The sequence below is a fragment of the Sceloporus occidentalis genome, unplaced genomic scaffold, assembly GCF_023333645.1.
Source record: "Sceloporus occidentalis isolate IW3139 unplaced genomic scaffold, rSceOcc1.0.p SCAF_13, whole genome shotgun sequence".
Classification (NCBI taxonomy): Eukaryota; Metazoa; Chordata; class Lepidosauria; order Squamata; family Phrynosomatidae; genus Sceloporus; species Sceloporus occidentalis.
Genome location: NW_028316993.1, coordinates 14,310,967 through 14,383,055, shown reverse-complemented (window position 1 = coordinate 14,383,055; position 72,089 = coordinate 14,310,967). Strand labels below are relative to the sequence as shown.

At 43.1% G+C, this 72,089-nt stretch overlaps 1 protein-coding gene across 1 annotated transcript; it reads right to left on the bottom strand.

Moving 5' to 3' along the window:
• Positions 1–38,728: 38,728 nt before the first annotated feature.
• Positions 38,729–70,293, bottom strand: LOC149305053 (uncharacterized). The gene is made up of 32 exons (XM_089478473.1): positions 70,184–70,293; positions 66,479–66,553; positions 65,004–65,039; positions 64,021–64,083; positions 63,003–63,056; positions 62,074–62,109; positions 61,380–61,403; positions 60,382–60,435; positions 59,502–59,555; positions 59,036–59,083; positions 57,048–57,104; positions 56,593–56,646; positions 55,628–55,681; positions 54,197–54,250; positions 53,957–54,010; positions 53,606–53,659; positions 52,238–52,291; positions 52,022–52,075; positions 51,064–51,117; positions 50,620–50,664; positions 50,431–50,484; positions 50,093–50,146; positions 48,227–48,280; positions 47,197–47,268; positions 46,813–46,848; positions 45,342–45,386; positions 45,085–45,117; positions 44,185–44,331; positions 42,700–42,754; positions 41,683–41,871; positions 41,043–41,120; positions 38,729–40,544 (listed from the first exon to the last, which is right to left on the bottom strand). Exons 1-32 carry the CDS (start codon positions 70,253–70,255, stop codon positions 40,339–40,341), a joined length of 2,073 nt encoding a protein of 690 aa, XP_089334599.1. The 5' UTR covers positions 70,256–70,293; the 3' UTR covers positions 38,729–40,338.
• Positions 70,294–72,089: the final 1,796 nt, after the last annotated feature.

Genomic DNA, 72,089 nt, shown 5'->3' with positions numbered 1-72,089 from the left:
ATGATTTGCAGGAGTCTGGGCTTTGGCAGGGAGGCAAAAACCTCCTTAAAACCTGCAGGAAAAGGTTTTGCAGATTTTACCAGAGTATCCACTCAAATACATAGAAATGTGCGTTATCACACATCTGGCCATCTGTTTGCCTCGCATGGATTCAGGTGGCTGCACATTTCCAGCAGAGGGCGGGTGAATAGATGCAAATGGATGCAGATTTTCTCCGGAAAGTGAATACAAGCAACCATTGATGTGAATGTGTGAAAATGTACACCAGTTCGCATAATAGACTAGCTGTTAGTTACACATACATAACTAAGTAGCTGATACAGACTATTGACAGTGGTTGATACGAGTCAGACCATTTGGTCCATCTCATCCACCAATAGCTCTCCAGATTTTCAGCAGGATTCTTTCCTACTTCTACCTGCAGCTCTATGGTATGTCCTGATCTCCCCTCCGAGTACTAGCCAGGCCCAGCCTTGCTTAGCTTCCATGATTAGACAATTCTGTTGGTGTTTTAGACAGCTGTTCATTCCCTTACACATATGACTGTTCTTTCTGGGCCATTGTATGATGGGCATATTCTGTTCTTGATCATATAAGCAGAATTCCACAAGTGTCAACAATTCACATGGGCCTAAATTCACTACATCCAACTACCCAGCTATCTAACCTTCTCAATGGACGGAGAGTTGTATATAGAGTGGAGCCATTGATTCAGTTGGGTGTGGCTAGGTGCTGATTCAGTATTGAACAATGGATTGGTTGATTGATTGGGTTTTCTGTAGATGCAACTTCTTTAGATGCAACTAACCAGAAATATTCCAGCCATGCCACTCCTGGACAGTGAAGAACTATTCACCAATGTCCTCGGAGTCCCACTTTCTTCACCGGGATTCCAGAAACAGCCACTGTACATCCTCCGTTGCCCAACGGGACATCAACTAGGCACATTGGCCATTGCGTCTTCCACTCCTCAATGCTGAATACATGGCATCACCATTATGGAAAGTTTGTTGGGAGAAGATTCCCTTAGCCCCCTTGCCTTGGCTTCCTAGGAGCTTTGCTTTCCAATGACGCAAAGAACACTCTATCAAGACGTTTTGAACTTCTTTGCCCCCTGACCACTTGAAGAAAGGTCATTGCAAATCAAAAGGCTGTGTGCACAAATTAAATGCACCTGGGAACAAATTCCATAGGTCCTTTGGGCAGCAAAACACATCAAGATTAAAGATGTTCTCTTTGACCCCTTAATTTAATTAGAGCTTTTTCTGTCCATTTTGCTCATCCATGCATCGCTCATTATTTCAAAAAAGCAGCTCCTCGCACCCCACCAAGGTGCTTAAATCTTAATTATGGCCAGCTTTTCAGATCCTGATGGGTATTTCAGTGCCTCTGAGGAAGCCATTTGAACTTTGCCACCGATGCTTAAAAATGTGGTGCGCAATACGATCTGTCTATTTTAGCAGAGGCGATAATTTCTTCAGCAATTTTTTAAATTGAACACTCAAACCTCCGGGTCACAGAAGTCAGCCTGACAATACCAAAACACATCCGCAGCCGGGGAGAAAGAAAACAACCACAAGTCCCTTTCTGGCTGTACAAGATCTGAAAGAGAAGTTGCACAAAGCTCTCCCTCCCAGCAAAATGAGACCTGTAATTTTTAAGTCTGGAAAATGATGTAGTGACCGGCACTAGTCAAAGTCCCTCATTTATCAATTATCATTTCGTTTATTCTCTTCAGTCTCCATTCCCAAATAGGCGTCTAAATTTGTCAGCTTTAAAGAAAAAAATCTCATATGGCATCTGTGCCTTTGCCGACAGAGTGACATGAAGCAAGGCAGCATCCAAAATCTTGGGGGAAAGGGACTGGATGCAGATCAAGTAATGGAAAAAAACTCTACCGGTTCATTTTCTATGCATCAGACTGCTATGAGTGGTAGAAGAGCTGAGCTAGAAAAACAGTTGGCAACCTTGCCTACTTGGAGTTGGAGGTGCCCAGGCCCTGAGAATACTGCATTATGGAACTTGATATTCTTTTAAAAGGGCAGCTACTGTTCTGGATTCTAGAGGTGTGTATTTGTGTTAAGGATCTCAACTTGGATTTAGTCATTCGTTTATTCTGTACCCAGTTCTGAAGCATAGATGACAACCTATGGGCTTTGAAATATATATTTTAAAGCCAGTTTTCAATTTCAGCATCTTTGTCTCTTTGCACATTTTTAGCTATCATCACAGGTTTGTCCTTGCTGACTCTAAAACCTGCAACCTTACCATATTCTTTCACTACCTCCATAAGGGCATCTATGCTTTCAAATGGACTCTCCAGACTAATAACCAAGTCATGGGCATAGGCTTGTAATTCATAGCTTTGGTCTCTTACTCTGACTCCTTTATACCCACATTATCTCCGATTTCTCTGTTTAATATCTCTAAATATAAAACAAACAACAGTGGGGGAAGAGGACATCTCTGCTGAGTTGCGTTTTGAGCTTCAAATAATGTGATTAGCTCTTTATTAATGATAATTTGTGCTTTCTGCTTATATTATTATATATTGACCTTATCCGGTTTTTAAATTCCCTACCCATATTCATATAATTAAGTGATATAAAGCATCAATTGACGTTATAAAATGTTTTCTCTGCATCCACTAGTAAGAAGGCCAGCTTTCTGGCCCCAGGATCATCCAAACCAATTCCTGGTCATGCAGGAAACCATAGCTAAATTAGTCCCTAGAGACAGCTATCTCTTTCTCAATGGAAGGAGAGTTATATTCTGAGGGAGTCCATTCCACAAGTGATCAGTATGCAAAGGGATCATGTAGCACCTTTGAGGCCAACTGAGTAAAAGATATTGTAGCACTAGTTTTTCAAGTCTACTACCTCAGATGCATGGAGTGAACATGCAAGTCTGCAAAAGTTTATGCTACAATATCTTTTGCTCAGTTAGGGGCTGTGCAGACATCCATGAAGGGGTGGCCTCCAGACACCCCTTTTACTGCCAGATCGGGGCCATGACAACCACACGCCACGGCCCCAATATGGCCTTTGCAGGGCTCTTTACGGCACTCCTTCAGCGATGCGTAGGGCAGACGCAGTGCCAGAGGAGTGCCATGATGCCACACGCCATGTGGTGCAGTGCGTGGCATCACGCCACCCTGGGGCTGGAGCCAGGGCATGCAACATGCAGATGCTATGCCCCAACTCTGCCCCCAACCCGGCCTTTAAGGCCAGTGTACATAGGGCCTTTGTCTCCAAAGTGCTACAAGATCTCTTTGCATACTAATATGCCAGACTAACACAACTATGGGCCCATACAAACAGGCCAAAATAAAGCTGCTTCAGGTCACTGTATGCTATTTAAATGACACATGCATCAATACTCTGGTTTCTCTTCAGATAGTATAAATCTTTTGCCTTTTTTAAATGACACATGCATCTTAAGAGGCCAGAAGTTGCGCCAAAGCTGGGCTCTAGTCCTTAGGACTGGAGCGTGGCTTTGGCGCAGCTTCTGGCCTCCTAGGACACATGCATCATTTAAACAGCATACCTCCAAAGTGACCCAAAGCAGCTTTATTTTGGCCTGTCTTTACGGGCTCTATGTCTCTGAATTGTAACACTATTTAATCTCCCAGCAATTTGCACGTGTTACTAAACAGATGCAGTTCAGATGCATCCAGCCACACTGACTCTTTCCGTAAGCAGGAGTGGAGAATCGGAGGGGAGCATTGTCCCATTTGGCCTCCCATCTGCATGCATTTGCGGCGCGAGCGTCGGAAGCTGTTCATTACAAAGCAATCTGGCAATTGAGAGGTTAAGTTTCATTTTCCAAACTCTGGCATTTATTCCCCAAAGTGGAAGGGGAAAGAGGCTATACAGTTGGGGCGGGGAGAGAAAGCCACATTTGTATGAAAGAGAAGGTTCTATTAATTCTTCATTCAGCTGATGCATATTCAGATCCCATAAGTGGAGCCTTCGCTGTTTCAATTAGCATTAATATGCCGTTATATTTTTCCCCCCTACATATTTATGTCACTCTAGCAGGCACATGAAGCAGCTTTTCCTCCCCCTATTTTTTTATACATTTGTATGTTAATCTGATGTTTTAAAATAGCCTTCTTCCTCAAACTGATTTCCCCCATGATAAGGTGAGAGGAGCTTGTCGAGGGAGCAAAGTGACGGGGCAAAAACCAGGCTGTGATTCTGTCCCGTCCCAAACTATATTTCCACATCATGCACTGGAATAAATCCACTTGGTGGGAAATGGTTCATTTCATCAGATGGGGCAGGGCAAGACAGGAAAAATGTTGCTCAGCTCTTCCAAACTGCAGAAATCAAGCAGTCTGACACCACTTTAATTGCTATGGCTCCATCCGGTGGCATCCTGGGATTTGTAGTTTAGTGAGGTAGTGTGGTGTAGTGGTTTGAGTGTTGAACTCTATAGGCCAGGATTCAAACCCTCAGTCTGCCAGTGTGTAACATTGAACAAGGCACATGCACTCAGCCCTCAGAAAACCCTGTTGATAGGGTCCATGGCAGCCAAAGTGGTGTCAAACTGCTTTATTTCTGCAGTGTGGGCACATCCATTGCTGCTAAGCTAAACTATGGATAGTACCAGTGGTTAAATGACTGTACTGCAGCCATTCACTCGAAACCACAAGGTTGTGAGTTCAAGACCAGCAAAAGGGCCCAAGCTCGACTCAGGCTGGCATCCTTCTGAGGTTGCTAAAATGAGTACCCAGACTGTTGGGGGCAAATTAGCTTACTTGCTAATTAGCTTACTTGCTGTTCACCGCTATGATCTTTGGAATAGTGGTATATAAATAAAACAAATTGTTATTATTATTATTATTATTATTATTATTATTATTACCACTTGGAGAAAATGCATTCAGAAGCAGGTCCTGGCATGCCCACTGCTTCAGTTAGTGTCCATATCCATGTTCTGGAAGCAGGGCATGACAGGGTTAAAGAACTTGAGAAATGATGTGGCAAGTGCATCAAATTTGGGGGTGAATATGTGGACCACAATGTACGTTTTCATGGCTCTAGGTCATTCCTTTCTTGGTCGGGCCAAGAATTTTTCAGTACTCCCTCATATATCATCATACTGTGGAGACTCAGATTAAGCATAAGCCTATGTCTCTCCCATTGAAATCAGTGACAGATAAATGATGCTTCACTGTGACTGGTTTGCACTGGTGGCCCTAGACATCACACACTGTACTACTTCCTCCTCCTGTATTTTTCTCGAACTCCATCCACCGTAGTTGAAACATTATCTATATAAATAAGCAACTAAGAAATAAAATGAAATGAAATGTTTGAAGAAGAAGACACTTTCTTCTGGAGAACTTCTCCCCAGTGATATTTTTTAAACGTTGCAAAGCCATAAGGCAGCTGGTGGTATTGTTTCCTTCTTTTTTCCTTCCCCTAGCCCTGCAGTGATAATTGAACAGGTGTGTGATAAATGAATCCTTGGGTATTTATTATATTTTCATGGACTATGGGTTCTGGAGACGAGGAGCACAGCAGGAGGGAATGTGATGGCTCACAAAACCACATCTGTTCACAGAGTTTGGGGCGGGCGATACTTTCAACTGTCCCACTGGGACAGAAGCAAGCCATGGACTTTCCAAAAGCATTGTTTCAGGGCTGAGCGAAAGAAACGGAGAGCTCTGCAGTTCAGGAGAATACGCTAGAGCTTTCTGAAAGAGAAATCTAAGTACCCCTCAACACTACAAATCACAGGATGACACAAAATGGAGCCGTGTCAGTTAAAGTTGATAAGTGCAGTGTAAATATACACTCTTCCAATGCCATGGCTCAGCAGTTCAATCTGAGCCTGGAATCTGTGTATAGTTTCTTTTCTCTTGCCTTCCCCACTTTGAGCTGGTATTCAACACTGACATTGAACCAATGGTTTGGTAGGACACATATTTGAGCATGAGGACATGTGGACAGTTTCCCAGCTCATTGGGAACATTAGCCTAAATCCAATGAGAGGAAACCCATGGGACCCACAGGAACCTGGTGTACCAACACTTATGTAAGTACCACTGATTCAGTGGGTTTAAATTAAAAGCAATTGTTATTGGGTTTAGGGCAGTTGTGAGAATTGAACATATTTTTATAGAAGATCTCAACGTTCCTCACCAGTTCATTTATGTTGGTCAGAATTCTCTATGGAGTTTATCACATGGGATGAATCCCATGCAGAAACTAGATTTGAAGTTAAAAGAACCCACTTTTGCAGGTTGTTTTTCACATGATGTTCAGGATTAACCCAAACAGGAAGTAGAAAAAAAACCCAGTAAATGCGGGTTGTTTTTCAGACGACGTTTGCATGAAAGAGAAATAATGCGAAAATAACCCGAATGGAAAGCTGACAAAACCCTCTCCTTTTTACTTTCAAGAAATTCCAAAAGTAGAAAAGAGTGTTTTTTGTCGGCTTAGCGTTCAGATTATTTTCACATTATTTCTCTTTTTGCCAACGCGTCTGAACAGCAACCTGCATTTGCAAGTGTTTAGAGGATTTTAAAATCCAGTTTCTGCATGGGATTTGCCTCCGTGTGATAAACTCCTATCATCTACTTAGCTATATAACTTTAGTTACAGGACTATATAATGCATCCAACCCAGTCAACCCACCCATCTCCACTTACCAGGCAGCAGCTGCAGTGCGCAACAAGGATCTGTTTTCCTGTCGATCAGGAAGCAGCTGACCAACATTTCCATCTCCTTCCATGAATAATAGAAGCAGGATTCCTGTCGCAATTCAATTTCATGCAGGAGATCATTTGTAAAATGTCGCTCAGGTGCTTCCCCACCGGCAGAGAAACAGATCCCTGTCAGTTACAGTGGCTGCTGCCTGCTAAGTAAAAATTGGGGGACTTTCACAGTATTCCCTAAAGGAATGAATACATAGGGATTGTGAATACAAACCAGTAATAAATGCATAACTGTGGTGTAGTGGTTTGACTGTGATTCTGGAGACCAGTGTTCAATTCCCACCTTGGCCATGAAACCCACTGGGTGACCTTGGGTAAGTTACATCAGAGGAGAGAAGGACATGGCAATGACAGCAAAGAGGAGGAATATAGAAGGAAGGAAGATCAAGGTAGGAAGATGAAGAAGGCGATAGTGGAAGAAGACCAGGAACTTTATCGCACCCATTTTTGTCTCCGTTACAGGTACGGAAAGTGGATGCTCGTGTGCGCGCATGACCTGTCAAAAACAGATTTTACCACACGCCAAAGCGCCCTCTAAAAGGCCCTGTTCCGTCCCCCGGCACCAAGCCGTCCCACTTCAGTGCTGAGGCACGTGAAATGTTCTGGTCGGAAGTGTTCTGACCGAGCAAAATGGCGCCCGTCAGCATTGAAGCAGGATGGCTTAGTGCTGGGAGGCCGAACAGGGCCTTTTAGAGGACACTTTGGTGTGCGGTAAAATCCGTTTTTGACAGGTTGCGCGTGCACACGAGCATCCACTTTCCGTACCCGTAAAGGAGACAAAAACGGGTGCAATCAGCTCTCCACCACCGCTACTAGGAACGCTTGGCTTCAGGATGTGGAGTCCTCAAAGGCAGGACACTATGGGAGAAGTTTCTGGGGAAATCAGCCATGCTGGACCTGACTACTTCCTCCCCGCTTTGGCAAAACTACTACTTCTCTCTTGTTTGTGCAAGTAAGGAGGCTGTCAAACCGCTCCAGGAACAATCTGTTCTGCAAGCCTCCTGCCACAATAGGATGTTGACTTCCTGGCAGAGTGATGAGGAAATTATTACCTCCTTTTTGATTCTGACATGGGATGCTCACCCCCACCCCGCATGCAACTGCTTTCAATTCTTTCCATACAGAGATAACATAAATCAGGTATCGATTAAGAACCCTTGAAAACAGCTGCCAAGAGAGCAGAGTGTAGAATAAGCACAGCAAGACAAATAGCTTTTATAAAAGACCTGGTTAATAGCACCTGCTTAATTCGCTCTCTGATACTTCCCTGTGGATGGGTGAGAATTTCAGTTTGGTTTCTGTTTTTGTAAGAATGGACCCAAATTCAGTAATGTCCTCATACCTGGAGGAGGTCCCCCCTGTATGAGCCTGACTGAGTCTTACATGCTCACTAGCCCTGACTCACTAGGGTCTTCAGGAGAACTTGGAAGTCTTTAAACAGAGGGTGGATGGCCATCTGTTGGGGATGCTTTGACTGAGAGTTCCTGCATGGCAAGGGTTGGACTGGATGGCCCTTGAGGTCTCTTCCAACTCTATGATTCTATACATCCTACTACCCTCACAGTCTCTTCTGGTATGGAAGCAGGAGAGAGCCAGTGTGGTATAGTAGTTTGAATGTTGGCATGAGAGTATGACTCTGGAAACAAGGGTTCAGATCCCTGCACAACCTTGGAACCACGCTGGGTGTCCTTGGACAAGTCACACTCTATCCGTCTCAGAGAAAGGCAATGGCAAACTTCCTTGACACATCTTGCCAAAAAACCCATTTGACAGTGTTGCCATAAGTTGGAGTCAACCTGAAGACATGTAACGATAAAAGCAAAATGGGAGGGAAAGCCTGGAAATACAGTACTTACCAGTTTGCCTTGTCTACAAGTTCCACCAGCAGCAGCAGCCAGGTCAACGTCTGTGTCTCTAAAGAGGAAGACAGACCAAGTTCAAAATTTGTCATCCTTCTGCAAAAAGGATGCCAATTCTCCAACAAAGTGGATTGGGATCTGTATCTGGTTACATGAAATTTAAACACACACAAACACACACAAACTGAGAAATCCAGGCACATTCCAATGTCCTGATATACCTCCATTGAATTTTCTTTCAGCAAATCTTGCCAAGAAAATCCTGTGATAGGTTCGCCTTAGGATCACCGTAAGTCAAAAATGACTTGAAGGTGCCCAACAAGAACAAAAACTTCAAAAGCCATTTAAAACTATACCCATTTTAAAGCAACAAATATGAACAATGCAGCACCATATTAAAAGTTCTTGCTTCTAAAACTTCAGTGCCCCAAGGCTTAGTGGGAAAGGGGAAACAGCCTTCATCTGCTATTGGATGGATCTCATGGAGTAGACTAGTCCATCCTCTCTAGGAAGGGTGTTACAGATCATGGGAGCAGTCACCAAGCAGGCCCTGTCTTCCCACTTTTATGGCTGGTGGGACTGAGACAAGGGCCTAGGCTGAAAATCTCAGAACCCAAGCAGGCTCATTTGATTCTGGTTAATGGGATCCTGAAAAATCTTGATGTCTTGCAAAGTGGGGAAAAAGTCTGGAGCTCAAGACATTCTGTAGATGTAACATCACTCCATATTGCTGCAGATTCCAATAAGGTCTCCATTTCAGATAGTTTCTTTCTTAAGTGCAATATACTTTGGCGGAAAAGAAAAAGACACTTTGAGGGAAGAGAGCAAGTGGCGTGACATTGAAAAAGTGAGGTCCTTGGCTGGAAGAAATTAAATTCCCATTACCAGGGCAACTCTTGCAATCACCTTCTTTGATGATACAATAGCGAACTTCAAGGGTGAGCTGATTTAAGTAAGGATGGAGCTGCCCAAGTGAGACTTCTAGCCCTGGGGCAAGGGGAACCGAAAGGAAAGGAAAACCCATTGCCTTTGAAGAGACGCTGGACACAAATCATCATTTGAAACCCGCCCCGGCGGTTGCAAGCACACTCATTTCTCACAAGCTCACTGGCCTCACAGTTTGATTAGGAAAGATGACCCAAGTCAAGAGGTGTAGCACATTTGGAGATATGCTTCCCTCCAAAAAAAAGACATTTTCAGTTCTCACACCCATAAGCTCCAGCCAGGCTATCCCATCATGTCAGATGCCCAGCACAAGCAGGAGAACATGCTGACAGCAATGTTCAATGGCTTCTACATCATTTGGAGATGATGAATCTACTCCAAGCCCAACTCAATGGGGTTCTGAGTTTTAATCCAAATCTTGGAGATGCTGTCCAAGGGACTGAACCTGTTTTGAAGGGAATAAGGTTCAGCATTTTGGATCGCTCCATTCAATTCGGACTAAAACCCAAAGTGGATTCCCCAGCACACTGACATGGGAGCCACCAGATGCCTTTCTGCCCTGATTCATCTCAATTGATCTGGAAGTGGGTAGCAATATCAGTAGGTATGATAAGGTTCTTATCTCAATGGGTCCCCAGATGTGAAAGCAAGGTTTGGGGAGACACTTGCCCAGGACCTTCTGAGCTGATATCCTACACATCTGAAATGTAACATGAGTTGACACCTATGTTTGAATGTATACATGCTGAATTCAGGAACTCCGTTGTGCTCAGACTTTGGTCTGTTTGAGGGTAGATCTATACTGCAGAAATAATGTAGCTTGATGCCATTTTAAGTGCTGCAGCCCCATCCTATGGAATCCTGGGATTTGTAGATTTGCAAGGAGTGAAAGAGTGCTGGTGCCTCACCAATCTGCAAATCCTGAAATTCTGTAGGATGGAGTCGTGGCAGTTAAAGTGGTGTCAAACAGCATTATTTCCACAGTGTAAATGCACCCAGAGTGCGGCACAGAAATGCATTCATAACATAGTGGTTTGAGCATTCGACTATGACTCTGGTGGCCAGAGTTCGATTTCCCTTTCAGCTATGAAACCCACTGAGTGATCTTGGGCAAATCACACTCTCTCAGCCTCAGAGGAATGGCAAACCTCCTCTGAACAAATCTTTCCAAGAAAACTCCATAAGCCTTAGGATCGCCATAAACCTGAAACAATGTGAAGGCACACAACAAAAACAACAACAAAGCAACAAATCTGGATCCTTTGTTTTCTAATTTCTGCTGGAATTACTGAGTAATTCTTCAATAATCAAAGGATTTGCAGACATGCAGTCATACACATTTTTGGATGGTGCATAACTATTTATCAGTAACTTAAATACAGCACTTTATTCCATCTGATTGCAGAAACAGCACTGTGCGCTCCCCATTGCACAATGGGACAATAAACAGGCACAATGACAGATGGCACCCAGTGTCGGTAGGCTAGGACACCTACCTTGTAACTACATGCATGCCCATTTACACAACGCAAAGATGTAGGATCGCAAGCAGAATCTAGTTTCCCCTTAATTTTCTTCCCCATTTCGACCCTGTTGCAATGATTGATTTTGAAATGTGAAAGATGCATTTTTTAAAGTGGGAAAAAAACCCAAAACTTTGATTTAATACTTAGAAATGGAAGGCACACCTTACCCTATGCGCACATTTCTCATGAGCTACCACTTCCCCACTAGGATATTTATTCAAAAAATTGCAAAAAAATATGAAAACTGGAAAACAATCTTGAGTGTGCAGCTGTCTTTCCCTTTGCCAGCTCCACAATGTTCAGGGGGAAAGGCAGGAAGGGAGATGGTAACGTAGGTAACCCATCTCCCAATAAATGGCAGCTCTGCCTTGCTGTCTAATGAAATGGAAATAACACCCTAATAGCACCCTGCATACAGCTGGGGGTATATAATTTAATGGGCAAATGTGCGCAAGAAAACTTTGGGACCGGTAAACATCCCCCCGTTGCATCATTTCTTTCCCCCAAGCACTAAATTATATGTTGCTGGAATGATCTTTTTAGACAAATGTGCAGGTGAGCGGTCAGGGGAAATGGAACCGGCAATGCGCCCGCCCCACTTATGACAGCTAGCTAAGCAAAGTGATGTGAGCTGATGTTTGTCAAACATGCCTTCCCCTGGAACGTGTTTTTCGGCAGAATTTAAAGTCGCAGGGAGGACAGTTGAAGATGGCACCTGACTGGTGGCGGTGGGATGTTCTCCCCTCTCTTTCTTTTTCATTCAAAGGTGGGACTCAGCCAGCAATAGGTCACATATCAGAGAAAAACTCTGCAAATCCCGTTAGTTACATACCCACACATAACTTGAGGTTGTGTTGTTGTTGTGTGCCTTCGAGTCGTTTCCGACTCATGGCGACCCAAAGGCAAAGCTATCATGGGGTTTTCTTGGCAAGGTTTGTTCAGAGGAAGGTTGACATTCCCCTGAAGCTGAGAGAGTGTGACTTGCCCAAGATTTCCATAGCATTGGGCCATGGCAATTAAAATGGCACCAATCTGGATTAGTCCGGCAGTGTGGATCCAGCCCTTGTTCCTCTTCTTTCTGTGGGTGCATCTACACTGCAGAGATAATGCCGTTTTGACACTACTTTAAGTGCCGTAGCTATGGAATCCTGGGATTTGTAATTTTACCCCATCGTTCATCTTCTCTGCCAAAGTGTGCTAGCGACTCACAAAACTACAAATCCCAGGATTCCATAGGATGGAACTATGACAAAGTACTCTATTCTTTTCTACAGTATAGATGCACCCTCTATGCATCAATCTACAGATAGGTAGACCTAGATAAGTAAGGAAACTTACATAGGTGTAGGATACCAAAAGTATCCCGGCCCGTGTGTTGTATCCATTTGTGCTAAAGCTTCCGGATGGTGAGGAAAATTCCCTTTCCTTCCCTGCCAGCTTGGTCTCCCAACAAGATGAATGTTTGCAACTGATGTTATATGTCTGACAAAGGAAAGAAGCTATGCCTCTTCAGGTTTATTTCCCATGTGTTTTGTGGCTTGGCAGCCCCCAAAAATATGATTTTTTTAAACATGACCCAAATATTTCTTTGGTTGCCATGGATCCCACACTCTTTTTTAAAGAGTAATCTTACACTGGCATTACTTGTGGGCTACTGCAACCTGTCTATTATTTTTATGCACTTCTCTGCTGGAGGAGGACTGAGGCTGCTTGTAATTAGATGCTGTTTTAAAGAAATAGCCTGAAACCGCCATGCGTACCGGATCCCATGGCCGACACTAATCCCATGGCTGAACTGGAGATGCATTTCATACTCACGCAAATGTGAATTGACTGCGAATTCGCAGTGGAAAAGGATTTATAAATTCGATATTTTTCTGAATTCAGCTATTCCTGGGATGTCTCACGATTATGTTTGGATTGTCTTCCGTTTGCATGCGACGTCATTTGAAAATCTTTTGCGAAATTACGTGAAATACATTGGATGAACCCGAATTAATAGTTGGTCAACCTTCCAATTTTCCCAGTGTGATAAAGCCCAGAGTCACTACATGTATGTCGCTAATAGGATGAGTGGCAGAGATTTATAAGAAAGGTGGGCAAAGGCACAAAAGAAGCATAGAAGCATAGAGTTGAAAGAGACCACAAGGGCCATCCAGTCCAGTGAATTTTCATGCTGACTTTTCTCCCAAAAATGTTTGGGAAGAACTAAATTTAAGACTGGGAAATTCTCAGTGTAGAGGGTGAGCCAAATGTAAGCCTGGAACAAAGAGAAACCAAAAGGATGTCTGTCTCAACCTTTATCTGCGGTTTGACCTGAATGAAATTACCATGGAATATTTTTCTTTTCTTTTCACAGAGCTAGGCGTTGGGCACAACCTCCATCTCAGCTGCTCTTGGAGGCACAGGAGTAAGGTCAGTCATTTAATTTTTGGTAAGGTGGCATCCCTAGCTCAATATAGCATTGAACCTTGGTGTTGCACAAAGAATTGGAGGTAATAAACAAGTTCTCCCCAGAGAACTCTGCCTCACCGATTTCCACAAAAGACAGCCAGCTTAACCTCTATCAATAGGACTACCAGTCCTTAACAAGCACCTTCTCCGTTGACAATCGAATCCATTATTTAATCCCAACCAAATCCTCTTACAGATTTCTAAAGGGCCGTGCCCACGACATAGCAAAGGAATTAATCTTGAAGAACCCACGTCACTTAGGCTGATAGCAAAACAGATAAAGATGCAGATCTACTGGGCTGTTTCATCTGATATCTCACTTTATTTCCATAAGGGTTTCTCTCTTTCTCGCATTCTCTGCATGGCATCCTGCCTATCTGTAGACATCACTGAAGAGGACTGAAAGGCAGCCGTAACTCTGCTTTCTTTCCCTGCTGTGTAAACCGGCTGACAAAAAGAGCTGCTCATTTGGGTGCTTGCATTGATTTGTGAAAGGGTCCAAAACAGAAGCTCAATGCTTTAGCTGTAAACAAGATTCAGGGCTGACTCTACATTAGGTAGAATAGTGGCATCACTAAGGCTAGCATCACCAGATGCAGTAATTCACCCCCACCATGCAAAATTAAAATTACTGAATTACAATATCATGTGCACAGCCTAAATGTATTCACCTGTACAGAGATGCATGTGGTTAAAGTGAAAATTTGGTAAGAGGCGACTTTAAAAAAAATACATTTAGGCTTTGTGAGTGATATTATAATTTATAGTTATAATTTTAACATTCGCTGGTTGTTTATGTCACAACCGTTCCCATTGCATTCAGTGATATACACGATTTGTGAGTAACATTTGTCCAAAAAAGATGACTAAGGATTCTGGATGGTGTAGTATGGGAGGACGTCAATGTAGGGGTGAACATGAGTTATTTGCTGAACCTATTTAATTGAGCATCTTGGGTAGCTCTGCTAAAGTTTGGAGTGGACTCATTGCCCCACACAATATGGAAGCAACAACCGACCATGGCTGCATCCATACTGCAGAAATAATGCTGTTTCACACTGCTTTAACAGCCAAGGCTCAATGCTAAGGAATCCTGGGATTTGTAGTTTTGTGAGATAGTCTTCTCTGTAAGAGTGCTCTGGTGCCACAACAAATGATAAATCTCAAGATTCCATAGTATGGAACCATGACACTTAAAGCAGTGTCCAACTGCATCAGTTCTGCAGCGCAGATTCAATCCATGGGTGCATCTATAGTGAAGAAATAATGCCATTTGACACCACTTTAAGTGTTGTAGCATCATTCTATGGAATCCTGGGATGTGTACACTTAAAAGGTCTGTAGCCTTCTCTACCAAAGTGTATGCTGGTGCCTCTCCAAGCTACAAATCCCAGGATTCTGTAGGATGGAGCCATGGCAGTTCAAGTGATGCCAACCAGCATTATTTCTACACTGTAGATGCACCCTTAGATTGGTGCCTAAAAGCTACAAGTGTGCAGATATATTCAGAGTGAAACTTATCCATGGCACTACCATGATGAACACCTGGATCTCAGCATTTCCCTCGATACACTTCCAAAATGACAATGCAGCCCCTTTTCTAGTATTACCAGCTAGGAAGACAGAGAGCCACTGGAGAAGGTTCAGGCTTCCACACAAACCCACAAACCGACACGCACACAGTCATCAAAGTTACCTTCGAGTGACTAGAGAGCAGAGCTGGCAGGAGGAAAGCAATAGAAAATTTAGAGGTGTAATTAACTCAGGCAAAGAGACATTTTGGTACCATTTCAAATTGGGCTCTCCTGAGGATCGGAACATGACAGACAATTGGCTGAAATTGCTCAGGCGCTTGTTTATTCAGACCCTGGAATCTCATTGTACAGTTTGTCGTATTGATTTGTTCTTGTTGAACACGACTCTATAAAATAACAACTCTTCCGGGGCTCCCCCCCCCCCCCCCAGTGCAGCTTCCACATTTTCTTACATGACAAAATATATTGCTTTCTTTCCTTACAGATGGGGACAGGGTTGCTGGGAGGAAATGCAAAGGAACAGCTTGGTTGCGGGGACAGTTTTAGGGCTTTGGGGGGTTGGATATCTTGCAAGTGTTTGATTGGAAACAAAGCTCTGTATGCATCTGTTGTTGTTGTGTGCCTTCAACTCGTTTCCAACTCATGGCAATCCTAAGGCGACCCTACCATGGGGTTTCCTTGGCAAGATTTGTCCAGAGGAGGATTCCTTTCCCCTGAGGCTGAGAGAGAGTGACTTGCTGAAGGTCACCCAGTGGGTCTCACAGCCAAATGCGGAATCAAACCCTGGTCTCTAGAGTCGTAGTCCAATGCTCAAAAAAAAGATGCCATGCCAGCTTGCAGCATGTGCCCCATCCAAAAGAGGACATGCACACATACAGATACAGTCCACTTTTACCAATGCAATATAGAGAAGGGTTCAGGTACCAATTTCCCATTGATTCAGTGAGTCTACTCTAGACAGAACTAACAGCTGGATCCTGAAACTTCTTGTTAGTCCTAACTGGAACAGAGCCATGGAATCAGTTAGATTTATCTATGGATTGACTCAGGATACAACAACTGACCGAGTGAGTCTACTCAACAGGATTCCAGCTTAATAGGTCTACAATTTTCTAAAAGTCTTTCCACATGGCACTGAGATGGCCATAAGGTGGACATCAAGTGAGAGCGTTCTACTTCCTAGCATGAAGAATTGTTCCTGGGAGAACCCTGACAGATCGGTATCACGGTGCAAAAGTGCATGGACATAAACGGTCCTTTCCCTCCTCAAGTGGAGTCAATTATTTTCTGTAGGCCTCCTTGGGGACTCTGAAAGATGGAGTAGAAGCTGGGTCAATCACTCCATCAAATGTGTCCTTCCCGTTGCAACGCCTCTATGACAAGAGGTTTCTTTGCGGCAAACGTAGCGCAAGCTGGAAGGGGAAAGAGTTTTATCAGGCGAACGCTCTTGTCGTGACCTCCACCATTGCCCTGCTGCAAGCTGCGCTATCCTTTGTCTTCCGCGTGGAAACCAATCCCGTTGAAGTGACATCTCCCCTTAACGAACAAATTACTAGCTGTTCCTCCAAGGGAAGGCATCATATCCGCACCAGAGGACAATTGACTGGCTGTCATGTCCTACTTGGGGCCCGGTAGCTTTTGTTGTCGATTCCTATCAAGAGAGGCGTCCATCAAGAGCTCTCCCTCGAAGAGACTTCGTTACCTATACATTATTAAGAGTTGCCCTTCATTCTACAAAGAGGATCACTGGGGTGAGAAATATCCTCGGAGGTCAGAGAAGGCAGGCTTCATCCTTCATCGTAAAGACTCCTTTTGTCGCAAGATGTCAGAAAGTGCCAGACCCCAAATGGAACTTTGAAAGAGTCCAGTTCAAAAACTGGATGTAGTCCCAGGCCTCTCTAAGGGCCTGCCCAGTACTGGAAACTGGGTTCTCATGTTACTGCTATATCATAAGCTTTGTTGTCGTTGTTGTTGTTGTTGTTAGCTGCCTTCGAGTAGATCTCAACTCATGGTGACCCTCTGAGTGAGACATCTCCAAGACCCCTTATTCTCCACCGGTCTGGTCAAGTCCTGCAGGTTCAGGCCCTGTGGCCTCCCTGATAGAGACTTTCCATCCAGCATGTGGTCTTCCTCTCTTTCTATTCCCTTCTACCTTCCCTAGCATTGTTGCCTTTTCTAGTGATCCATGCCTTCTCATGATGTGTCCAAAGTACGGCGGCCTCAATAGAGTCATCTTGATTTCCAGGGAGAGTTCAGCTTTGATCTGTTCTAGGACCCATTTGTTTGGCCGTCCGTGATATCCTCAGCATTTTTCTCCAGCAGCACATCTCAAATTAGTTTCTTTTTAACCGCTTTCTTCGCTATCCAGTTCTCACATCTATACATGGTGATAGGGATGATCCCAACTTTAGTATCCAGAGTTCTATCTTTGCACTTTAGGATCCTGTCATAGCTGCTCTTCCCATTCCTAGACTTCTTCTGATTTCTTGACTGCCGTCTCCATTCTGATCAATGATTGATCCAAGGTATAAGAAATCTATATTTTGATTTATTTCCTATCTAGGTTGAATTTATGTAACTCCTCCATGGCTATTATTGTTGTTTTCTTTACGTTCATTAGTAAGCCTTCCTTTGCACTTTCTTCATTAACTTTTCTTAGTAACTGTTCCAAACCTATGTTGTTCTCTGCTAGTAGTATGGTGTCATCTGCATATCTTGTTAGTCTTTCCTTCCTCTGATTTTCACTCTTCCTTCTTCTGAGCCTAAGTCTGCTCTTCATAGGGTATTTTCAGCATACAAGTTGAACAAATACGGTGATAAAATGCAGCCTTGCCCCTTTGCCAATGGGAAACCATTCTGTTTCTCCATATTTTGTCCTAACAGTAGCCTCTTGATACTGGCCACTAATACAAGTTAATTCTTCCATGCCACTGGAAAGCTGTTAACATTTGGCCATGATGCTAACAAAGACTCTAAAACCCATCTGCCTGCCAGCAGAGGCCCAGCTCACTACACAAAGAGTTCTCATAAATCCCCCAAAAGCAGGGCCACTGCTTTTCCAAGCACTGCCCCTAGCTGTGTCTGCACTACAGAAATAATCCAGTCTGACACCACTTTAACTGCCTTGGCTCAATGATATAGAATCCTGGGACTTCCATTTTTGTGAGCTATTTAGTTGTCTCTGTCAGAGAGCTCTGATGCCACAACAAACTACAAATCCCATGTACTGGCTGAGGCTGGTGGGAGTTGTAGTCCATCACCATCAGGAGGGACTACAGCTTTTTATGTTCAATAGCTTTTTGTGGGTTTTTCAGGCTATGTGGCCATGTTCTAGAAGAGTTGACTCCTGACGTTTCTCTGAAGATGCCAGCCACAGATGCCATCAAAACATCAGGAATAAACTCTTCTAGAACATGGCCACATAACCCGAAGAACCCACAAAATGGGTGTGGATGCTTGCCGTGAAAGCCTTCGATTTCACACTGTGCCCAATCTTCACCTTTGGAGAGTACTTGTATATTGTGCCAATATACTTGAATGCCAAAGTTTACGGGGGGGGGGGGGGGGGATGCCAGCGAAGATGTGTTTTGGCTAAAAAAAAAATACGTTCCCTACATTTCATCTAAGCCCCTGCTCAGTCTAACCATTATTTAAGTTTCACATTCAACTCTTTCCGTGCTTAAATATTTCTCCTTGCGTACCGCAACACAAGGATGCATTTCTGAAGATCTGTTTGGCAGATAGAAAAGCCACTAAGGTCTCCAATAAAATTCTATTTTCCCTGCATATGCCCCTTTCCGTTCCTCTCCCCTGACCTGATAAATGTATTATGACTTCCAAATACTGTTTGCTGCTGTTGGGGGATAGCTATTAACCTATCCCAAGCTTACTAAATGATTTATGAATTAAATATAAACATTGTGAATTTATAATGGCTCATAAACATTTAATCCCCTTATGTGAAACACACATCTATATATTCACAAGTCGACTGGAGCCAGACTGTGAATGGGCAAGATCTGGCGAGGAAGAGTAGAGTTTGTCTGGTCTATCTTCCAGAAATGGTTCGCATGTTGTCTTTTACCATCCTCAGCTTATGCAAGAGCTTCATTGACTGACATTCTCAGGTGAAAATGCTTCTTTCTGCTGCCAATTTCTGGAGATAAAAATCTGTTGCAAACACAGGGGCAACTCAGACTGTTACAAACAAACAGAGAACAAGAGTGAGAGAGCAGTTGATAACCATATTTTAAGCTTCATTTTTGTGGTTGTTGTGTGCCTTCAAGTCATTTCTGACTTATGGCGACCCTAAAACAACCAGCATGGTGCAGTGGCTTGAGTGTTAGAGTACGACTCTGGGTTCTATTCCCAGCTCAGCCACGAAACCCACTGGGTGACCTTGGACATGTCGCACTCTCTCAGCCTCAAGAGAAGACAATGGCAAATTGCTTCTGAACAGCTCTTGCCAAGAAAACCCCATAATACATTCACCTTAGGGTCGCCATAAGTTGAAATGACTTGAAGGCACACAAGAACAACAACAAGGCAACCCTAGCATGGAATTTTCTTGGAAAGACTTGTTCAGGAGGGTTTCCCTTTGCCTTCTTCTGAGAGACTGGAACTTGCCCAAGGTCACCCCATGGGTTTCTATGGCAGAGCGGGGATTCGAACCCTGGTCTCTGGAGTCATAGCCCAACACTGAAACCAGTACACCATGCTGGTTCTCTTCATTCAGTTAACAAGGGCAAAATTCAATCACTAGTCCCACATTCAACTTCTTTCCCCACTGTGCCAAAGAGCAGTCTGTAGTTGGTCCTCCATATCCATGCATTCTTTATCCACAGATTCATCCATCCACAGCTTGAGACCATTTTACGACATCGTTGTATTTAATGGGACTTGAGCATCCATGGATTTTAATATCTATGGGGATGTCCTGGAGCCAAACCCAGCAGATAGCAAGGCCTCGCTGTGCTTTGGCTTTCAAAGAGCTCTTAGCTTTTGTCCAGTACCATCTCTGTTAACAGCAGCTTCCAAAAATTAAAGATGTTGTTGTGATGCTGTACCAAAGCAGGTCATGGTTTGGTGGGGCACTTGGAGTTTTTTCATTGGTCCTTAAATGAAAGCATTAAGAATCTTTGTTGTAATAACATCTTCATCTTCTCCTTCTTTTTTTCTCTCCTTTCTGCTGCATCTGTCCAGCTTCATTGCTCAACCGTAACACTTTCAGAGACAAGAGTGGTCTTTGCTGTCCCAGCGTTGCGTCTCAGTGCCACATCTCTGGACGTGGGTGGTTTTCACAATGGGCTGGAGACTTGGGACATGAATTAGCCCCACTAATGAAATGTCAGGATGAGTTTGCAAGCCCTTGTCACACAAAGGGGTCAGGGTTGACGGTGCTTGAGAGAGTCTGTTCGGTCCCTCGATACAAGAAATAACTTTGTCAGTTGAGAAACCAAAGAAAGAAAGGAAGAGGAAGAGGGATAGAGGTGTAGTTTAGAAAATATCACCTGGCATTCTGCATTGCAGTTACAGATTTGTGATCTAGAATTATGGATCCATAGAATCATGGAACCATTAAGTTGGAAGAGACCACAAGGGCCATCCAGTCCAACCCTATTCTGCCATGCAGGAACTCACAATCAAAGCATCCCCAACAAATGACAATCCAGCCTCCAAGGCAGCATATTCCACTATGAAATAGCTATTACTGTCAGGAAATTCCTCTTAATGTTGAGGTGGAATCCCTTTTCCTGTAGCCTGCTTTCATTGTTCCATGTTCTATTCTCTAGAGCAGCAGAAAACAAGCTTGTTCCATCCTCAATATGACATCCTTTCAAATATTTAAACAGGGCTATCATATCACCTCTTAACCTTCTCATCCCCAGGCCAAACATACCCAGCTCCCTTAGTCTCTCCTCATAGGGCATGGTTTCCAGACACTTCATCCATCTAAAGAGTCTCCTTGTCCTGACCCTCGAGAAACCCACAGCTCCATTTATCAAATATTCTTGAATATCCTTTTCATCCCAACGTTGTTGGTTTTTTTGCCCTTTGATGACAGTGAAAATAGGCCACCAGAGTCAGCAACCTCACTTTGCCTAAAGTGAGGCCCCTAACATTGGAATCACTTTTGCAGGCAAAAGAAGCCCTCCTTCATCAGATGAGGGAGAGATCTGGAAGAAGCAACCCTAATGCGTCTCTGTAGGGAATCTTCCGGATCGATCATCCCGCTTCCCCTTCCAGCGTCGCCCTCTTAACTCGAAATCCACCACCTCCTGCCACCCTAAGCTGCCCCCTTGCCAGCTGCTTCCTATTCGCACCAACTAATTAAGTTCATAAGGCATCAGACGATCAGCTGGCGGCCCACAAGTCATTGTGTTTAATCATGCACTAATGGCGGTTTCTTGGCAATAATTACAAGATAACAGTGTTTGCAGGCTGTAATCAGAATGATTCCCATAATTAAGACAGCCGTTTCGCAGCGCGTTCTGTATCATCTGCCACCTCCCCAATCCTCCCAACCTCCCTTTTGTCGTGCTGATGGTCATGAACATCAGGGGGGACCTTTTCAAAGGAGGAGAGCAGGCAGGCTTTTTAAAAGCCCCAGAGGTCACCTCCTTCCCGGTTGACCTTGCTAATTGAAGCTGGAGGAGGGCGATGCTTTCCGAGATTCGGGTTACGGTGGGTGGGGTCGTCTGACCGTGGAAAGAGTTTTAACCTTTCGCATTCAGACAACGTACTGCAAGTGGGCAGAATGATCAGTCCTGCCTATCGGAAAGGTCTCCCCAAGCTGGCATTTCAATGGAGCTCCATTCACTGACGATCCAGAAAAAATAATGTGCTTTTGGAAACCTTCCGGCCCTGGTCCTCTCAATGACATATCCCAGGTGTGGTCAAACAATGGCCCACAAATTGCAAGTGGTCCCTGAATGTCCCACACAACACCCCACAAAAATATCTTCCGTATTTAATTTTGGTGATATTTGCAGGCAATGTTTAACCCAAAACCACACACAAAGGCCTCCAAATGCGTGAAAGGAAGCATAAATACCGCCACCATCCTCACAAATAGAACCCCTCAATAGTTCAGTTCTTCTCTGCAGCCCTTCTCAAAATGGAGACAGGTGGTGACATGATATCGCTTCCTGTCGACATTTTGAGTGGAACTGAAGAGGAAAACTGTGGTCTGTCAGCTTGTGAAGAGGGGTGAGGTTTGTCAGCGGGAGCCAGAAGGAAAAAATTGGCCCCGTGAATGTGGGGGGGGGGGTCAAATAAAAAGACACTCTCCTTTTTATCTTAGAGAACACCTCTCTAGGAATCTCCAGCTCCTCCAGTGCAACTCTATGGTCAACGTCTGCTGGAGGTCGATCATAGAATCATATGCCTGAGGACCTACAAATGCCTAGAAAAGTGTTTTCTCTAGGACCTTCTAGGTTTTCCAGTGAAATTCTATGGTCAACATCTGCCAGATGTTGACCAAAGAATCATGCTGGAAGACCTACAAATGCCTAGAAAAGCATTTTCACTAGGAAATTCGAGGTTCTCCAGCATAACTTCATGGTCAACGTCTTGCAGAGTTGCGCAGGAGGACCTAGAGATTCCTAGAGAGAACAGATTAATCAAAACCGCAAATAATCAAATCTGCAAAAGACAAAGCCGCAAATGTGGAGGGCCAACTGTATAAACCCAACAAACATCTCATACATAGCAAGTGTTAAGATATGGCCTCATCCCCCTTCTCCCTCTCTCTTTTTCTCTGTTTCTTGTCTTATCGTTTATCACACTGGGGCTAATTTTGGTATTAAAGAGAGATTAAAGCGCATTTAAAGCATCCCGCTAATAAAGCAAAAATGGTGAGTAATTGCGCGAATGATTATCACACACAATTGCTCAAATAAAGTGATATTGGAAATGCATTGTCGCTCAAATCCCGAAAGTAAAAAGATGTGCGTCAGTGCTCCTTTGTGACCACTTTAATGGTAGGTTTTGCACGACATTGTGGGAAATCGTTACGTGTAATTGCACAATTTTTCTGGCATATTCATGGGATAAACTCCCGATCTCCTTTAGGTGATAAACTCACAACACTCAGCCTCTCCTCCTCCCTGTTCTTGAGATATCATTATGCGAGGAGGCAGAAATTTAATGATGCAAATAGGTTCTGGGGCTAGGCTGCATTGAGCCCCAGCTCAGATCCAGCCCTTGCTGTTTCGTATGAGAATGTCCTATCGCCCTCCAGAGATGCTGACCGCACTACTTTTCAGATTCATGGATCAAATCCGATTATATCTTAGATATGAACTGATATTCAATCTCTCTCTGGGAGAACTTGAATTAATTCAGACGATCGCAAGTCCAAGGGCAAAAAAAAATAATAATAATAAGATGAACATTTAAGGCAGAGTTGGGGACCCTGTATCATTATTAAGCCTATAAACCCAAGGAAAGGACAAATCAGTCAAGTCAAGTACTGACAGCAAATCCCAGCTACTTTTTCAAGGGCTGTAGATGATCAAATGGGGTGGCCAACTCCATCAAGATGCCAGAGTGTTTATTTTCCTCTTCCATTTCTCTCAAAGGCTGCCTCTGCACTGCAGAAATAATGCAGTTTGGCACTGCTTTAACTGCCTTGGCTCAGTGCTAAAGAATCCTGGGATGTGTAGTTTTGTGAGGTATTTAGCCTTTATTTAGAGCTGAAGGTACCATTAATCAGCCTCATAGCTATGCCTTGAGTGCAGGATCTCACGTTTTATATATTCTGCCATTTTTGTCCTAGTCTGAGGGTACATCTACACTGTAGAAATGATGCAGTTTTGATACCACTTTATGTACCTCAGCTCCATTCTATGGAATCCTGGGATTTGCAGTTTTACAAGGTCTTCAGCCTTCTCTGCCAAAGTGTGCACCAAACTACAAAGCCCAGGTTTCCATAGAATGGAGCCATGACAGTTAAAGTGGTGTCAAACTGCATTATTTCTAGTTGTTCCAGGTTGCATTTAACTGAACATAGGACATCTTTTCAGAGCTACGGGAAGTTACTTTTCCAAGACAGTCCTTAAAACGTTTACTGTTTGAACCACAAGAACACGGCCATCGAAGATGCAGGGAATTGCTGTCATTTTTTCCTGGTTTATGGTGTAGTTTTGTTTTGGTTTTTACTGTCATTGCAATTTTAAATGTTTTATGCCGTTTTAATTGACTGTATGTTATATGTAATTGTTTCAGCTTCTAACTTTGCAAACCACCCGGAGGGCAGCTTTGCCTCAAAAGGCAGTACACAAAAGCTTTTAGCAGAGTAAACAATGTTCAACACAAAAAGTGTGGAATCGTGTTCAGGGGACAAAGTATATGAGAAGGAGAGATCTTTTGCATGCAGGAGGGGAAAGAAACGCACCCTGACTCTTTTCATCTGAGAGAGAGAGGAAAGAAGGAAGGAAGGAAGGAAGGAAGGAAGGAAGGAAAGAAGGAAAGAAAGAAAGAAAGAAAGAAAGAAAGAAAGAAAGAAAGAGGAAACCTCCTGGAGAGAATTGATTTGCCTGATTAGTATGAGCATCACATGTTTGGCAATCCCATCAGCCAAGATGACTGACACTTTGGAAAAGATAACCTTTTCACTATCCCAGAATCGTAAAAACTCAGAAAATGTCTTATTTTCTGCTGTAATGTATTATTTTTCTTCCCTCTAACCATCAGCCGTCTTTACCATCCGCCCAGACCTCCTCAGGAAGGTCTTCTTCAGTGGCGCTATTTTCAACAGTCAACGTGACATTTCCAACATAGCTACAAACATAAAAATACAAGCCATACAAACAGTGCGTGCAATAATAACAATAATAACACTAATGAAAATCCATATAAAGTGTAACTACTCTGCAACTGTATAGGCTTACCACATACAGATAGGTCCAAGTTTATGCCGGGGTTGTCTTCTTGGACTTATGCTATAAATTGAGACTGATGTACATGGTGGGGAGCCATCTCCATAAGGAATCTTTGGAGAGCAGACAGATGCGCTCTGACAGAACTTTGTGGCTGAAGCAGCCAGAAAGTTAGCAATTTTATTCAACCCACCAGAAGTTTTAAAGAGATTTAAAGCATAACACATCAAAGCTTGACTTCTCTAGGCCAGGGAAATAAATGTAGATGCTCTCCAGAGGGACCAGAAGAGGCAGCGACTGCAGATCCCAAGGGGGCTTGTCTGGGGTGAGAGGACTTGTCATTAGTTCTTCTTCAAAGGTGCATAGAGACAGAGAGAAACTGATAAGAACAGCCTTCTTCTTCTGCTGTGCCTTCTCCAGAAGGCTTCTGAGGTGGAGAAAACACATCAGGAGAGAAAGAGAGACGTAGCACATCTCTCACCACTGCATTTTAATCTGCTGTCTTTGAGAGACGATATTAAAAATCCCCTTTTTTGGAGAGAGATTGTCCGTGTGATTCTGGACAGATTGAAACACATACTGTTGTATTGTATGTTCTACAGAGATTTAAGAACTGACATTATTTCTCCAATCCTTCACGAACAACCAGGTGGCTCTGAAGCTTTTTGTATGTTCTTATTGTTATCAGATACTAACCCTGATACTAATATTTAAAGTCGCCAAATGTTGTGCTGCAGCAATAAGAGTTAGACAAATGATGTTGGCTACAGGATAAAGGCAATACATATAGCTATAATCCCTTCGAAACTTTTATCACTTAAAAACATGGCAGCTCCAACTAATTTTAACATGCCATTTTATACTTTTATAGTTGTGTTCCATACACATTTGTAACCTATATTCAGCTGTTTCTAGATAGGGGATAAGTGCTATACATATAGCTGTAATCTTCCTTCCAGCAACGAGACTGCAGTTACAATCATGGGCCTGTTACAGACTGCCAAAATAAAGCTGCTTCAGCTCTCTTTGGAGGTATGCTATTTAAATGATGCATGCACCCTAAGAGTCTGGAGGTTGCACCAAAGCCACACTCCATTCCTAAGCACTGGAGTGCAGCTTTGGTGCAGCTTCCAGATTCTTAGGGTGCATGCATCATTTAAACAGCATACCTCCAAAGAGACCCGAAGCAGCTTTATTTTGGCAGTCTGTAACAGGCCATGAATTCTCCAACTCAAGACGCATCTTCTCTGGGGCCACAACAAACTATACTGCCTAGGATCCCATAGCACTGAGCCATGGCAGCTAAGACGGTGGTGTCAAACTGCATTAATTCTGCAGCATAGATGCAGCTTTAGGCAAGTAAAAGAAACCTAAGAAGTAGCCACTGGGCAGAATTAAAGCAGCTTGACACCCACTTTAACTGTCATGACTCTATCCTGTGAAATCTTGGGGTTTGTAGTTTGGTGACGGATTCAGCCTGGTCTGTCAGAGAGCTCTGGGGATTCGTTGTTGTTGTTGTTGTGTGCTGTCAAGTCATTTCCGTCTTATGGTGACCCTAAGGCAAACCTATCATGGAGTTTTCTTGGCAAGTTTGTTCAGAGCAAGTTTGCCATTGCTATCGTCCAAGACTGAGAGAATGTGGTTTGCCTAAGGCCACCCAATGGGTTAATATGGCCAAGCTGGGATTCGAACCCTGGTTTCCAAAGGCATAGTCCAGCCTCAAACCACTACACCATGCTGGCTCCCCCACCAAACTACAAATCCCAGGATTCCATGGGATAAAGCCATGACAATCTGGATATCTCTGAACCTCACCCTCTTATTCCGTCAGCCATGAAATGGGCATGGAGGGTTTGCAGCAGCAGGTCCAGGAGATATTGAGTGGACAGATGAAATCTAGCTCCACATGTGGAACTATTATATCCTGCTGAACCATACAGGATCTTGGCCAAAGTAAGAAGGCATTGGGATGCTGTTGGACTGCAGCTCCCAGCATTTTTCACCATCAGCTATGGCTGCCGGGATCTGCAGTCCAACAAAATCTGGAGTCTCCATGATTCCAACTAGTGGATTCAACCACGGATACACCACTTGTGATACTTCAGATGTTGTTGAAGTGTCCCTCCCACCATCCTGCATCACTACTTTTTCCAAACTGGAGCTGATGGGAGCTGCAGTCAAACAACATCTAGATGTCCATGAGTTGCCTAGTTCTTCATTTTAAAAAAAGCCAGGTGACTATAACCCCACCAGGAAAGCAAAACATATTCAAAACACATCTCCCATTTAAGACGCTTGAGACATCACCATCTCTTTAATATTATTTTTTTTCCTCTCTTCTCATTACAGGAACGGAGAAAAAGGACAAGCCACTCCTAAATTGAATGGAACAGGCAAAATGATGGGAAGGCGGTCCACACAGTCAGCAATAAATTCAGCTAATAGCCATTTAAATTTTAAAAGGGAGCATTGAAAGCACTAAGGGAGTTTAATAAAAGAATGTTATGGAGAGAGTTGGCCGGAATAAAAATATATTTTTCTTTGAAAGAAAGAAAAATGCAATTTCCCCATGTTCAAGCTCAGATTGCATATTTATCTTCATGCCACAAGCTCCATTCGTTTGGCCCAGATCTACATCTAAGTGAAATCTTTGGACCGGATGTATGGCCTCATGTTTAGAACGGCATATCCATCGCTGGAGTCAGTGCTATCAGAAGATCTTGTTCCTTCTCACAATTACCTTCTGAAATATTGGCGATGTCAAAATAAGAAGGGCTCCTTTTTTTCATATGGGATGGTCTTGTCAAAAGGTGATAAGTTCTTGATCTCAGATTTATATGTTAATCCCCAAAAATTAAAAGTAGAGTTTGTAACGTGATCAGAAATATTATAATTGAGCACTGGACTATGACTCTGGAAACCAGGGTTCAAATCCCGGCTTAACCATGTCAACCCACTGGGCAACCTTGAGCAATAACATAAAATAGAATAAAAATAAGTCACACTCTCTCAGCCTAATGGGGAGGCAATGGCAAACCCCCTCTGAAGAAACTTGCCAAGAAAACCCCACGATAGGTTGGCCTTAGAGTCGCCATAAGTCGGAAACGACATGAAGGCACATAAAACAAATATGGATGAAGAACTGGAGAGTAAATATGGATTACTTCTTGGATATATAACAACAGCATTAAAAATACCATTTGCTCAAACTTCAAAATAGACTGAATAACATTGTTTTTTGTGGATTTTTCAGGCTATGTGGCCATGTTCTAGAAGAGTTTATTCCTGACGTTTCGCCAGCATCTGTGGCTGGCATCTTCAGCTACAGATGCTTGTGAAACGTCAGAAATAAACTCTTCTAGAACATGGCCATGTAGCCCAAAAAAGCCACAAAAAATGATAGAAGCCTTTGACTTCACATTGGACTGAATAACAATGATGGAGGAATGATGGATTGTTTAGGCCTCAGAGTTAGCCCAAATGACCAAAATAATGTGGGTTCTAAAGAGTAAGCCAACTGAAGACTTATTTGAAAGACTGGAAACCCTTTATGGATTTCCTTTTAGCAATGAAACAATATAACCGTATGTGGTTATGCTTTTTTTTACTAGGGTTATTTAGCTGGGTCTGTAATGGCAGAATAATAATGTCGTCTCCTTGTTATGTTTCTTTCTCATTACAGTCAGGCTTGGGGGAGGTCAGAGCCCTATCGTGTATTCGTTCTTTGTCCTCTTTTTGTTTTTCACCCTGCCTTTTCATTTTCAGAATGCATATTTGCTTGGCTGTAAATGGGATTTATGTTTACGTTAAATGCTACATTCATGTTAAATGTTCATGTTGCAATTAATAAAAAATGGAATCAGAAATAAACACAATTGCCTTCTGCGGTCCTCCCTTAAGACCCATTAATAGGGTCGGGCGGAATAAAGAGATAACGATTTTTCCCCAGCCCTTTTCAGTCATCCGATAATGAGGATAATGAAGCACCAGGGGGAAATTTCAGCCTTACTTTTCTGCCCTCCGGCCTTCATGTGTGTGTTACAGAGCATCCTCATTCACACTTGTATGCAAACTGGCTTCAGTGCATGCATATCCAACCAACATGGAGGAGATCCTGAGATCTTTTCCAGAATACAGACAGCAGACAACGTACTGTGCCTCTGAAAAAATGTGGGGACTGAAGGAAGTTAAGTTTTGGTGCATCTCCATCTCTTATACCAGATACCTAAAGAAAGGAAAGGACTGGACACTACCTCCTAGCTCTAGACTAGATTGGCAGAAGAAAGTTTTGGATGGATCACATCCAAACTACACTTGTCCTTCCATATTCGCTAGGGTTAGGGGCAGAAGACCCCTGTGAATGTGGAAAAACCGCAAATAACAGAAACACCATGTTTTTACCTGAGAGGACATCTCTCTAGGAATCTCTAGGACCTCCAATGCAACTCTGTGGTCAACGTCCGACAGACACTGACCATGGAACTGCACTGGAGAAGCTACAAAGGCCTAGTAGAGTAATCTCTCCAGGAATCTCTAGGTCTTTCAATGCAACTTATAGTTAGTTCACCATAGAGTTGCACTGGAGAACCTAGAGGTCCCTAGAGAGAACATGTTAATCAAATCCGTGAATAATCGAATTCGCAAATATCAAAGCCTCAAATATGGAGGGATGAGTGTAGTGCAATGGTCCCCATACTTTGATCCTCCAAGTATTTTGGACTTCAACACCCAGAAACCTAGACAGTTTGGCCAAAAGTTGGGGATTCTGGGAGCTGAAATCCAAAATATCTGGCGGGCCAAAGTTTGGGAACCACTGCTGCTTGCACCTCATTGGTCACTTACCGAATAAAACATGTGCAGTACAGTTGTTGTTGTTGTTGTTACATCTATACTAAAACCCAGAGCAAATTCGCCACCATTACCAATATGGGAGTTATTGTACGTATCCGTCTGTAACCTCCTTTATGACCAAGAGGAACATGTGTCAAAACATGAAGCAGATGTAGCCATGGCTTGGAAAAGTTACATCTCTGAATGGCAAATTCCAAAATCCTCTGACTGAGAGATTCTGGGAACTACAGTGCAAAGGATTAGGTTCCCCACTCTCTGGATGGAGTATGGCTCTTTTAAACTGTAAATGCCATCCTGCCAACCTTAGGACAAGCTCATGCTGCTAAATGCTCACAATTGGGGGTCTTTAATTACAGGACAATTCAGGTTCCCTTGTTTCTATGGCTTTCAAGAGGGAATGCAAAAAGTATTAGTTATCATAACCAAGAAACTGGAAGAAAACAACAATATGAGGGCAGCAAAGTGCTCCCAGCAGAGTACTGCAAAATATTAAAAAGAAATCTCTAAATCGATTTAGCCTGCAATGACCGGTGTCAGCTCTCCAGGGGACGAAGTTGATACTATCACCATGCAAAACCACAGCTCTGCTGCATCACCTATCCATATTTGACAAGGCCGTCCCATTTAAACCTCTGTCGTCCCACTTTTTCAGTTGCTTGTAAACAATGTCCCAGTTGTTCTCTTCCCCTTCCATTTTCCCCTCCACCCTGCATTTATTTCAGTTGGTACAAACTGAGTCCAAAAACCAAAAATGAATTGCACTCACTTATCTCAGCTGAGGAGAGAAGGGAGTGGTACCTTGTCCCTCCCAATGTATGTATGCGTGTTGTGCGCCTTCAAGTCAATTCCGACTTATGGCAACCCTATAGCGAAACTACCATGGCTGATTCATGGCAAGGTTTGTTCAGAGGAGGTTTGCCATTGCTTTCTTCTTGAGGCTGAGAGTGTGTGACTTGCCGAAGATCACCCAGTGGGTTTTCATGGCTGAATGAAGAATCAAACCCTGGTCTCCAGAGTCCAACACTCAAACCACTACGCCACACTGGCTCTCTTCCCAATAGACTCAGGCACAAGCAAACTCCTGAAGCCTCTCCTAGATTGTCTATCCTTCTTCATTAATAACTTGTAGCACCTTGACTACACTCTGGTGTTGTTTGGCCATATATGTTCTGGTTTTCATCTGTGAAGTGTTGGGTGGTATGCACTTGGATGGACAAACATTGTCCATAGTCCACACAATTCCCACCCGTGGCTTAGGGGATTCAGGGCATGTTGTGGGCTCCATAGTAATGGCACTGTCATTGCTTCCCTCCAACAGTTGCGGCTTGATGCGACTGCCTCGCTCCACTTAATAGCAGAGCTGTCCTCAATTTCTCCATGGGCAAACTCACGCGGCACAGTGTTTTGAGTGTTGGATGACATAGAAGACCAGGGTTCGATTCCCAGCTCAGCCATGAAGCCCGTTGGGTGACCTTGGGCAAGTCACATACTCTCAGCCTCAGGGGAAGGCAATGGCAAACCTCCTCTGAGCTGATCTCGCCAAGAAAACCACTTTGAGTCACCATAAGTCAAAAACAATTTGAAGGCGCACAACTAGAACAACTCGATGACATGGCTGGGGTCACTGAAGACCCTGAAAGCAATCAAATGGCTTTGGTATCCTTTTGGGAAGTCAGAATTTAGTGCTCTGATGTCTAGCACTCACAGCTTCAGGTTAAAAAATGAAAGTTTCACGGAGCCATTTTACAGGCCTAGTTCTTCTGGATGCCAAAATATCAAGGCTGTGCTCTGCTGTGCGGGAAGGGGATTGAAGAAGTGGAAGGTATACACTGAAATATGAGGAGGAAAAGAGGTACACCAAGAGCTGGGCAAGCACTTTAATTAAAACATAATCTTTTTTAATCTGCTCAGGCACTGTCCTCACCAAGCACTTGCCTTGTAAAGGTATGATAAATCCATCTTTAATCATTTCCGCTCTGTAGCCGTCCACCAGCTAGAGTTGCCAGAGATTAGTCAGTCTTCCAAAGGGTGAATGAAAAACCGTCCCTTTTGTGTTGTTTTATATAACCCAGCTAATTAATTTGGAGCCCAAGTTCCTAGCATGCGTCTGGGTTAAGATTGAAAAGTCTGGTGGAAACACATTGGAAGCCAGTCGCAGAACCAAATGGCACATGCCTTTGCATGACGAAGGACATGATTTGGACCCTGGATGTGGGAATGCTTTTTGACTGAAATGTTCAAAATCTTCCAACTTTGGAAAGTTATAGTCCCATCAAGTTACTTTTAGGGGTCTGGAATCTAGTGCTAAGGCCACCGTACCTAGAATTCTGTAACCCGCCTCAATACATAGGGAGAGTCAGGATATAAATAATTGATGATGATGATGATGATGATGATGATGATGAAAAGAAAAGAGTCTTTGCCATGCATAGTTTTCTACTTCTCTAGCCCTTTAAAAAAGAAGAAGAGGAATGGAGGGCTAGCCAGGGTGATCATAAAACAAAATCCAGAAGCAAAGGGTGCATTGTGGTGATGCCTTTAACAGACCGATCCAAACATGCAAAATGAATGTACCAACTTTCAAAGCTTCCTCATTAAGCAAACGTGGCGAAAACCAACGGAGGACTAAGTATATTACCGGTTTGAAATTGCAAAGACATTCTTATGTGTGTGAGCATGCGTTCCCAATTTATATATTTAAGACTGAATGCTGGTCTCGGATTTTCAGAGATCTTACGTGATCCACAAGCACTGGGAAGTTGAGAAAGTTTGAGGGATACTATTATAAACTGAAAAGCGGAAAATATCAGGGACTTGTCCTGGCCCAACACACACACACACCCTTCCTTTTCCCCATTTTAGTTCTCCTTTGCTCACCCAATCGCTCTGGTCTTTGCCATACCAAAGTTGTGTAAGACCTTTCTTGTTTTCTGGAATTTATTCACTTTCAAGCATGCCATCTTTGGAGAGGGAACATTGCCCCCTGGCAGTCAGCAGAGTAAGAGCACCCAGCTTTGATTTGGTTGGGGTTTGGGGGCATCTCTGAAGATGCCACCCACAGATGCTGGCGAAGTGTCAGCCATAAACTCTTCTAGAACATGGCCACATGGCCCGAAAAACCCACAACTATGGATTGTCTCCAAGAATTGTTTTGCTTCAGGTCGTCTGCAATTTCATTTGTAATTCATTTGTGATTTTATTCTACTGCTGTTGTTTTTAAAAAGAATACTGCTTTACGGGCCCCGGGGTCCAGAAAAGCAATTTATCAAGATCCTTAGCAAATGATCAATACAGAATTCAGACTAACCTTCATTTGTTTATGCATTTATTTAACTTATATCAGGGATGTAGCTAGGATTTTAGGAAGGGGGGGTCCAGACTAAGTGCTACCATTATAATGGGGCTTGGGTGCGGCGGCGCAGCAGCACACGCCATTCGTTTTTCTAATGGAAGAGGGGGGTCCGGACCCCAAGAACCACCCCCCCCCCTTGGCTACGTCCCTGCTTATATCCTGCCTTTCTCTCAGTATGGAACCCAAGGAGACACATGTTATAAATAACTAGTTCTTTGTAATTAAATCATTTTTCCAGTACTGAGGTATGATAACATTACGCTCTCAATGTAACTTAAGAAGGGATTTTGGTTGCTTTGAGAAATGGTGACGCTTTTGTGGGTTTAAAAAAATGTAACTGGGACAACTACTCAGAGCTTGGGACTATAACTGTGTAGCTAATTCCTGTTTTAAAGCAACTTACCACGTCTTCAGTAATTCATAATACATATAACCCATCATAGTTGGGGATGTAACATTCATGCATTGTGCTTAAAGGCATCGCCAGGAGTTGCCCTTTCAAACATCACCAAGGCGCACAAGATGTCAAAGGTATGCAAAAAATGCATGTATTAAGGGAAAGTAAATAGAAAAAATGCCTATATTTATAAAAGTAATATACAAAGGTATGCGAGGTGACAAATCTATGTATAAATATGTGTTATCAGGTCTATGGAATAAAATACTCAAATATTTGGAGAATCCCATGCCAAAATGGATATGATTTGCCACTGAAACATGCCCAAAAAGGGATCTTAGGAGGCCTAAATCCAATGGAAATCTCCAATCGTAAAAAAAAGTATACAAAAATGCATGTATTAAGGGAAAGTCCACTGAAAAATACATCTATTAATGAAAATAATATCCAAATATATCAGAAAAATCTTTGCCCAAAATGTGAGTATTACATAAAATCGAATGAAATGTATTTTTCCTGATATATTTAGGATTCCATAGCATTGAGCCATGGCAGTTAAAGTGGTGTCAAACTGAATGGTAATGAGATCCAGCATGGTATAATGCTTTGAGCATTGGATTATGATCATGGAGATCAGGGTTCGATTCCTCTCTCAGCCATGGAAACCTATTGGCTGACCTTGGGCAAGTCACAAACTCTCAGCCCCAGAAAACCCCAAGACAGGTTCATCTTAAGGTGCATCCACACTGAAGAAACAATCCAGTTTGACACCACTTTTACTACCTTAGCTCAGTGCTATGGAACTCTAGGAACTGCCATTTTGCAAGACATTTAGCCTTCTCTGTCGAAGAGCTCTGGTATCACAACAAACTACAACTCCGCTTAAGATAAGTTCCTAAATTGGAAACAACTTGAACGCACAACAACAAACTGAATACCAAACCAATATAACTGAATAGCAAATCAATAAATATAATTGATTCAATAGGTCGACACTCATTTTATCCATCCCTAACTGTTGCAGGAGAAAACCTTGGATTTATTAAGGTAATTGAGAAATGGACTTTGTTCTCAAATCCAAGAAGATGTGATATTGGGTAATGATCCCACCAAACCTTCCATCCAACTGCTTCTTTGACCACCTGAATTGATATTCAGAGCCGTTCGTTCAAGGTGTCCATTACAATTAAAGCACCTGCACGCATTCATTTTTTAAAATAAAAAAACATTTGGCAAACTCGCTTTCAATTTACCCCCGAAGCTGGAGATGACAAAGCCATGGCAAGGCAGTTTCTTCACCTCCTTGTACCAAATGATTTATTATTATTTGGGTTGAAGTTTGGAGGCTCGCCTGGCCTTTGCGCTCCTGCAGAAATCCTCCAATTCTAATCTCTCTCCCCTGTCGCTTTAATGGCATCCAATCTCCTATTTATACAATGAATATTTATGAAGGTCCTTAATGAAGAAGATGGAGCATGCGAGGGAGAGAAGGAAAAGGAAAGGGGGGGTCTGTTCATATTTGCCGTTTGTCAGATGCACCGCAGCACCTCCTTAGTATGCAAGCGGCTTAATTTCTTGATTAAATTTCATCTTACAAATACGATAGTGGAAATTAACTTCCACCTTTTTTTTCCCAAGGAAGAAGGGGCAGAGAGAGCCAAAGGAATCAAATATGCACTTTTCCGAAGGGGCTGCATCCGCACTGCAAAAATAATTCAGGTTGACACCGCTTTCACTGCCATAGCTCAATGCTATGGGGATTTGTAGTTGTGTGTGAGTGGCACGGTTCAACCAGACCCAGGAGTCAGGGCTGGCCCTATCATTAGATGAAGCGAGGCAACTGCCTCAGGCAGCGGATGCTGTGAGGCAGCAACATCAATAGCAGCAAGTTCCTTATCGATAGGAGATTGGGAGCCCTGATTTTCAGGGTTAGTGGATCCATTCTTGGACTCATTTTTTGTGTCTTTTTCGGGCTATGTGGCCATGTTCTAGAAGAGTTTATTCCTGATGTTTCGCCAGTATCTGTGGTTGGCATCTTCAGAAATCGCTAGCGAAGCGTCAGGAATAAACCCTTCTAGAACATGGCCACATAGCCAAAAAACCCACAAAAAACTATTGATGCTGGCCATGAAAGCCTTCGACTTCACATTCTTGGACTGCTGCCACACTGCAGAATTGATGCAGCTTGACTCCGATTTTTCTGCCATGGCTCCATCTTAAGGAATCCTAGGATTTGTAGTTTTCTGCGCTCTCGGACAGAGAAAGCTAAATATCTCACAAGACTACAATATTTTATAGTATTGAGGTATGGCAGCTACAGTGGTGTCAGCGTGGATTATTTCCGCAGTGTGGATGAAACCAGGGTGGCCCAATTGAGCCCCCTTTTTATGGCAGGGGTCACCCAACAAGACACACAGGTGCTTTTATGCACCCACCACACTTCCTTTCCTAGGGAGAAGGGTCAAGATTAGTCCATGCCAAGGCTTTGGGGAGCATAGGATACCCACAGGAGTGTCCTGCTTACCTCTCCTGAGGGCAGCACGGAAGGGGAGTATACCAAGGAATAATCCAGAGTCCAGTCCAAAAGTAACACAATACCAGTCAGTCAGTCCCAGCAAAGGGTAGAGGCAAGAGTGTAGTCACAAGGCAAATTCAGGGGATCAGATAACAAGAATCATGGATCAAACAACACAGGAACAACAAGACTGTTTGTTGGCTGCAAAGAACCTCTGCAGCTGGAGGTCTTTTAAAAGGCCTCTGCTTCTCTCAGCTGAAACCTATTAGCTCTCCTCTTGGCTTCTAGCCTGGAAGAGCCTCAAAGACCCCTTGATCTGTCTTCGCTCCACAGGTCTTAGCACCTGCAGCCTAGAATCCATAGAGTTTGTTTCTCCCTCTGCAGCTTCCTGAACCTCCTATGATAGCTTTTGAGATGTTTAAAGAGTGTGATCATGTTAACCCATCAAAGTCTTATCTTCACCAAGCTGGACATGCCCAGGTCCTTCAACCTCATATGTTTTGTTGCCCATACTTTGTATCCCCCTTGTTGTCCTCCACTGAACCCACTCCAGCTTGTCTATCAGAACTGGACGCAGGACTCTGGATGAGACTTCACCAGAGCAAAATATAATTTGATTATATACATTATATACCCATTCCACCCATTGATGAAAAGGGCATTATAAATAGACATTATTATTATTATTACCATCACTGTTATTGTTATTAGTGGGACTACTGCATCTCTTGACTTAGAAACTCATACCAAGTATGGATTCACTTTCAGTGGTGCAAAGGGAAATTTTGCAGTTTTGCTCTTCATTATAGTCCCTAACCATCCTCACACACCCCAGAAAATTCAAACATGCACGCAGCTGCCTTAACCCACAGCAAAGCATCAGTTCTATTATTTTTCCCTCTCTGTCATGAGTAGACATTTTTTAATGCTAATAGGGCCTTTATTGCCCATTCATGACTGTTGCTACAGGGACAGCACAGAAGAATATATTATTGCTGGCAAAACTTGTTTCCACCCCCAGCTAAAATAAGGACTACAGATAAACTCAGAAAAGGGCAGGTGTATCCATGTTGCCCATAAAATTCCAAAATCCATATTCTGATAACAAGGGTCAGCCCCTGGTGATGTCATATGTATTGAGCCAAGGAAAAATAGTTTTTTGTGGGTTTTTAGGGCTCTGTGGCCATGTTCTAGAAGAGTTTATTCCTGACGTTTCGCCAGCATCTGTGGCTGGCATCTGCAGAGAATGGTTCTCTGAAGATGCCAGCCACAGATGCTGGCGAAACGTCAGGAATAAACTCTTCTAGAACATGGCCACACAGTCTGAAAAACCCACCAAAAAATGTGGATGCCGGCCATGAAAGCCTTCGACTTCACATGGAAAAAATACACTGAAATCTTGGCGCTAGCTTTCAAAGTTCAAGCAAACACCAGACAGAGATGTTTTTAAAATCATGCCGCATCAGTGGGAGAGTGACAGTGTTGCTGTCCCCATCTTGTCTTCAGATGGTATAAGAAGAAATGCCGCTTTACAAAGGCACAGCGCTCCTAGGTGGTTGGGTTACAATTTTTGGTCAAGTGTCAATGGCCCAGGACAAGGAGCCAAAAGATTCTTGCGTGACCTTAGCAACCAACATATTTATTTGTGACAGAAGCTTTGATTGACTAGCTTTCATCCAAGGCATGAAGTATTACCCTCTCTTGGCTGATATTTAATGAAGTGGATTCTGCCTTGCCAAGTAGCTGCAGCAATACAAGGTCTGGTATTTAAGGTCTCCAGTGTCTCTTCGTTGGTTGTTGTCGCTGTTGTTTTTTATTACAACACTAGAACCCAACTATCTCAAGAAATTAGTAACAGAGCCAAAGTTCTGGTGCTGAAAATCTCAGAAACTTACTCCATCCCAGCTTGGCCCTAAAAAGATTTCACAATTGGAATCTGAACCAATTTCAGACTCTTGTTTCAACTCTTGTGGCTCTTTTCTTGGCCCTACCATAAAATATCAGCAATATCACCTACTTCTCTTCATTATCACAGAGCCAGAAGGGTCTTCTAAAGCAAATCCAGCTGATCCCCTGAACAGAAGTGAAATCCAGTAAATTAATCATAATTCATCACGAAGATAGTAAATCATTGCACAGAGGTAATTAGCCCTAAAGAAAAATACATTTTTACAAGTCTATTAAACTCAGAAAAGCAGACACGTCCATTAAGTTCATTGACATTTGTTCTTCGTTTTATTGTCTGGTCTGACTAGCTATTTTTGTGGAGGAAAAATATAATGCTTTTTAATTAACATTTATAAAATACCTTTATTTTACAAAGATTTACAGCTTTGGGGAGATGACTCAGGCTGACTCTGTGTACTCCATTAAATAATTAACCACAAATTGCATGTTATTACCAAACAAAAAAGTCATACAAATAAACTTGGGTCGCCCACTACTTCCACATTAAACTCAATAAAGCCTAGCAAAACATGAACAGATTAGACACTTAGGCCTGTTACAGACTGCCAAAATAAAGCTGCTTCAGGTCTCGTTGGAGGTATGCTATTTAAATGATGCATGGGTCCTAAGAGTCCGGAGGTCGCGCCAAAGCCACAATCCATTCCTAAGCACCAGAGTACAGCTTTGGTGCAGCTTCTGGATTCTTGGGATGCATGCATCATTTAAACAGCATACCTCCAAAGAGACCCGAAGCAGCTTTATTCTGGCAGTCTGTAACAGGCCATAGTAGAAGAGGGACTGACACAAGAGAGGAGTTTTGGTGAATCAACAAAATAATGGGTGAATTATAATAGGACCAAATCAGAAGGAGTTCTTCAAGTACAGTAGTAAGGCAAGTTTTATTATGATGCTGTTTTCATGGAGAGATGTCTGTTTAAAGTTTAAGTGGGAGGGAAAATGCATGAAAGGTCTTTATATTGTAAAAAAAACAACCATCTGGCATGTCGTCTTCCTATCTTCCTACCTTTCCTAGCATTATTGCTTTTTCTGGTGTGGCCAAAGTATGACATCCTCAATTTAGTCAACTTGGCTTCCAGGGAGAATCCAGGCTTGATCTGTTCTAACCAAGGAGGAAAGCAGAAAGACTCTAACTGTGGCCAAAAAGAAAGGGGAAAAAAACAGATGAAACGCTTTGAGCGGAAAAGAAAGACAAGAAGCAAAAGAAAAAGAGAGAGAGGAACAAAATCAGAACTAAGACTGCAACTGTTCAACAAGTACTGCCCAATAAAGAGAATTATTGCAACAATCAATGCAAAGAAATATAAGCCAACAACATAAAAGGAAGAACCAGAGATCTCTTCCACAAGATCCAAGAAGTCAAAGAGAAATTTTAACCAAGAAGAAGAGGGACATAACCTAGAGTTCTGGATCTGTAACCTATTCCTTTTTTGGTAAATCTATGTAGTCTTACTGTAAGATTATATAAATGCCACTCCCAAGCCTACCTTAATAACCAGTAACCTCATGTATGAAGAAGAGCTGTTCAATTGCCAAGGCACAAAAGGTAAAGAATTTTTTCAGTTACCTCCCACCCAAAAGCAAGGCTGCAACAATCAGAAGTAGGACTTGTTCTTGTACCTCGATCAGCAGTTGAACAGGCCTCCTTTATTTGATGCAACTGGTGGCTTTTGAGATGGACTGGGAAAGCTGGGCCAGAAGATATCACTTAGTTAAATATACATAACTAGGCAGCTGATGTAGAATATTGGCAGTTATTTCAAGGGATTTCATTCACAGACCTTCTCAGCATGGTACTATTTCATAAAACACCCTAAACTGGTGACATAATAGAAAAGAATGGGACTCTGGAACATGAAAATAAAAATAACAATGGGACTTGGAACCAAGATAAAAGACAAAATACTCCTTCCTTCTCCCCATTACAAAATAATTGGCAACATCATACTCTGGTGAAAAACATGCCTATTTTCATGCCAAGTGTGGAGGAGGCGTTTCAAAAGAACTGGAGTCCAATAGTGAGAAGTTTCCATATCCAAATTACTGATGGGTTTTCCTTTTCCGTAACTCCCTTTGGGTGCCTTTTCATTCAGCTGGAGATAAGCTACTCACAGTGGTCAAGTGTTGCCTTCTTACCAGCAAAACATGAAGGGATAGGTTGATGCCCAAGTAATAGGTAGAGGTTTCTCATCCCAAAGGAGTTGTTTTGTTTGGTGGTTCCCCATCTCTTTGCCCCCCAAGCTCTGGTGTGTTGGTCCCTTAATGCCAATGATGGAGCTTTCGTTGACTTGAAAAAGTCCAGTTTACACCAGAACGTTCCACTGGCAACATTTAGTACGATGGTCCCTTGACAGCACCTGGTTCGGTCATCCGAGCTGAAGCATAGGCAGAAGCTCCTAGGCAGGCGGCCGCTTCGCAGAACCCAGGAAGGCCAGAGGGCCCAGGTAAACCAGGCCGCCCAGCTTCTCCTGGATTACCTGGAAATCCTCGTTCTCCTTCCTTGCCATTGATGGCATGGCCGGGACGACCAGGAAGACCTAGAAGAACAGAACAAAGGCATGATGTCTACCTGTGCATCTTCTACCAGCCTTAGAAAAGTTTTTGCTTTGGATTACAACTCCTAGCATCCTCAGTGGCCACACTGACTTGACCTGAGAGATGCTGGTAGTCCAAAGCATGTAACTTTTTCCCCAAGCTCTGATGTTCTAAACATATACTGCAACCTGATGAGAAACCTGATGACAGTCTTCTTCAGACCTACCATTGGCTAGAAGAGGCACTTCCACAGACTAGTTTAGACCTGGACACAGTGGTTCCCCTCCTTTGTTCTCTTGGTAAATTGTGGTTAGCAAATATGAATTTCCATTTTCCTAACCTCCATGGCATGCGTTCCTTAACCATAGTCCTAATTTCTTAGATCCAAATCTCTCTTTACTTACATTTCTGCAACTGATTCAAACCCTGCACTCCACCATCCTCCAAGGTGGTGCCATTGTCTCATGTTAAACTTCAGTCAACTTCAGCATTGGTCTTACCTGGTATACCTGGTGGCCCTGGCATCCCTTGATGTCCACGGCCTGGTTCTCCCTGCTCTCCTTTCTCACCCCTCTTTCCTGGAGAATTGAAATGGAGAGAAGCAACAGTTGTTAATTTAACATCTCCTGGTTCTGTGCCAGTCCTGTTCATGGAAGGAGAAGATGGCCAAGAGTGTGCAATGGAAAAACACATATTGTTCTTTAGCAGGGATGCAAATATTCACGTTTCGTTCTTCCAAGTGTTTTTAAATAATTTCAAAAGTCTTCCCTCTACTGGTTGAAATTACAAGGGGTTTGAAACACTTTCCAATATAAAAATAAAAATGGGTTTTATGTAAAACACTTGAACCAAGATCCTACCTCATGCAAAATCTGTCCATTGCAAATGAAGGTTCAACCATGTAGGGCATAACGTGTATTACATTACATATTGGACATTAGCCACTGAATGTCTAAGGGGTGCACCCACCCATTCACCCAGAGGACAAGTTCTAAGCACAGTTTGCTGACTGAAATGTCCCAACAAACCATGGCTAACACTAAAGAGGACCCAGAGAGGAGGAGAAGAAACATGGGTCATTTGAACTGGGCCTCAGAGTTTGTGAAAACAGTTTCATTCTCTTTTTTTAAGCACCCTCACCTTTGGGTCCAGTATTGCCAATCTGTCCTGGAGCTCCGATGATCCCTGGGATGCCACGAGAGCCTGTGTGTCCATGTGGCCCTTGTTGACCAGGAGGCCCAGGTGGTCCTGGTGGTCCAGGTGGTCCCATCACACCTGCCCCACCTAAGGCAGCTCTTTTGGCACTCACAGCTAACTCAGCCAGTTGTTCTGTAAGACAGAAAGAGACAAGGGAAAAGCAAAGGTTAATGTAGGCCTTGTCTATATGTTTAACTGTGAGTTCCCTCAGGCTCACTACATCCTGCTTATATGAGATGCAGGACCAAAACTGCCTGGACTGTTTTCATTATGCCCACACCCAATTCACTACCTCCTCCTAACCAGGTGTTGAAAATTGAGGGCCATGGTTCCTTGACTGAATCAACATGAAATGGTTGTTGGTGTTGTCAACTGCAGTCATGTTGACATCAACGTATGGTGACTCTGTGAACAAGAGTCCTCCAAATCTCCTGTTATCAGCATTCCTTCTGCAAAGTTAGAGCCATGGCTTCTTCGATTCAATCAATATGCAAGGTAGTCTTCACCTTTTTCTGCTCCCTTCCACTTATCCCAACATCATCATCTTTACCAGTGAATTAGGCTACCTTGTGATATGTCCAAAATACAACAACCTCAATGTAGACATTTTGGCCTATTCAGTAAAGCTCGATTCGCTCTGACCCATTTATCTGTCTTTTCGGCAGTCTATGGTATCTGTGTAACTCACCTCCAGCACCACGTTTGAATTAGCTGATTCTATTCCTGTCAGCTTTCTTCATTTTCCACTTTTCAAAGGCTTCATCTACACTGCAGAAATAATGCAGTTTGACAGCACTTTAACTGCCCTGGCTCAGTGTTATGGAATTTTGGGATTTGTAGTTTGTTGCGACACCAGAGATCTCTGGCAGAGAAATGACTGGCAAAACTACACACACTGCTTCAATTCTGCAAAGATGATGCATCCTCAGTAATCTTGGCTAGCTCTTCTCATGTACTCACCTTGCAACATTTTCAAGACCACATCCACAATGTGCTGGTCCCCTGTGTCCCTCCCCTGCAAGCAGAAAAAGAGGATATTGAGTCAGATCTTGGCCTAAATCCTGTCATTGGTCCTATCTAGAGGAGACCCGCTGAATCAAAGAGATTTACCTGTGTGTTGATTCATCATTCAACAATTATTGAATGGACCTAGTCTAGTTAGAGCTCTCCCAAAGAAAGCAAACCCTTTGATGTATCCAAATTAGGTCCTCTACAGATCGGCCCTTTGCGGCGCGTCCATGACATGCTAGGGTTGCCTCGGGGTGGCGCACACACATGCCCCACAACCCTAACAGGTCATGCATGCTCCGCCATTACGCAGCGCCTTACACACGGCACATGTAACCATTACGTCACAGCTGCACAGCTTCCATACAGAGCTGCGCAGCTGCGACATATATGCGCCGTCTTTGGCGCTTTGCAGAGCAGCAAAAAGGAGCCGCTTTTTTGAGGCGCCTCTTCTGGGCAGTCTGTACCCCGCCTTAGACAATCATAACACTTTATGACTAGGGTCAAATCTGCACTGCAAAAATAATGGAGTTTGACACCACTTTAACTGCCAAGGCTCAATGCTATGAACATATGGGATTTACAGTTTGTTCTGACACCAGAGCTCTCTGACAGAGAAAGCTAAATATTTCACAAACCTACACATTCCAGGATTCCATAGTGAAGACAGTGCTGTCTTTGAAACCTCCCCAGTTTTTCCTTTGTTTCTTTTGTCTTTTTTAATCATTAAAAATAAAAAGAAAGAAGAGGCGCACAGTGCAATTTAACTTTGAACTGTAGGAAGCCACTTTCTACATGCAAGCATTACACCTAATTCCTAATAATATGCCTTTTTCCCCAGCATTCAGTGATGCCCACGAGAGGGCACTGTGTCCTAATTCTGAAAGTCCAAAATGTCCAAAGCAAAAAATCCTACAGTTCGACTTGTTGGGAATTGAGGGGTCCAACAATAAAATTTTCTGAATAAAATTTAATCAACCAACAGCACTATTGATAATGTCTGCAGCAGTATGTATGGGGATCTTGTAGCACCACTGAGACCAACTGAGCAAAAGCTTTCATAGACTTGGGCTGCATCTGCACTGCGGAAATAATCCAATTTGACACCGTTTTAAGTGCCGTGGCTCAATGCTATCGAATTCTGGGAACTGTAGTTTGTTGTGGCACCAGAGCTCTAGGCAATTTTATTGTTCAGATGAGCTCAGACGTAACAAGAAGCCAATAACCAACCATCAAAGTTTGACTTACCGTTGTATGCCAACTCAGCTGCAGAGTCTCGGACCTCCATTTCTCAAAGCAACATTAAAACAAGGGACTCAGGGCAATTCCCATGCAAATGTTTAGCATTCTGGATCACAAAGCATTCGTCGTCAGTGACATACTGGGCTATATGTCTGTTTCCTACAGCAGCAGAGTGTATGATGGGAGTTTACTTACCGGAGCCCCTTGAGGTCCAGGCATGCCAGGTACGCCTCTCTCCCCACCAAGTCCTCGAGGGCCAGGTGGCCCTGGGAAGCCTCTAACACCAGGCGCCCCTGCATCCCCAGTCGGTCCAGGGAAACCAGGTTCTCCACGGACACCTGGCTGTGAAAGATGAGATGCTACTAAGAAGAAGCCTACCTGAGTAGACCCTACAGACCAGAAGTAGGGAAAGTAAGTCCTGTGGGTTGATTTTTGTGGGTTTTTCAAGCTACGTGGCTGTGTTCTGGAAGAATTTATCCCTGACGTTTCACCTGCATCTTCAGAGGTTGGTGGCATGGAAGTGAGATTCGCTTCCATGCCACCAACCTCACTTCCATGCCACCTCACTTCCATGCCATCATCCTCTGAAGATGCCAGCCACAGATGCAAGCAAAATATCAGGGATAAATTATTCCAGAATACAGCCACATAGCTGAAAAACTCACAAAAAACTATGGATGCTGACTGTAAAAGCCTTTGACTTCCTGTCGGTTGCATGTGCTCCCGGACCCCAATTCTGTAGCCCAACAAAGTCAACATCAGTAACCTAATACAGTGATTCCCAGACTTAGGTCCTCCGGGTGTTTTGGACTTACTCCCAGTTTTATTGTAATTTCATTGCTTCGTTTACGATTCTATGATTCTTTGATCAGGGGCTATGGTTGGCTGTTTGGTATTTCCTATCAAGTCAACATCAGCTTCTGGCAACCCTACGGATAAAAGATCTCCCAGAGCCCAAGTTGCCCTACATAGGTCTTACAAACTCAAGGTACATGTATCTCCCTTGATAGTGCGGTCCCCATCTATTCCTGCCACCTTCCCTGTTATGACTTTGTTTACTGGGTGGTTTTAAAATGTAAGCAAACAAACAATCACCTGTCCCTTTGGTCCAGGCTCCCCTGATTCACCCTAGGAATAAAGCACAGAAAGCAAGAAAAAAGTACAGTTATGATCACAGCGTCATCTCTTCTGAGCATCCTGCTTAGGTCATCTTCATCCATCAATGGATGGGTTTTATATGCATGTCACTCAAAGGATGCCAGCCATTGTGCGCTCTTCATTTTACGCTCCCAATAATATTCTATAGCACAATGCCCACTAGCCCAAGCTGGCATCTCCCAAAAGGATCTTACTTTCTCCCCTTTCTCTCCAGGAAGGCCTTCAACTCCAGGATCTCCCTAGAAAAGAAAGAAAAGGTCACATTTTCTAAGTCATAAGGGCAGGGAGGAAATATTATTAAAACAGTTATATCCCACCCTGTCCCCCATATTGCAGGCTCTTGGGGTACATGCAATAGAAATCAGGTGAAACAATTTAAAACAGTTCAAAGGTTTAAACAGTAACAGATAATTAAAAACATATTAAAATATTTTATGAGTTAACTTGAAACCATTTAATGTTTTGTGCAGGTACAGCTTTGGGTTTCGATTCAGCTCCATTGATCCAAAGCCATTCATTGCTGTTTCATCTCATGGCTCCATTTCCACATGCACTTTTCATGTGGGAATGCCCTTAAAGCCACATTCTCCCCACAACACCCAAATGTCACTGCTTTTGTGAGTTACAGCTTTTGTGGGGATACAGCAGAACCAACAAATCAACACAACAGCCAAGCACTTCACGCCAACTTTGAGTTCACAGCTCAGGTTCTGAAACAGCAAGGATCCATCCTTTGAAACTGGAGCCTGAATAGTTGGATATCTGCATCTCTTGGTAATTTGTCTGGGCAGAAAAGAGGTATTTACTGTATTATCAACTGGGTTGTGTTCTTCTCAAAGGTACAATTTAAAATGCTCATGGATAAACCTCTCAGATGTCCCCAACGTTTTCACCAGCCCAGGATACAATGTCCGCTGAAGTCTCCAGAAATAACTTGGCCAGGCTAATCTATTCCCTGATCATCTCAGGTGAGACTACGGCAATGTATTGCATGCCCTCCAATGGTTGCAATTTCACACGGACAATCCTGATTCATCTTCTGCCATCACATTTTCCAGCTGGTTTTAAAATGTCCCAGTTTCTCTCCTCCTCCCACTTTCCCTCTTCGTTCTAATGTTATTTCAGTTGCTGTAAACTGAGTTCAAAATGCAAAAGTAGATTGCACTGTATTAATTCAGCAGGAGGAGCAGGCAAGAGAGGTGGACTCTTGCCCTTCCCTGTAGACTCAGACAAAAGCAAACTGCTGCAGCCTCTACTAAACTGGTGGTCTCCCACACTCATCATTTTTGCCCTCTTGAATGCCAAACAAGTTTTGCTCTAAACAATGCAGAAAGCCCCCCAAATCCCAGCATGGCCATGAAAATCCACTGGGAGACCTTGGACAAGTCACACTTTCTCAACTTCAAAAGATGGAAACGGCAAACCCTCTCTGAAGAAACTTGCTAAGAAAACCCCATAGTAGGGTCACCTTAGGGTTGCCATAAGTCAATAGTTGTTAGCTGTCACAGGAGCATTTTTATACTGAAGGTACAGAGAGGAAAAAATAGCTTATTAAATAAAACATAGCAGAGAGAAAGACAGGCAGTAAATTTTAAGTTCCTCTCGCAATGTTAAGATCACCAGCAAGAGCTGAAAAGGGGCAAAAAAGCAATCACCATCACTTACAATGTCACCTTTGGATCCGATTTTTCCTGGGAAGCCCTAGAAAAGGAAGGGAAACATGGTGAGATTAAGTAACCATTGAAGCTGAATGTATTTGCAGAATTATATATGCATATCCAAAAGGAATAAGAAAGCCATTGCAAACTAAACGGCCAGGGACTCAAACAAGGAGTTAGCCCTTATACCTGGGAAGATATGATGGAAAGAATATTCACATAATATTCCTTTCCTTGCTGAAAAACAAATGTGTTTCCCAACAGCCAGGAAAACCGAACAGGAAGAATAAGACAGGATGCATCTATAATGCAGTTGGACACCATTTTAACAGCCACACAGGCAATACACAGGCATAACTTTTAATTAGACCTCTCTATGCCAAGAATATACCTTGTCACCTTTAACTCCTGGAAGACCTTGCGGACCTGGAATTCCTGGCGGTCCTTGTTCCCCTTTCGGGCCCTAGAGGTTGAAGACAAGAGAAGGTACATGAGGAGGGGGAAAGCAGCAAAGCAAAGGCAGATGTCCAAAATAGGGAATTGTTCTGGAAATGACGAAGAAGGAAAGGGGACAAACACCCGGTAGACTTCATACTAGGCCCCTATTCCATTAAGCAAGGGGAGTTGCCAGCCTTAGGAAGCAGTACATGAGAGACTGCAAATAACATGCATACTTTATGGGGTGGGCTTCAGAAGAAGCTGTTGCCCACCGCATCACTGCCACCTGCTCTCAGTCTCATGTAAGCCAGAACCCCACAGTAGCTGGAAAAGACTACCTTCTTCTATCACATTTCGGCTGCTTTCTTCTATCACATCTACTGCATGGTCCTGGAAATCCCACACAGAATCAACCAACATGATTCTGGGCTCTGTTTCACCAGAGGTTCCATGGAGATAAAGCAACCAGTAATGTCTTCTACAGAGAGTGGATGATGGTGGCAGCAGTGATGCTAGTGGTGGTGATGACAGAGTCAATGGAGAGGCAGTGCAAGAGGGTAACAGTGCTCTTTCGTATCCCAGCAGGTAGAAGAAACCACTATTGATGTCCTAGGAGCACCACAGATGGTGGATCACCACCGATAGACCACCCTTGATGTCCTAGGAAATGGACCCAACTACATTCACGAACCAAACTGTGGCATCTGATGCCACTGAAACCATTCTGAATATAGAACCCCAGGGAAAGCTAGTGTTGGTTGTCAGGGAGGTAAAGATGATTCCTAATATATGTGGTGGATCTATGTCAAAACCAAAAAAATGCACAGGTTCAGCATTTTTGATAGCTTCTTTAAACTTTATGCTAAACCCCAGAGCAGATTCACTCCCAACAGCAGCAATGGCAGAAAGCTTTACCAAGGGAATCTCTGCCCTTTAAAGAACAATGTCAAAAGGAAGGCATTTCTAGATGTCCCCATACTCACCACTCTTCCTTGCAGTCCTGGAGGACCCACTGGGCCCCTCTCACCCCGATCTCCCTGCAAAAAACAGGGTCAAAAATCAGGTTCTTCCCTAACCAGTGCTTGGGGACCTTTCTTTTTTTGGACTACAGCTCCCCAAATCCCCCAGATTGGGCCAATGTGTCCAGCTCTAAGCATCGCAGCTAAAGAAATACACTGACAATCTGGAACATATCTAGAGGACAGCAACCAAGAAGGCAAAAGACCTGGAAACTGAGTCCTACGACAAACAATTGAGTTGGGCACGTTCATCCCGGAGTGATAGGAGATATGATAGTTATCTTTCAGTATATGAAAGGCTGTAATATGGAAGACTGAGTAAGCTTGTTGTCTCTGGAGGGCAAGAGTCAAGCCAGTCGAAAGAGAAATGTTAATAAAACCTTCTTTTTTGGAAACTATTTAGAATCGAGGCTATTGGGAAGGTTTTTGCTTGTCCAGTAAATGGTTTAAGAGCTCCTGGTCCAGAAACTTAAATAGCCTCTGATGATGGCTTTAAGAGTATACACAGGTCAAAATGCATTGGGCTTCTTATAATAAAAATAATAAGCAACCATCTTTTGAGCATCTGGGAGCATGTCTCTGGTTTCTCCTTCATTGGACGCCTTCCAGCTTCTGCTTCTTTTAAACACGAGTAAAATTTCTAATGCTAAGAGCAGAATGGACTGTCTCAGAAACTGATAAATTCTCCATTGATCGACTTTTTAAACAGAGCCATCTGTCAGAGATTCCTGCATTGCCCGGGGCAAGATTAGATATGGCTTAGATCCAGGTTATAAGCAGACCCATATTCCCCCTTACGAACCTGGACATGTTTTAAAGTCTTCTCTTTCTCCCAGTGCCTTTGCAAGGATACAGGAGAGGGCCTTCTTGGTGGCTTCCCCTAAACACTAGCACTCCCTTTCCAGGGAGATTATATTGGTTCCCTTCCTACCCTCTTTCCAGAAACAGATGAAGACTTTTCTCTTTCAAAAGACCTTTGAGAACTGATTGTTTAGGCAGGACCGGACTTGTACAATGTGATGGGTTTTCTATTTCTTATTTTCCTTGTGCTGTTGTGTGTGCGTCTTGTTTATGGTTAATGTTTTTTTTTAATTGTAGTTTAAGCATTTTTTAATTTTTAATTTTGTGAATTTTTAACTTTTTTAAAAATCTGTCATAAGCAGCCTTGACTCCTGAGCTGGAGAAAAAGTGGGATATACATTATTATAGTCCATCAGTAGTAATAGTAGTGAGAACCAGCATGGTATAACAGTTTGAGCGCTAGACTATGAGGATGGAGACCAGGGTTCAAATCCCCACTCGGGCAAGTCACATTCTCTCAGCCTTAAGGGAAGGCAATGGCAAACTTCCTCTGAACAAATTCTGCCAAGAAAATCCCACGATAGGGTCACCATAAGTCAGAAACGACTTGAAGACACACAACAACAATGCTGTAGTAGTAGTAATTTCAGTCCCTCTTAATTCTATGAATCCAAGCTCTGCCCTTGACTAAGTGTGTAGAAGGTGAAATACTGGTCGAAATCCAATTGCTATTTTCAACTAGGATAGAATAAATGGTTCCACTCTAGTAGGATTAGCAAATGGCTATAGGCCTCTGTTTCTATTTCACGACTGATCAAAATCGTGACCCAGCTAAAGGATGATGTCTCCCAGAAGCAGAAGCTCCACTCACCTGAAGGACCACTTAAAAATACATTGAGGTTACAAGAGGAAAGAAGTGTTTGAACTAAATCCACAACCATGTGTAAAGTAGGATACGGTGGAAGTCCCCCTCCATAAATAACAGGATTTTATCCCTGCTTTACTAGGGAAACATTCTTAAAGACTTACCTTCACGCCAGCAACCCCCTGAGGTCCCACTTCTCCAGAAGGTCCAGGTTCACCCTAAAAGAAGACAGACAGGAAAATAAATGGAGATTTTAAGGCATTAGATCCATCGTTTTATTAATTTTTTGCAAGAGGAGAAAAATTACCAAATCTTAGAAAGGAAGTGGAGTATATATGGAAGGAAGGAAGTTTAAAAAATGAGTTTCTCAGGTGTCGGGAAACCCTGTGGAGAAGAGAATTAAAAGAAAACAAAAAGAGACCGAAGAAAAGCAAAATCCTAAGAAGAAAGAAAGAGACAAGTGAGCAACAAAAAAGGAAGAGGACAATACCCTGTTACTTACCATTTTCCCAGGTGCCCCCGATGAACCTCGCAGCCCACGTCCTCCGGGTTCACCCTATTAAGACATCAAATGACAAAACTCAGTGCATTTAAGAATTCATCAAGAGTGCCTTCAAAAGTCTATGAGCACCAATCTGTGTATGGTTTTAAATCCAAGCAAAACACAACATGACACAACTGAGGCACATACCTTCTCTCCTGGGCCACCTTTGGTTCCAGGAGTGCCTGGCAAGCCCTATCAGGAAACAAGGGGGAGGGGGAACAATTATTTCTTGTCGAATCCCTGCGATACTTTCTTGTTGGGTCTAGTTTGGGAAGAGCTGGCCATAAAATGCAGACGTAGTGAGAAAATTCCATTTCGAAAGAGAGGTTGGATGGGTTTGGACACTACTACACCCTTTTGGTAGCTGTGACTGGGATGCTCAGCTAGATAGTCTGTTGATCATTACTGCGATTTCCTAAGAAGAGTTCCACCAGCACACAGAAAAGTTGGGTTTCTTAATTGTGTGTGTGTGTGTGTGTGTGTGTGTGTGTGTGCATACACACAACACACATACACACACACACACACACACCCCATATTTACTCGACTATGCAACAACTATAAATCTGTTTAAAATAATGGACCACTTACCGCTAATCCACGGTGCCCTGGGGGACCCGGTAGTCCTGGTTGCCCTGCATTCCCCTACAAAAGAGAAAAAGAAAAACCATAATGGAAGGTAGCAAAGAATGAAGCCAAGAAGATGATGATGATGATGATGATGATGATGATGATGATGATGATGATGATGATGATGATGATAGCAGCATCCAGCCAGGTTGGAAATGGTGGTAGGGCTTGTCTTTTTCCCACTTTAAAAACAAAACAGCCAACACTAAAATAAGGGTGGACAACCATTTACAGATGGAGGGCCACAGTCAATCCCAGAGAAGTTCTCAGTAGCTGTGTTCCAGTGGTGGATGGGGCCAAAGAAAAAGGGTGCAACCAAAAATACCAGTCTGTTGTAGTTTAGTTCTCTTACCTATGGCTCTAAGCTGGTGTCAACAAAGTGTGGGCTCCCACGGTTATTTGGAGGGGCAGATGTTCGAAATTGCCCTCAAATGCCCTCTAGGCATTTTTTGCCATGCTTTGGGGTTCCTTTTTAGAAAGCGTTCTTTTTAATGGGAAATAAACAGGACGTGGCTTTCAGTTGCTTCTTGGTGTTGGAAAAGGCCCCTCCTTGGCCTAAAGTGGCCCATGGAGATGTAAAAACATGGCTATGCCCCCTACACTTAGTGGGGAGGGAGAGGAGCAGAAGGGGTGAAATTTCTCCTTCCCAATAGGCTGAAGCAAAAGCAAACTGCTGCAGTCTTTCCTAGTTTGCGTGTTCTCCCTCATTCATAACTTTTGCCATCTTCGCCATCTTCTCATGCTGTTTAGACACAACATGCCTCAGATTTCATCTGTGAAATGTTGGAGGGTATGATACTTCACTGATGGTGGAGAGAGAAGATGATCTTCCAAAAAGTCATGGGGCACATTTGTCTGAGACTACAGACAAAGATCCATGCTACTCCAACCCACTTTGTAGGTCTTCAGGACATCTTACCTTTACTCCTGGAATGCCAGGGGTACCATCTTTACCATCAATGCCCGGAAGACCCTATAAAAGAAAAGGGCAGTGAAAGAGGGAACGATAATATTATTTCTGGATGTCTCTTAATGCCAGTTTGAACATCAACCTCCTTCAACATCACGCAAGCTTCCTTCCATTTTTTCTCCCCAAATCCAATTGGGATTAAAGACAGGGAAATGAGATACTTACATTTGCTCCTTTGGGCCCGATATCTCCTTGAGGCCCCCTGAAACCACGGGCACCCTAAAAAGTAACAAACAAAACCCCTTTAGTCGGGCAACCAATGGATATGAGAAGACGAGAGCCAAGAAAACCTCCCACCATTGCTTTGTTTTATACAATGCCTGTAATTTCACAGTACCCTCAAAAGAGTTAGCAATAAATTTAGTTTGGAGAAAAATCAAAGGACGGATTTGGGGTACAAGGCAGAATGGAGGTACATGAATACAGAAATCCTTTGAGTTGTCCATCTTCCATTAACCCAACAGTACAGAGTAAAGTGAAAGCTTCTCTCTGGAGACTTAATCCAGATTCATGACAGCGGCCAATAATGGGAGTTGTAGTCCATTAGAAAACACTCAGTTAAGAAGGGCTTCTTTAATGATGCTCAGGGCTACTGGCCAAATAAAACTTCCATTTATTCCTCACTATCTTTATTCAGAAATATACTGCATCGATAAACGGAAGTTTTATTTAGCCGGTAGCACTAACAGCAAAGCATCTTGAAACAGAAATAGATTCCAGAAACAGAAAACTTGATGGAGGGTCAGTCATTATATCATTATAGGACTTCAATTGCCAGGTTCCCATCCAGCCCCACCAATTGTTATGAATACTTGGACTTGTAGTTCAAAGGAATGAAAAGGGCAGAAGAGTGTGAACATCTAATCTAGAGCATACATTTAGCAACTATGGTGAAGAAGTGCTCCCTCAAGTGGTGAAAGATGTCTGTTTGTCACAACACCTGATTTTCCTTATTTCCACATCTTGCATTTAGCGTGCTCAATGGAAAGGAAGCACTGATTTGCAATTCTGATTATTGAGGTATGCATATCTGAGAGGAATGAGTTTTAGAGGGGGGGAAACAGGTTGATCACAAAGAATACAAATTCCCTTTAATTTATGATTTGACCCTAAGTGGAGCTTATTCTAATCCAAACAGGCATTTTTTAGGTTCTAATCTGAACATATTTGGAAAGTATAGACCCAGACATCCTGTAAAGGGAGGGTTGGAGGAACCACACAGCAAGGTATGTGGCCCTGGTGAGTTTTGTGCGGAGAGTATCCGGATAAACTTTAAGAAGTGCAACATGTAATGCCATGTGAGACTCTGGCTAACCCCTCCAAGAATAGCAGGAGTGCTGGAATCTAGTAATCCCTTTTGCACCAAATAAAAGTCAACATGCATCTTTGTCTTGATTATGCCTGAATTAATAAGCGACTGAGAGGGAATGGAGCAAAATGTGGATTTTACTGAGCTTTGACCTGCACTGAAATAAGGCGAAAGGGGACAGCTATAAGATTCAACTTAATCGTCTTGCAGAACCTTTTACTCACAAGGTCTCCCTTCTCGCCAGCCTGCCCAGGTGGTCCCCTGGGACCTTCTTCACCCTGCAAGGAATAGTTGAGGGTTAAAGAGACACTGAGAAAGAAAGTAAGAAATATTCTGAATCTTCTGCAATAAACCTTTTTCAGAGAAAAGGGAATCATTCAGTACAGACACCTCTGTGGCATCTGGTTCAACTCCTAGGACCAGAAAAAATCCACAATAAAATGAAAGAAGGGATTCCCTCTCCATCTCTAATGCCAACCTGGGATGTCAAGAGGTACAAACACGGGACCAAAGGGAAACCCAAAGAGTAAATCCGGGAAACATGAAAAGAATCCAAAGGTCAGTTAAGGACTTACCGGAGGCCCTGCAGCACCATTGGTTCCTATCATGCCTTTATAGCCACGGGGACCCTAGGAAAACATTGCACAAAAAGAAGCTATGTCATGAAATTCTCCTGAGGGGAAGGGGTTCAGCCCTTTGGAAAGCCCTTTAAAGTTTGGACCAAAAGCCAGGGCAGATTTTCGTTCTACGGCCGAGGTGAGCAAGCCACCGCTTCCTAGGAGAAGCAACCATTTTCTACTATTTGATCCACCTACTGTTTCTCCTTTGGGCCCTTCCATTCCTGGATATCCCCTCAGACCTTGGGGGCCCTGAGAAAGAGAAAGAATAGAAAAAGAAAAATCCAACTGGGATTAATAATCTCATTTTCAAGGGGTCCTTTCACACTACACAATGATAGCTTTATATGTGGCGTGATGCTCTGAGTATTGGACTATGACTCTGGAGACCAGAGTTCAATCACCTACTTGGCCGTGAAGTCTCCTGGGTGACCATGGTTAAGTCACGTACTCTCAGCCTCAGGGAAAGGCAATGGCAAATCACCTCTGAACAAATACTGCCAAGAAAACCCCATGATGGGTTCTCCTTTGGGTCCCTATAGGTTGGAAATGACTTGAAGGCACACAACAACAACAGTGCCTCGCCAAACTATAAAACCCAGGATTCCATAGGATGTTGGCAAGGCAGTTAAAGCAGAATATTGCACTCTATTTGTGTAGTGTGAATAGGCCCCAGCAGGTAAAGTCACATCTTGTAGCTAAAGTCTTTGCACCTCTAACCCCTATGTCCCCTGCCCCTTGCCTCATTGGTCACCTTGGATAAAAATTCAACCATGGATGAAGAGGTTTGGAAGCCATTGTCCAAAAATATTAGTCGCTGCCTGTCCTGCCTCCTTTTGTTCTGCCTGATTCTCCGGTTATCCTCTAAAGCTGATACCTTGTGTTCACAATCCATGCAGGACCTTAGCTTAATAATGATATTAGCTCAACAACCCATAGCATTTATTCAAGCAAATGGGGGAAAATCCACTGACTCTAACACACACATAAATACAGAGAGAGAGAGAGTTTCTGCCTCTTCATTTGGTTTTATCGTCAAAGCCGAATCGCTTTTAATTAGCAAGTTATGGAGAGCAGAATGCCTCAATGGTAATACGATAAACTGAGAAAGATTGGCCAAATGCAAGGTTCGAGATTGCCTCAAACCACTCACCTGCCCTTGAACCTACACAGTCTGGCTCAGAGTTTGGAAAAGTTACTTTTGGGGATGATAACTCCCCAACTGTGGGGCTTGTGCTCCAAAATAGTAACTTTCCCAAGTTCTGGTCTGGTTGCATTCCAGTCCACATCTCACATTTAGTAACATGGAAGCTACACATGTCCTGTTTTTCATTTGTGAAATGTAGGAAGGTATGGGATCCAGTATAGGGCTTGGGCGTGACCTTGGGCAAGTCACACTCTCTGCAACGCAAATCCTGAACAGATCTTGCCAAGAAAATCCTGTCCTAGGTGATCTTAGACATTGACATTTTGGTTGGGGACAATGCATTTGGACAAAGGTCTGGATTGCAATACAGTCTCAACTCCAGTTCCCCAAGCGCTGCCCTTTCCACACCCTAGAGAACAGGCCTAGTCGAACCCCTTCTTTAAGCAAGAAAAGAAATGAAGAAACAGAAATAAATACGTTACGGGAGGGCCAGGAATGCCTTGTTCTCCGGAGAGGCCGATGTCACCCTTCGGGCCCTGCAGAAATGTTTGTGAAATGGTTAGACAGCAAAGCTAAAGGTGAACCAAATCAGTTTTGAAAGATGGTTTCAAAATTGGAAGTCTGATACAGTAATAGATAAAAATTAAAAAATGTTGTGCCTTGCCTTATGTATTCCAGCAGGATCCATTCCTAGATCTTCTCCCACCCTTTTCCCAGTTACTAAGTATCATCTTTTCCTTTCTTCTTGGTAATGGTATACTACTCTCTATTCTTCTCTTCTCCATTGTACCTATTTATTTTATACCCATCTATTTTGTCTCTCCTTCTGCCTCAGCCTCACCCAATACCCAGTATCCAGAGAATATTAATTTATGTGAATGCAGTTTTATCTGCAGCAATGTATAATTTTTTCACATTCATAGCATATATCATTTTATATGCAATTGAATATGAGACATGTGTGCACATACATATATATTTTTCAACTATGACTTCTTTCTGCCTATATTCTGTTGGCCAGTTAAATGCAAAAGAAGTGGCAATCGATGTAGGTTTGTTGTCAACATGCATACGCACATAGAAACCCAATGGTTATCCAAACTCTCTGCTTAATGTGAAACATTAAGCCTTCATAGTTAGCCACGTCTGCCACAAACGCATCCCAAATACAATGAGGGGTAAAGTGCGGAACTGAGCAAGTGTGGTGTGTTAGTTTGAGCGTTGGACTAGGATTCTGGGAGAGCAGAGTTCAAATCCTTGATCAGCCTTGGAAAGCCACTGGGTGACCTTGCGCAAGTCACAGACTCTCAGCCAGAGGAAGGGAAGGACAAATACTGTCTCAGTAGATGTAACCAAGAAAGCCCTTTGATGGGGTTGCCACAAGTTGGGGTTCACTTGAAGGTATACAACAGCAACATGGTGGGGACAAAAACTTGGATGGACTCACCGGCCGGCCTTGTCTTCCAGGTTCTCCCAGGACTCCAGGGCGGCCTCTGTGTCCCTAAAGAATAGCAGATATCACATTCAACATTTGCCTTTTTGATGAGAAAGCAATTTCCTCAGAAGAGGATCCCAGCTCTCCAACCTCATGAACTGGTTGCATGAGTTTGAACATACAAAGAGAGCAAGATATTCAAGTACATCCCAATGCCCTGACATGTCTCTATGGATTTTTTCCTTCTTCAGCAATTTGTCCAAAGGTGATCTCTCGTTCTTTCTGCTCCAACTTATGCAAGTTTCCTAAGGGTGATTGCCATTTCAGACCAACTAAACTCAACCTCCTTTGCTATGTAGCTATATTACTTGCCCCAGAAGAGCGTCCTGAGATCCTGGACTATAGACTTTACCATTAGCAAGACCCAAACCACCACAACAAAATGTTTTTAAAAGGCTGATGCTTACCTTTAAGCCCTGTAACCCCTGAGGTCCTTTGGGTCCAGGTGGGCAATTCGTTGGACACTGTATGGGAAGACCAGTGGGTGGGGAGAAATCGGAAATTAGAGAACTCCAGTAAAATCCAGAGCGGAATCACCATGTCCCTGTCATGGAAGTCTCTAGCTGCCCCTCCTGCCAGGTCTGATCAAAGACCTCTCTAGTCAAAGATCCCACTTCAAGCTATGGCCAGCCAGGTGCCCCTTAGAAGACTATGAACAGGACATGAAGCTAAATGGTACTCATGTTCCCAGTGGATGGTACTGAGAGACTGCCTTTGATCCTAGATGTAGGGTCGTAGTTCCCAAACTTTGCTTCTCCAGATATTTTTGCCTTCAGATCCTAGAATTCCTGACTATTGGTCAAGCTGTCTAGGGCTTCTTGGCACTGAAGTTCCCAACATCCACAGGACCAACTGATGTAGCGCATATTCAACATGGTGACTAGTCATTGAGAGGCTTGTAGAGGAAGTCCTAAAAATTCCTGGGTAAGTAATGGGATGTTTCTTGCTACATGGGGGCAGTGGGAGTAATGCTTTGACCACTCCTTATTTATTTTTAGAAAGCACCAATGTTGTATCTGAGTTGCCCCCAAACCATTAGTGGCTGGTGGCTTTCATGTATGTAGCGAATTCATCAAAATGCTGGACCTTGTCCCAAAATAGATTCCAGCTCCTTGAATAGCTAAACTTTAGATCAATCCAAGAGTAGATTCGATGTCCCATTGGCACAGAAGTCACTAACTGCCAATGCCCCAAAGTCAATGTGTTGAAGCTCAGCTTGTTACTTGTAAGTTGTACTTCCAAGCCAGAGTCAGATTATTGTTCCCGGAGGTTCTCATCAGGGTCAACAGCAAACCATAAATGCCTTTCTTAACCCTACTAGCTATGGTTCACTTTATATAGTGCTGGTGGGTATTCAACACAGCTTGTTCTGCATGTGAGAGTCAGTGTGGTGTAGTGGTTTAAGTGCTGGGCTACAGCTCCAGGAGAGCAGGATCTGAATCCACGCTTAGTCATAGAAAGCTTTGCGGTGACTTTGGACAAGTCACACTCTCTCAGCCTGAGAGGAAGCCAATGGCAAATCTCATCTCAAGAAATTTGCCAAGAAAACGCTATGATAGGATCGCTTTTAGTTGGAGTCAATGTGACGGCATGCAACAACAACAAACAGTGAGAAGTTCTGTTCTGCGTGCAAAGCATTTGCTGCGGCACTTTTTAGCTATAGGCCCTTGTTGGTTCATATTGTCACGTTTTTACAGTCGCTGCTCTATTGTTCTTCTCTTAAAGCCGACGTTATTGAGTCAGGCTGTTTTCTGTTGTCATGCTGTGCCTTGGAAATCTAGCTTGTCTTGTTAGCCAAAGGGTATTTTGAGACAATTTTACGGCACACTTCCACAATTTCCTTTTCAGAATGTCTTCTTTTCTTTTCTTTTCATTCCACACAAAGCTTCTTTTCCACTTCTGGCCTGTTGCTTCATGGTGCCTCAGAGGCAGATAGGGGAGCATATGCATCCATGCCTGAACAGCATTGTTTGCAGACTCCCTTTTGAAAAGGGAGAAACATTTTCTCCTTCATAACACTTGCATTTGCCATTTCCTAATGAGCTTGACAGGCAATAGATGGAGAATTCTGTATATATCTTTTTTAAAAATACCTGAAGCAAATAAATTTCTCATCCATCCTCCATACAAAGTAGAAATACAAAGACTACATGCCAGTTTTCTGATTCTCGGTAAGAAATTGTGTCTCCAAATATTGACATTAAATATAATGATATCTATGCTAAAACATTAATCCGGAGGAACAACCCAAGGTGTTTTTCCACGAACAATCTTTTTTTTTTAACGAACAAGTCCGAAAATGTGAAAAATCATCACAAAGTGTACAAAAAGTCTTAGAAACTTGCCCAGGAGGAGAGGCAGAAATGAAATGATTCATTCCCGCAACTCTTCTTACCAGGAAATCTGCACTGCCTTCAACTCCTTGGATGCGACCAACAGGGCCCTAGAAGAAGAATGAGAAGCAATAGGATATCAAACAAATAGGATATAGTGTCCAGCTTCAAAAACAAATGGTCCCATTGCCTTTCCTTTTTAACTAGAGGAAAAGTGCTAACACAGGCTGCGTCTTCCTTTTCCAAAATGCTTGGGACCAGAAATGCATTGGATTTTAGATTTTTCAGATTTTGGAATATGTGCACATCCATAAGGAGATATCTTGAGGACGGGACCAAAATCTAAACATGGAATTAATTTGTATACAATATTTTAATATGTTGTGCATGAAACAAAGTTTGCATAGCAAGTCTATAACAAGTCCAACTGCAGTATTGGAAAAGCAATAATCTGATAGTGTTATGAGTGGTTTGTCAGAAGGAGCCCTCTACATCACATACCCTGAGATGAGCAGCAACCAAACTTACCGGCTTCCCAGGAGGTCCTGGAGGACCTCGTGGTCCATCAGGTCCACGGAAGCCCTGCAAAAAGAGAAGCCAAAAATGCATTCAATCTGTGAAAGTTTCTTGATGGTTACCAGCAGACACCAAAAGACAAGTCAGAATTCATTGTTTCTGCATTGATACTGCCAGGGCAAGCTCCCTGAATCCCTGGCAACGGAAGAGACATTAAACAGAGATCATGGCCTGCATCCTATCAACTAGTTCCACACAGAGTAGATCCATTGAAACAATGTGTTGAATGGTGAATTCTTTGGTCATTCCATTGGTTAAATGGGTCAGCTCAAATTGGGACTAACAACACCATTCAGACCCATGGGTATTTGTTGGTTTAACACACAACACAGTTAAATCAGTCTGGTACCACTGCCATGAAAGTGCATCCATGCTGCAGTTATATCAGTCTGGTACCACTTGAACTGCCATTAAAAGTGCATCCACGCTACACAGTTATATCGGTCTTGTTGCACTTTAATTGCCATAGATGCACCCAATGGAATCCTTTGGTGAGAGACAAAGAAAACTCTACTAGACTGCTGTTGTAATGTAATGCAAGGGGAGTGTATAGACTAGAGGTCTGTACAAAGAGAATTCTAGCCACTTTGCCAAATTCTCCACCCCAAGATCCCATACAATGGAGTCACAGCAGTTAAAATGGTATCGGACATCTATAACTTTGCAGTGTGGATAGACTGACAGTTACCTGTAGGACACATGACGATCCTAAACACCCAAAGAATATATACCTCCCTCCATCATGAATTTGCTGCCACCTCCCAATATCAGCTGCTTGAAGCAACTGCCTCGCTTTGCCCAATGACAGGACTAGTCCTCCTAGATTCCTTACCTTAGGTCCCAGAGCCCCAATTTCTCCTGGAAGTCCAACTTGGCCTGCAGTACCCTGAAGCCAAAAAAGTAGAGAGAGCAAAAATAAAATTATTTATTTTATTCATACAGATACTAAGAACAGCTTTTGCTACACTTCACTGACTATCTCACTGAGCAATCCTGGGCCCGCTCTAGGTATCAACTAGAAAAGTTGCTGACTTTGCATTTTAACATACTGGCTACCAGCCAGGAGAGTAAACTCTAAGTAGATCAGCAAAACTCTGAGCAATTAGCAACATACAAAGTCAAATGGTTGCCAGCAGGTCTCCAAATTCCCTGGCAGAGAGAGGTTATTTTCCAGTCACCTGTTATCAAAACTGTTCAAACTGGAGGTCCTCAGGAATGAACCATGTGCTCTAGCACTAAGCCAGATACACTCATGGATGGAAACTTTATGTTGTGGACTCCCATCATCCCCATCCCAGGATCCTGCTAGCTGGGGGGGGGGTGAGATCTGTAGTCCAAAAAAGTAATATTTCCCAACTTTGCTCTAGACTAGTCCACCCAACTGGTTCAGCCATCAATCCCAGCTGCACAGAGTATGCCATTCAAATAAAAAACCACCAAGAGCCTTATGGCACAAGAAACCAAAGCAGAAACAGAGCTGGAGAGTAGCAGCTTCTCTGTGCCTTTCCTCATGATGTTGTAGCACTTTTTCCCCCACACGAGAAATCCATTTGACAAAAGATATGCTTTTATGACTGTCTCCCAAGGGAAGAGAACTAAAGCGCTACGACGTCATGCAGCAAGACACAGAGAATGCCACTACTCTCTGGCTCTGTTTCCACTTTGTTTTCTTGTGTAATAAGCCTTGAATGAGAATACGCACACTTTTCAAGGCATTGCTCTCCCCCCGACATTCATCCTTCTGCCTTGCCCTGAGGATCAGAGAATAGAGGCCAGGCTTTGAGATCTAAGAAATCCAGTATAACCCAACCTGCCGTGAATGGTACTTACAGGAGGTCCTGGCAAGGAAGGCCCCTGAAACGAGAAAAGAGTCATGGTGGGTAAGAAGTCTTTAATGAAGAATCAAGTGCTAGAAATGTCAAGGCAGTGGTGGCAGAGGCAGAGACGGAAAAGAAAAGTAGCTCTTGCAATGCGTCATAATGGCCATCACCTCCTCTTCCTTCCACAAGGCCAATTCCAGCACCTTAAGGGCAGTTATTCCCAGCATCCTATGGCCTGTCCAGCTATTTCAGTACAGCTACTGACAGACCCTTCCCCATATATACCTGACTCTTTCTCCAGTCACAGCTTAACAAAAAGGTGGGCATCATGGAGACCTTCAGGTGTTGCTGGATTGCAACTCACACCACTCTTAGCCAGCATAGTCATTGGTAAGGAATTTGGGGAGTTGCAATCCAATTCAGAATGCATAGTGTCCATTCTTGAGCCAGAGAAAGAGTGGTCAATATTTGCAGTTCTGGAGATTAATTTCTGCTGTCCAGGACCCACTACTTCATACCACCATCCTAGTAATCATACTATAGGACAACAGAGGAATGGAGCATGTGTGAGCACAAGGCTGAAGCCTGCTACACTAAACTAATTTCATGTATTGTACAAACAAAAGTCCATTGGGTACAAACCAGAGACATCCTTCATGGTATACTTTCTTGACAGAAACATGCAACAAGTAATAAATACTTACTGGGAGTCCTGGTGGCCCAACAAGTCCAGGCTGGCCCTGTGCAAATGGAAAAAAGAAACTCAGTCCAGAAGGGTCCGTACAGCTGAGCACCATCCCTGTTTCATGGGTCTCATCCAAATCACAGCACCAACCCACTTTCATTTTCTCCAACTCTCCCAGTTTGGCAGGGACAGTCCTGTTTAATCCTCTATCATCCCACTATTTCGCCTGCTTTTAAAATGTCCCAGTTTCTCTCCCTTTCTCCCACTTTCCCCCTTTTGTTCTCAGTTTACTTCCATTGCTGCAAACTGAGTTCAAGGTGCAAAATAGTTAGCACTCGGTTATGGTAACTCAACACGGGAGAGAAGAGAGGAAGAGGTAGAATCATGCTCTTCCCAATAGGCTCAGGCAAAAGCAAACTGCTGCAACCTCTCACAGTTTATGTGTTCTTCTTCATTCATAACTTTTGCCATCTGGACCACACTCTGGTGTTGCTTGGTTACATGTGTACCATTTTCATCTGTGAAATGTTGGAGAGCATGGACTCTGGCAACAACTAAGATGCTACTTCTTCTGTGTAGCAACCCAGCCTGAATTGTATTTTTTCCAAACCTTGCCAAGGAAACCAGCAAGCAGAGCCAAGGGAACCAAAAATGATGCTTATTAAGATAGGTATTTTTTCTAAATGACATGCTTACTAATACCAGGGTGAGCATCGATTGGATTTGCAAGATCTCTCCTCCTGATCTTTGAGCAGAGCTTGGAAAAACTTCCTCTTTTGGAATACGACTCCCAAGTTGCAGAAGTTATATCCTGAAAGAGTAACCTTTTCAAAGGCTGCCCCAGAGTCTGCAAGCTTCAGCCACTGCATTTTCAAAATGGTCCCTATGTAATGCCCCCATCTCCTGAGTTCTGCAGATAAGATCAGGCAAAGAAAGGAAGGCACTCACTTTAGGGCCTGGTCTCCCAGCAGGACCTGGTTCTCCTTTTGCCCCTGTTAGACCCTGGAAAAGAAGAGAGAGGATCACAGTGTCAGCTTGAGGAACATCAACTTGTATCTTCTGCAGAAACACTCTGATGCGAGATGCCATGGGAGAGACTTAGGAAACTCCACAGAATGCCTTCAAAATACAGGTTGAGTCACCTTCATCCAAAGTGCTTGCGACCAGAAGTATTTTGAAGGGTTTTTTAGATTTTGGAATATTTGCGTATACGTTATGCAATATCACAGAGATGGAAATTCATTTATGTTTCATATACACCATATACACATGGCCAGATGGTAATTTTATACACCATATTTTTAATAACGTTGTGCATGAAGCAAAGTTGGCGTACACCGAACCATCATAAAGCAAAAGTGTCACTATCTCAGCCCCCCATGTGGGCCATTTTGGATTTTGGACTATTCTGGAATTTAAAGAAGATTCAACTTGTACCGTGTTTTTTCAGTCCACTTGGAGAAGTGGATTGTAAGTCACAAAACTCATGCTAAAATATATCAGTATTTCACAGTATAACACAGCTATTTCTTTGAAAACCTTGAACACACAAGCTCTGTTCTCAATGTGACAATATGCTGAATGTGCATGGGAAGGTTGAGCGAATTTTTTGGGCACAGTCCTGCTCTCCTCTCTTCCACATTCACATTCAGTGCATATATTTGTCCATGTGGTTCAAACCAAATGTGTTTTTCAAAAGCATCTGCCACACAAAAAGGATGCAAACAGAGTCCGTGTCAAAACTGGTGATGAGAACCAAGCATCAGAGCTTCACTTGAGCTTCAGCTGAGAATTTAGTAATACAGTTTAGGCATTCAAAGAAAAAGGGCAGGTGAGGTGACCAAGGGGATGCAAACACAGCAAACATAAGTGTTCTAGGTGTGGATGATGTTCAATGGCTCACTCTCTGCAAAAGTAGAAATTTGGAGACTAGAGGACAGAATCAAACAGCAAGAAAGGTACTCACATCAATCCCAGGCTTCCCTGGTGGGCCATCTGAACCTGGGAGACCCGGTTCTCCTTTGGTCCCCTGTTAGAAAGGAAAATTAGAGGGGGAAAGAGAAGGTATTATAGTTTAGAAAGTGTGGGGGAATGGGAAAGAATCACAGCAGTACAGTAGGATACTGGTAGGGGATTCCCTGCCTTGTGTTGGGCTATTAGCAGTGGCAACTAATGGCTATCATGTCCATGGGACAGTGAATCCACTCTGGGTTTTACTCGGAAGTTTAAAGGAGGTGTCGAAGGTGCTGAAGTTAGCTTGATTAGGATTGACATTCTGTATTGCAGTTATGGATTTCCAATCTAGAGTTGTTGCTGTTAATTGCCCTTAGGTTGACCTTAACTCATGGCAACCCTGTGGATGAGACATCTCCAAGACCCCTTATCTTCTACCACTCTTAGATTCATGCCCATGACCTCCTTGGTTGAGTCAGTCCATCTGGCATGTAGCCTTCCTCTCTTTCTTCTTCCCACCACCTTTTCCAGAATTATCATCTCTTTGAATCCATCATGCCTTCTCATGATGTAGCCAAAGCATGAAAGTCTCATTTGATCATCTTTGTTTCTAGGGGGATTTCAGGCTTAATCTGTTCGAGGATCCATCTGTTTGTCTTTTTGGCCCTCCACTGTATCCTCAGCTCTCTTCTCCAGCCCCACATCTCAAATGAGTTGATTTTCTTTTACCTCTTTTCTTCTCTGTCCAGATCTCACTTCCATACATGGCGATGGGGAATACAATGGCTTGGATGTTTCTGACTTTAGTGCTCAGTTGTATATCTTTGCTCTTTAGGATCTTGAACTAATCTAGAATCACAGATCTGTAACTGCTCCACAGACAATAAGACCCTCAAATGCCCTCTGAACTAACTGTCTTTCTTATACTAGCCCACCTACTGCCAAGATTGGAAAATGTAGATGTAGAGGATCTGGGTGGTTTGCTGGGATACTCACAGGGCTCCCTGCTGCTCCTGGCGGGCCTTTATCACCCTACAATAAAGAGAATTTCAAAAAATCATTAACATTATTGATTTGCTTATTTCTTTTTGCATCCCACCTTTTTGCCCCCTAAAGGTAGCACTCATGATGACCTGCAAAATTAAAACCAAATACAGAGTAGAAAAAGGACAAGTGAAAACATACAAAAGACTATTGTCTTTAAAATATGGTTACTAATCTATAAAATTGGTTGGCTGGTTGGTTGTATAGATATCTTGTTATGCGTGTTTGTCGCTCCGTTCAAAATGTGAATGGAAAAGACAAATCTTACTTAGAAAACCCAGTGATAAGTTCACCTTTTAAGATAGAAATGACTTGAAGGCACACAGCAACAAAAACAATGAATACAGAACAACATTTGGACAACTTTTGTCCCTGTCTTTGGAACCGTTGGTAATATAACGCCTAATGAAGAGACCTGGAAATTTCCCCAAGGTTGCATGGATTTTTCATTGAATCATAGAATCAGAATTGGAAGAGACTTTAAGGGAGACACAGACACAGTAAAAACCTCGAAAGGAGGAGACTCCGCTACCCTCCTAGGCAACATCTTCCACTGTCAAACAGCTCTTATTGTCAGAAAGTTCCTCCTAATGTTGAGGTGGAATCTCTTCTCCTGTAATTTGAACCCATTGTTCTAGGTCCTATTCTCTGGAGCAGCAGAAAACAAGCTTGCTCCATCCTCGATATGACATCCCTTCAAATATTTGAACATGGCTATCATGTCATCTCTTCACCTTCTCTTCCCTAGGCTAAATGTTCCCAGCTCCCTAAGCCCTTCCTCATAGGCTCATAGGGCATAGTTTCCAGACCTTTCACTATTTTGGTTGGCCTCCTCTGGACACGTTCCAGCATCTTTGCCTTCTTTTTGTTGGCCTAGTAAAGCTCTTAAATTGCAAAATTCACTTTTTGGACTACAACATCCAGAATTGTCTGGATCAAGCATTCTCTGAAGGTGCCAGCCACAGATGCAGGGAAACATCAGGAATAAACTCTTCTAGAACATGGCCACATAGCCCAAAAAACCCACCAAAAAAACCCATGGATGCTGGCCATAAAAGCCTTCGACTTCAACATCCAGAATCCCAAACTATGAGTGTTGTTCTTCAAAAAGTACATTTTCCTGGTCTATTAAGAAATTCATGGGGTTGTCAAAAGTCAACAGGCACCTTGCAGGCACATACATGTGCATAATGTTGCTTCTTCTTGCTCCTTACATTCACATTGTTGGTATTACCCAAATAAGGATTTTAGATATCTTCCACAATCAATAGCTACCTTTAGTTTTTAGGTGACCTGCTGCCTCCCTCTAGGCTCTTTGGATGGGTACTGCATGTCTCCTCTTGTATACAATGCCCTCCTTTGTACCCAAAGACTCTCTCCCCTTCTCCTCCTTGGTCAAGTTCCTGAGCTGAGCAGTGTGTACTTACATCAATGCCGTCCGCTCCTGGAATGCCTGGAGGGCCTGGGGGGCCTTTTGGCCCAGGTTCCCCTGGTGGACCTTGCTACGAAAGAAAAGGAAAAGCAAAATTATTGGGGGGGAAAGGCAGGAGGTCATAGAATGGAGAAAAACAAGAGCCATGAGATCTGAGTTATCTGAGTTTCTCCCACAATCACAACATCACAACACTAGGCAAGGCGAAACCTATGTCCCTCTTGTTGCCGACACCTTCCTTGGAGAAGCAGGGATCGGATGGTCCACTTCCATGCAAGAGGAGCATGGATTGGATGATCCGATAAGGTACTGAAGATCATGAGAAGGGAGGAGAAAATCTACTAGGCTGGATTCTATACTTGCAAGATAGTTTACTAGAAATAAGGAGAAATTAAACACTGATATGCTGAGGATAGATGGAAAACCTCGAAACCTCCTGATGCTTTGGACTGCAGCTTCCATAATCCTTCCCCATCAACCAAGATATGACAGACAGCAGTAAATGCACTTCGAAAATGAAAACACTGTGGATGCAACTTGAGTCTTGAGACTTGAGTCTACTCCTCATGAAGTTGTCTCTGTTGAAACAGACCTATTAAGTCTACAAAAGCTTATGCTACCATCTGCTTTCTTTCTCTCAGTCTCAAAGGTGCCACAAGAGCCCTTGGCATACTGATCCAGACCAACTATCTTGTTTTAGCCATGTCAGTGAGCTACTGAATCCATTCTGGGTTTTAGTAGGGAAAAGAAAGGAGCTAGAAATAGGTTTGACACCTATATCCAGCACTTTGGATAGTTCCGATTAAAGCCTGACGTGAATTCACCACCCGACGTCCATGGAAGTGACTAACCCTGACTGGTTTCAACTGAGGGCTTGTCTACACAATTAAAACACTCTTCATTCAAGTTGAAAAGAATGTGATCCAGCCACGTGTGATTTGGAAAGATTTGGGATTTTTGCTGTTGGGGCAAAATAAAATCCATCAGCTCCAATAAAAAGCAATTTCTGGTTTTTACTGGAGTCACCACAGATATCTGCAAAGATGCGGATTATTTAAAATGTGGCTACATATTTTCAGCAGAGGGAAGGCAAATAGATGCAGATTTACACAGCAAAGTGAAGACAATTGAGCGTTGGTGCAAATGTGTGAATATTTGGAGCAATTCGTATAATGCACTAAAGTGTAGACTAGCCCCCAGAATGAATGAACAAGGACAATACAGTTAGTTTCCTTTGAAACCCTAAATATAATATGCTGTTGTTTAATATCTGTGTCCTTGCTCACTTGATCTCTCTCTCTCTCCGCCTGAATCAAGGGCTCTATAGTTGCACACTGAAGTGACCAAACCAGCCCACCTTAACCAGACTTCGCTAAACAAGGAGCTACTATGAGAACACAGACTTTTTTCCCTATATATTTATAGCAACTTGATTGACTGTTGTGAGTCAACCTATGGGGCAAGAGACTGTCCCAGGCCAGATGAGAAGCAACTGAGTGTATTTCAGGTGATGGAAAACCAGCTCCGAACGAATGCCTCAAACAAGCCAGTGTGGTCCAGCAAATGCTGGATGTTTGGGAAACCTGGAGAATACAATCCCTGCTCTGTGAAAGCACTCTTGCATAACTTTCAGCAAACCATTCTCTCTGCCTCAGCTATTCCCATCTGCAAAATGGGAGCAACTGTGATCAGTCCTCACAAGTTTTCTGCAAAGATGAATAAAGAGCTGCTGACGGGTAATAAAAGAAAGATGAAAAGCTGAGCTGTGAGTCAGGTTCCTGTCCAAATTTCACCTTTGCAACCAAGAGTAAATCTTCAGTGCAGAAATGTAATGCAGTCTGACACCACTTTAAGTGGTGCAGCTCTGTTCTATGGAATCCAGGGATTAGTTGTTTCACTATGTCTTTAGCCTTCTCTGTCAGAGAGTGCTGGTGCCTTGCAAAACTACAAATCCCAGGATTCTGTACGATGGAGCGATGGCAGTTAAAGTGGCATCAAACCGCATTATTTCTATAGTATAGATGCACCCAAAAACGCTAGGTTGCCCTCTGCCAAGCATGAGGAATCTATATGAACCTGAGGGCCAGATTCAGCTTCAGAGAAGACACTGAAAGATGCATTCCAGTGGCCCAAAGACAAAACAGTAGTATCAAGATGCCTTTCCTAAGGACCCTTTCCATCCCCACATTTTCCTTTCGTAGTTCCCCCTTGTTGTACCTTGCAAGCAATTTGGGACACAGGCCTGTTTTTTTCTACTCTGCAAGGTGCCTTGCACACCAACAACACAATATCAGTAACAACAACAACAATGATGATGATGATGATGAAAAATGGTTGCGATAAAATATGTGAAGCACTTTAAACAATCGGTGCTGTGGAAACACCCAGGCAATGCTTTTGCCAGATTTACAGCACAATACATTGCACCTTTATCTAGAAATAAAGCCCACTGAGTTCAATAGAAATTACTCTCAAAGAAGTGTGCATATTAAGACTTGGAAATCCCATTGATTTCCATATAGTAAGTCTTGAGACTGCAATGCTATCCACATTTTTTGAGAGTAGGGCCTACATCTAAATAGACATTATGTATTTACACTGCAACTCTATTTCATTTGAATCAGATTTCAAAGCGCTTCCATTTGGCTGGATCTTGGCCATACCATTACTATTTCATGGCTTTGAACTGGAGAGTGTAGTCTGTTATATAATCCTTAGGGGATCCTCTTTAGCGAAAAACAATTCTATTGAAAATTTCACATATGGCCCCAATAGTAAGGACCATATGTTATACAGCCTTCTTTCTTTAGGGGACACATTATATAACCTCCAATAAAACATAACTCCCAATGAGTCTTGGAACTAAACATTTAAAAAGTCCAGTTGCCTTCCAAAACAGTTTGACGCCTGGGGTCTTTTCTTTTACCCCACTTCTGTTTGCTTTCAGAGTGACATTTCGGCATCTGGAAGACTTGCAAGTAAAAGGTATAGCTATATGTACACAACTGAATTTATAAAATACCAACTTTGGTTTTAACTGCAGTTGGGGACTGCCTGCTGGTATGTGACAAATGAATAGACGTCTTTGTGCTTCAGAAAAGCTGCAAGGTTTCCTTGTGTTCAGTCCCTGGAGTCCCAGAAAATGCAAAAAGCTTTCCCCCATATTTCTGGATCACAATGCCCAGAATCCCCCAACCTGCATGGACAGTATCTGCACCAACTGGGGCATTTCATGAGTTCAAATCCTCAAAAATGAAACTTTTCCAAACCCAAAGTCCTCTTTCCAAATTGGTGTTCAGTTGCAGAAGGAACTATACTGATATGGGACCAGAAGTTACTACCCTTAGATGGCGTTTTATCCTAATCCTCAGCAAAACATGGACTTTCCTTGGCTTTCCACCCCAAGGATGTAATTCTTCACTAATTTTCTTCCCCGAGGACGCAATGAGGAATTTTAACAATTTTCATCTCAATGTAAGAAAGCATTTGAAAATTGCACAGACAATTCACAGTTCGGGACTAAATCGGCGCAAAATTCGCACGTGGCGTTTTTTGCACTGAAAACACCATTTTCTGTACATAAGTAATATTTTTGCATGGAAAAAATAATATTACGACTGTCTACAAAATGTTCCCACAGGCACTGTATAGATATAGACTCTTTCCTGTAGAATAAAATGAATGAAAGAAAAGAACTTACAAACTGAGCCAGGGAGAAGCAGACGGTTTGGAGGAGAAGGCAGAATTTGAGATTATCCCAAAAGCTAGCCATAGTGAGGGTTTCAGGCTAGCTTGGATGAAAGGTCGGAGCCGGCCAGATCTTGCATGGACAAATCCACAGGAATGGAGCAAAGACAGAAAAGGAGGAGGGAAGGTGGGTCATGAATATGCAGCTGCAGGGGAGGAAAAGGGAGGAAAGGAATGGACTGGGAGGCTCCCTTCGCCACCCACAAAGTCAATGCAAGGGAGGGAGGTTGCTCAAAGATGCAATTCATGTCCACCAGGTGAATGGGACATTATTCCCAGCACCCCTTACTTCTTCTTAGGCCTGGGAAAAGAGTCCAGACAGACCCTCAAACTTGCAAAGACAGAACTGGCGGGTGCAGCCGCATGGAAATGTCTGGCACAGGTAGACATAGGTTGCATCCACACTGCAGAAATAATCCAGTTTGACCCCACTTTGACCACTTTGGCTCCATGCTATGGGATTCTTGGGACTGTCGTTTCGTAGGCCATGTCGCCTTCTCTCTTGGAGAGCTCCGGTGCCATAATAAATGACACTTTCCAGCAATCCATAGCATTGAGCCAAGGCAGTTAAAGTGGGATCAAACCAGATTATTTCTGCAGTGAACAGATGTCCTTGCCGCAAAGGAGGACAAGGTACCGGAAAATGTAGGATAGTCAGAAAAAATGTTGGGTGTGACCAAATCAAAGCTAAAAGCACTCGTATAAGTGTAAATTAATGCTTCTCGGACATGCTCAAAATGGAGGACATTTTGGAATTCTTCCTGGACTGAAGACTGAAATGTAAGACATGTCTTGGAAAAGGAGAGTGACTGGTCACCCTGGACAAAGTGTTACCAGATCTCACGGTCTGGCCCTGAGTTTTAGAACTTGGACTCTTTTTTTCTGGTCTTCAGGACAAGGAGGAGGAATCTCAGAGGAAGAGCACTGCCCTGAAAGGTGTGTGTGTGCATATATATTTTCCTCATTGGTTAAACTTGGTGCTTTTGGTTTGTAGGACATCCTCTGTACAACGCGAGGTTGATACTTAATATATCCTGGATAAAGATGTCACAATGGCCTGCCCCTTGGACTATCACCCTTTTAAAATGACCAGGAATTTATGAGACATCACAACGGGAGCTTCCTTAGGGTTCAGATTTTGGCTCTGAGATCTCATGGACCTGGACCAGTTCCAACCTGGGAGCCCCAAACATTAGGACAATTTCAACAGGGAGAAATGTAAGGTACTTGAGCAGTAAGAATGAAATGCACAGATAGAGAATGGGTAACATCTGACTTGACAGCATTGCAGGTGAGAGAGATCTAGGCGTCTTAGTGGACCACAAGCTGAACTTGAGCCAACAGTGCGATGCGGCAGCTAAAAAGGCCAATGCGATTCTAGGCTGCATCAATAGAAGTATAGTGTCTAGATCATTGGAAGTCATAGTGCCACTCTATTCTGCTATGGTCAGGCCTCGTCTGGAATACTGTGTCCAGTTTTGGGCACCACAATTCAAAAAGGTTGTGGACAATCTGAAGCATGTCCAGAGGAGGGTGAGTAAAGTAAAGTTCTGATCTGTTTTATAGATGTCTTGGCTTTATTTCTCCTGATTTACATTCTCACACTGTGACCGCCTCTGAGTAAACTTTTGGAGACATCCTAAATGATTTACCAGATTAGCCCACAGGGTGGCAATGGCGAAAAGGAAGAAAGAAGCTGTTGGAAAATTATGGATTAAAAGGAACATTTGTATCATCGCATTGATTTGGGAAGCTACCGTTCTGGAGGATTCTGGGAGATGCAGTCCAAAAAAAGGGAACTTTTCTGAGCTTTACTGAAGATGCCTTCCCAGACTCCTTTTCCATCAGCTGCTGGAAGA

Coding starts and splice junctions, on each gene's coding strand:
- LOC149305053 (XM_089478473.1), bottom strand. CDS start 70,255: ATGGCTAGCTTTTGGGATAATCTCAAATTCTGCCTTCTCCTCCAAACC. Junction 55,682..56,592: donor CTGGAAGACAAGGCCGGCCG/GTGAGTCCATCC, acceptor ACATTTCTGCAG/GGCCCGAAGGGTGACATCGG. Junction 53,660..53,956: donor ATGGTGCTGCAGGGCCTCCG/GTAAGTCCTTAA, acceptor TATTCCTTGCAG/GGTGAAGAAGGTCCCAGGGG.